The sequence below is a fragment of the Helicoverpa zea genome, chromosome 10 (assembly GCF_022581195.2).
Source record: "Helicoverpa zea isolate HzStark_Cry1AcR chromosome 10, ilHelZeax1.1, whole genome shotgun sequence".
In the NCBI taxonomy this organism is placed as follows: Eukaryota; Metazoa; Arthropoda; class Insecta; order Lepidoptera; family Noctuidae; genus Helicoverpa; species Helicoverpa zea.
In genome coordinates this window covers 6,822,981-6,888,092 of record NC_061461.1, presented here as the reverse complement: position 1 = coordinate 6,888,092, position 65,112 = coordinate 6,822,981, and the positions used below count along the sequence as shown (strand labels likewise).

At 36.3% G+C, this 65,112-nt stretch overlaps 2 protein-coding genes across 9 annotated transcripts in view; one reads left to right on the top strand and one right to left on the bottom strand.

The window, feature by feature from the left end:
* Positions 1-15,980: 15,980 nt before the first annotated feature.
* Positions 15,981-53,822, bottom strand: LOC124633765 (glutamate receptor ionotropic, kainate 2). Of its 7 annotated transcripts, none has more exons than XM_047169090.1 (20): positions 52,884-53,822; positions 51,985-52,080; positions 33,381-33,457; positions 32,313-32,468; positions 30,212-30,396; positions 26,293-26,450; positions 25,821-25,962; positions 25,354-25,521; positions 25,241-25,261; positions 24,899-25,051; positions 23,666-23,884; positions 22,999-23,249; positions 22,605-22,784; positions 22,150-22,281; positions 21,407-21,544; positions 20,407-20,605; positions 19,274-19,505; positions 18,611-18,726; positions 17,740-17,895; positions 15,981-17,071 (listed from the first exon to the last, which is right to left on the bottom strand). In XM_047169090.1, exons 3-20 carry the CDS (start codon positions 33,454-33,456, stop codon positions 16,913-16,915), a joined length of 2,841 nt encoding a protein of 946 aa, XP_047025046.1. In that variant the 5' UTR covers position 33,457; positions 51,985-52,080; positions 52,884-53,822; the 3' UTR covers positions 15,981-16,912. The 7 variants fall into 7 exon arrangements, with proteins under 7 accessions (XP_047025046.1, XP_047025048.1, XP_047025047.1 ...); XM_047169092.1 differs by lacking the exon at positions 21,407-21,544 and adding an exon at positions 17,138-17,146; XM_047169091.1 differs by lacking the exon at positions 22,150-22,281 and adding an exon at positions 17,138-17,146.
* An 11,087-nt stretch (positions 53,823-64,909) lies between these two features.
* Positions 64,910-65,112, top strand: part of LOC124634081 (glutamate receptor ionotropic, kainate 2-like) — a 6,214-nt gene continuing 6,011 nt past the window's right edge. Inside the window, exon 1 of one of the 2 annotated variants that reach the window (XM_047169494.1) lies at positions 64,910-65,112. This exon is cut by the window's right edge and continues 67 nt beyond it. In XM_047169494.1, the coding sequence (XP_047025450.1) occupies positions 65,107-65,112 (6 nt within the window). In that variant the 5' untranslated portion in view covers positions 64,910-65,106. The other variant, XM_047169495.1, reaches the window with a different exon arrangement.

The following is a 65,112-nucleotide window of genomic DNA, read 5'->3' as shown; positions in this document are numbered from 1 at the left end:
TATTTACGCAAATTTATTTGTGAATCCATTACGTGTGCTGTTTATTTAGTACAGCTTTTTGTTAATTATAACGATGCTAACTTTTTGGATTTCAGGACGAGGTCGTGGTACAAAAGTTGTATCATTGCTCTGGAACTGAAAATAAATAAACGTGAAAGGGTACACAAATTAACCCATTATACAATGAAATAATTTAATAATAAACCAGGACTCAAAGTAGTTTCAAAATTATAATTACGAAACTGTATCAACTTTGCATATCATTTCAGAGGGGTGGTTAGGGGCTAGCTTACAACTATTAAGCATAATCTTATTTAAGTCGGGGTTAACTTTAAATATATTTCGGTTTAAATTGATGTTCAGAGCATAAAAGCCTACATTTACTCCTTTAATTATATTCTCCTAATATTATGTTTATTTAAGTGGAACTCACCAGACTTGAAAAGCACATTGTTAAATGTTTCGAAAAATATTTGCTTTGTATCCAAAGAAATTGTAATTATCATTTCACGAGCTATTTATTTTTGCATGAATTTATTGCAGAGAATGAATTATTAATTTGCAGATAGGTACATAAATTGTGGCGTTACCAGTTTTTTTTGTAGAACATACATTAGTTTTATGAGAGAATTTTAAATAAATAATGATCGCTCAGCTGCTTACAATAATGCCGCCGTGAGAAAAATTGTCTAGTATCAATATTGTTTTGTCAGGTGTCAATCTAAGTAATGTATTGTTATAGGGGAGCGAAACCATCCAGGAAAATTGTTTATGTGGGGAACCAATGCGGGTGAAAACGTTTATGTGTATCTCGACATGACACATTTTGTGAGATAAATCTCAGCGGAACAGAAAACAATTTAAAGTGTTATTCTGAGAGCTGAACAAATATACGACATCACTAATAGCAATAGCATGAACCAGCTACTGAAAATATTATTTTTATATTATGATTAATGTAATCCTGTTGGATATTGTCTATTGTGCGTAAATAAAACGGGTTTGCTACATAAACAAAGCTTAAACACCCCAACCAAACAATGATCGACGAAGACCATAAAGGGTTACTTATGAGCATTAATCCCGAAGCCAAAGTGTGATGAATTGATTGATTCTGTCTGCCGCTGGATAAACAACATCTTGCCGCGAAATATCCTGATTAGTAGGGAACAGGAGTACTACGTACACGATTAACACCAGTTCTACTTGACCCTAAACGGTTGTTTGTTTTCTCGGTTTGTTCTACGATACAATACAAGCCAGAGGGGTCTATGTTACTGGTCGTACTTCCCCATTGATGTTAGGTTTAGTAGTTGCGGTTTTAACGTTTATCCGTTCATTTGTTCTTGTACGTGTGTTTAGACATGAATTACGTCTTACTTTTAGTTTAGCGGAGCCGGTCGTTATTGACACATTAACGCGTTTCAGAACTCTTTTTATACAACGTATAGAATCTTTGAAGGGTAGAATAATAAAAACCTAATACAGCATAGATAGAACACCTTACACTCCAAAAGGTTCGGCACTTCAATTTGTACGTAGAACCCTTGAGCGGAGCCAAATATAATTTTATTGTCAACTAGCTTCTGCCAGCGACTTCGTCCGCGTTAGATTTGGACTTTGTGCAAAGAGAGGCTATCGAGAGTTAAACGTGTTATTGTGAGCCAACCATAAAAGATAGACATATACTGTCATGATATATTTTTTACATAATTTTAAGGAGAACATTTCCGTTATACATTGTTTCTGTGTAGCTTTAACCATTAAGGCTGCACACGCGACGGAAACATAAAAAATGGAGTAACTTCTCCCGTTTTCCCAACATTGACCTTCACTGCTCTGCTCCTATTGATCGTAGCGTGATGAAAAGTATCCTATAACCTGTCCAGAAGTACGAAGAATCATTGTACCAAGTTTCATTGAAATCCGTCAAGTAGTTTTCGTTTCCATAACGAACAGACAAAAATTTTACTGATTGCATTTTTGGCATCAGTATCGATCACTAATCACCCCCTAATAGTTATTTTGGAAATATATTCAATGTATAGAATTGACCTCTCTACAAATTTTTATAAGTATAGATGATTTCATGTTACTATTTTAATAATTAAGAGTAGAGTTACTTACTTGTCATCCATGTACTTATTCTGAGAATGTTGTGTTTGTCAAGTGATATTGTACACAAAGGCTATTTTTAACCTTCTATGCTTGTATAACTAATGTTAATTTATGTGTAACAATTGTAGACAAACCAATAAATAAATAAATAAATAAATAAATTTCAGCGTAAAAGCTTCCACACAAGCTCTAATATTGTATCACACGACATTAGGCGATGACTCGCGATATTCCGAATGTCGACCCGGGCGGTACTATATTACGTAGGTACGAATTACGAAAAGTTTTATAAAAATCCCAGTGTCAAAAGGGACCAGAAACGCGGTGGGAAATTAAATTTCCGAGGACACAGAGTTTGATTGCTTTTCTGTGGAATTGAATATTAAAATTGGCGATGTGATGAATTATATTTGTGTGTTGTGTTTCCTTGGTTAAAGTCGAACTATGGCGTACAAAATTGGCATTAATTTTGACTTGAGGAAATGTTTGTCATGCCTCTAAAATGACTTTCGTAGCTTTGTTTCCTGTTTATCATGGAATATGATTGTCAGTCATGGTGACTGGCTGTCCTACGCTGACGTCGGTCGCGTACATAAGCAACGCGTACATACATATACATTACGCCTTATGTACACAAACGCACAGTTCTACACTGACATTCGCATATCATTTGCCGACGGCAATGTACGGTTTTTGTAAGCTAACAATGGAAATGAGATACAGGAATGTATGTTTAAGATAATTAGACAGGAAAAAATAATAATTGCATAAAATTGTGTTTAGTATGCTTAATAAAATACCTGGTTTTGGAAATCAGAAACGGTGCTACAAGTATTTACTAAGATAACAGTCTTATTACCGTTCAAACGATAGTTAAATAATATGCTATATGTATGTAGTTTTATACCTTGCTACAATCCCGGCAATTTATATTTATTGCCAGGTTAAGGACCTGATTGTCCCTGTTACAATTAATTGGTTTTATAGTCCAATCATTTGTTATAGAATGCCAATGAAAACAATCGAGAAATAAATATACAAGAAATGTAACCTTGCCAAATAAATAAATATCTTATTTACGTCAACGACGCTTATAGAGCTTATTTTAAGCAGATACTTTAACAACAAAACAAAGATAACTTAATTGAAAAAGCGATTTGGACGAGAAGTTTCTAAATACAAAAACGTTGAGATTTTCCTGAGTGCGGCGGTCTAGCAGAGCGAACTGTCGCGTGGAATTGCCCTCTGCATATAGACACCGATTGTCAGAAGCTGGAAATGGATTCCGCCTGAATTCAGCTTGGTTCGTGAAATCTGGGAAATAGAAGTGAAACAGACACGCGATTGATTTGTTTCTGTTTATGTGGCCATGCTTTGTGAACACCTAAATATTCCGACACAATTCCTGCCTATTTTAGTAAAGCATGATGTTTGTTTGCTATCAGCATGTCCCAAATGCTGGTCGCTTTGTGTACTCACAAAAGCGACTTCCATCTGTCCAAGTATTCGTAGTCAATTCGTAAAACATTATAGCTTAACTTTACCTGTGAGCACGCCAAACCGACATCATATTACGATGCTATGTTAGAATACACAAACAAATATATGGTGGGAAACGCAAAAACATCCCCATAAACGTTTTCATCGTAAATTCCGAAAATATATTTGTGAATTTTGACGTGCGTATGTACCAAACAAACCCCTATGTATTGACGTTGATAGAACTGAGATAGAACACGAATATTCGAGCGTTGATTCAGCAAAAAAGTAGAATTCAGACGTGTCAGCACAAACGGGGTTACGTTAATCTATTGCAGATTACAGTAACGTGTATAGGTACCGCATAGGTACATTATCTGGGTCACACTCTGAGCTATTATAGGTTTTTCTAAAAATGATGGGTTGAATATAAAGGTGGAAGAAGGGTGTCCCGGTTACATGACATTAGGGACGGACATCGAGTTCATGAATTCGAAAGCCGTCTTTTATTGGAAAAGGGAGAGTATGTAGAGAATGTCGTAACTTAGCGTAGTCTCGTGTAGCATTGCGTAGGCGGACGTAGCACCGCGTAGCTCGGCGTAGCAGAGGTAATCTTGTACCATCCTCATGGCTCACCGTATCTAATCAGGCAAAACAATGAACCAATTTTATTCAAGGGAGCGTGGGTACTTAATTTAATGCCTTAGGACCACACCATAAAATACATCGTTGCTTAGAAAATAATCTATTTTATAGCTTTAATTAAAAACAAACAATGACACCAGTTTGTGATAAATTGTTCCAAAACAAATTATTATCCTTTCATTAAAAACGTTTGAAACGTTTTGTCGTGACATTCGAACAATAGACCGAAACCAAGATTTATAGGTTTTGTAATACGGGACAATCGGTTTATTCTGAATTAATTGATTATGTAATATATGTGCTGTGAACAAATAACACACGAGATCGGCTGGGCACGGTGTGGAACAGTATCGGTTAGGACGTGTTCGTACTTATGTTTATATATAGCCGTTTAATTTGGCAAAATTTATTTGGGTCGGACTGTTTAAATATCCACTTTAATTATATTAAGCGGGCCATAAAGTTATTTTATAAGCCTACGTAAAATAAGGTTGTGCTTCGGAATACGCTCCTGTATGCCCGCGAACTTTTTGTTTAAAATGTTTGCAACATTTTCCTTATTAGAAGGACGGTTCACAAGAATTTTTCCACAATTTTAACCAGACCGTACTTGTCTTTCAATGAGTATTTTCTGTAGGGTTCCTTTCATATGCTTTTACAGTCAATGTTATTTTTTTATTTTGGGTGTATCGTTCACAATCACATTAAATCATATCGCATATACTTTATGATATGGCGAATTGTAAAAAAAATAACCTAATCCATTCAGTGGTTTAACCACAGGAGTCATTTTTCGTTTTTATAATTTACAACATCATGTACATCATAAAGCAGAGATAAAGTTAGGAGTATCGTATGTTTTGATCAGTTGACAGCTGTCAGTTTTCAAGGGAGAATTTCAGTTGTTTGTCATGACTGACTTTTATATGGTGTTCTTATTTTTGCACATTTTTATTCCATTTACTTTGTTTGAAAAAAACATTTTTTTATTTTTCCGTATTTTTCTTTTATCTTTGTGTTAATCGACATATATTAACCAGTATATTAACGCATTTCATTTAATGTGATTATGAACGACACACCCGATATACATTGTAGGCTGTGTGTATAAGAGTTCGTATTATTATTAATTAAAATGTTATCTGATGTACTACTTATTCAGATTTAAGTTACACAAAATGAAAGCTAAAAAGTAAGCATCAACTACGACGGTTTAAAGAAAAAGTTAATGTCCAAGGTTATTCTTGCTGTTGTCTCAAGACTACGAATTCATTAAAAACTGAAAATTTTGAAACTGACACAAAAACAACATCTTTATTCCGACAGAGTTCACGCTAAGACACGTTACAAACACACATTATGCACCACTTCATGAATACTTAACAAGTTAATGAGATGCGTCAATATTACCCAGTTACTTGGGAGCTCGGTACGCAAATACGTGTAAATACACGTTCTAAATAATTAGTGTGCCAACCTAATAGGTTGCGGCGGATGCTAACGAGCGGTGCCGTCCACATTTGCGAACGAAGCGCGGTGAGGGCGCCTTGGAAACTAAAGGGACTGGCTATACAGTAAGCGGGGAAGCAACTAAGCGTTATGCTGGAGAACTACTGAATATGACGAACTCTTCCTTCATCAGTGATTATTCATTGCATGAGGATATTTGAGCGATGTTTTTGAGATATAAGGAAGGCAGAAATATTCACTAAATATCAGTTAGGGGTCGAATGCATCATATCTTATGTACAGTTACGTTATCTAAATCAATTGTCTAGCCAAATTAAAGCAAAAATTTTCCGGCAGGCAGTTATATAGTCAAGCAATCCCGCTGCCAGTATAGCACAACCCGTAATCAGCAAGACCTTGTGTCCCTCACAACCGATATGACACCCACGACCTTTCCTTTGATAAATTATGCATATGTCACGCCTCGCGTCCCCGCATCATCGATGTTGTGACGGCTAAATAACATACTCTTTGCTCTCTGACACTCGCTAAAGGAAAATTTACATGCAAGAGGAAAAAGGGAATATGTTTATACTCAGATATTGCTTTGAAGATGTTTCACGTTGTGTTTCGACTGTGAGGATTCTTACGTGTAAAAGGTAAGTGTTGTCTGTGAATAATACAGCAAACGAAGTAGTTATTATTTTATTATAATGTATGTATATTTTTTGTTGCTTATATCAACTATGTAGATGCGAATGTGCGAGAAATTTTAATAATTTTTTATAGTGGTTGCGAAGCTGATGACTTTAATTGATTTACACATTGCATTGCGAGCGTACAACTGCGATGTTGAATGCAATTTGTTCTTACTGAATATTGTCTCACCATTTTTATTGGCCTTAGAATTGGTCAAATTGCTCAAAAAAGATAATTGGATCTACCAATAAGCTATATATTTGCCATAAAACCTGAAGTAGCTGTTGTATGTGGTGATTTGAAAATAAAGCCGACTTTACGGTCTCTTTTGTAACAAAGCCGTATAGAATCGCTGTGTTCTCAGCTCAAAGCAGGGCATTGTGGCAATACATAGCCGCTTGACGACAGCTTTTATCAAAACGTTAGGTAATCTTTTCAGAAATAAGGCCCTTGGTAAAGGGACTCATTAATTAGCCCCCATGTTTCAGATAAAAGATAAGGTACCTTTAAAAATCTGGTTTTAGTTGGTTATTTGACAGTAGGCCAAAATTTTGCTAACCCATTCTGGGCTACGTAATTAATATAATTGATATGGATGTTATTTTCTGTCTAAAGTCCGCTTAGTTTTGTAAAGACGACGTAAACTTGCAACTTGCAAGATGTTTCCTCCGTGTAAACCAGATTAAGAACTCAAAAGCCAGCGCCAAGTTGGTACTAGTTTTAATTACACTTTTGTGCTTGTAATTTCTTGGGCCATTCAGTTTTAGACCTACGCTTTATCACCGTTAGCACAATCAGAACTTAAACTGTCAAATTTCGTTCAGCGTTAAATTCCCTAAACCCATTCCGCGATGTTTTCTTAGGAAAAATTCCGTCATTATTTTAAGCCGAGCTCAATTTAACTCTAAAAACAAGTCCCCTGGGCGTATCCAAACAACCATTTGTAAACAGGCGGATCTTTTAACCGGATCACAGCAGCAGCGGTGACGGCGGACATTTAAGCGTAAGTTCTTTTTTTGTTTTGAGTATCTTTTAGTTAAATGAAAAACATCGGAGCGATTTCACGGGTTCGGTGTGCTGAAAAGACTGTATAATATAAGTTATTGCTCAGTTACGATATCTGGGCTCGGATATCACATGTTGGATGTAGAATGTCGTCCCTGGGGCGTGTTCAGTGCGTCGCTCGTCAATCTTGCCTATCCCTGCGGCTCGTCAAATCGCACAAACTTGTCTGGTATTTTCAGTACCTTTCAACATCCCCCGGGTTGTGACGCACTGCATGACATATCGTCGCCTCACTACTGTCTGAGTAGTAAAGTAACAATAACTTGTGAGTGGGAATAAACGTTCCCTTATTTGCAGGGATCATTGTGTCACGTTTTACTGTAGTCAGATGTTTTGACATCTTACATATGTGGGATGATACATCGGATTTATGGATCACACTGAAAATTGTAAGCAAATTCTTTGAGCACGATATCTACTACTAATCTTGTATAGTATTCGAAAGCTGTAAGCTATTTTGTATATGTTCCAAAAAGATCGTTTAAAGAAATTGGGTAGTACTGCTAAAAAGTAATATAAAAAGTTTACAAAAGGGAAGGTCTTAAGGTTGTAATTTTAATTGAGTGTACTTCAAACAAACAAATGTTCTCATTGTCTCAGAAAATGGTTTCTACCTCAAATATTCAAGACGTGTTAAACTTATAATTTCCATACTTAATTGTTATACAGAGCGTCGTTTAGAACGTCGGTCTGATAACGATGTGGTGAGCAATTTGTCGCTTAGTGTTTGTTCGACTTAAGGACGCTAGTAGTTACGGCCGGGGGCTAATGGTTGTGTGTGAGTATGTACAATGATATGAAGTGGGAATAAAACCGTATTCTCTAGAGGAAAATGTGTTACGACAAGCGTGGCTAGATGTAGGCCAATGTCACCAGACTTTGCTTGAAATAAATTATGTGTGAACTAAGTTATGTTTTGACGTCGCCCATTGAAACGTGATCTTACGTGACAGGGTCGCTTAAAAAATATGGCCTGGTTTTTTTCAACGGAAAATCGTTAATGAAACTCAGTGAATACTTTTTACATGAAGGGTTTTATATTTTTATTATGTGTAGATCACTATGGATTGATTTCATCATGAGAAGTACCTAATAAAACGAATTATAAGTACTCCTTGTTATTCGTATTCCACTACTTCTTTTTACATTTTAAAAAACTCGCTAGGATAGAATATATGAGTGACTGTTATGGTGGAGGCTACCCTCTAGAGCTATTGTCATCTATCCATTTACTGAGCCCGTATGAATGAGTTCTCGATGAGATGTCTACGGCCCTGGAAGAATCTCGCTAACAATCTGAGAGGATTTTCCATACCTTTTGAACTGAACCAACATACTAGTAATATACTGAGGAATAAGCCGGTTTATTATTTTATTGATCTAATAAGATACACCTGGCAATCATCAATTTTATCGCCGAAAACATGGCCGTTCAAAGTATACACGACTAGAGAAAAAACATGTAACTTTTTCTTATTCTAGCTACTTTACAGTTATTTGCCTCATACGTCTTACTTATTCGTCTGAACACGAGTGGGAAAGTTACAAAAGAACAACTAGACGTGCGAAATAAAATATTTTTTCGTGAAAATTCCGCATCATTTGTGCCATGAATACTGGCTGAACATTCTAGGAATTGTGTAAATGACGTATGTCAACTTTGTTCGTGAAGCTCAGTCACAAACTGCAAATTTTACGTGAATATTGTGTGTGCATATAATTGGCGTACAGTATATATGGTATTACCTGGAATTCATTAAAACAGTTTTGGGTCACGTAAACTTTGATCGATATACCTTTTTCAATAATTGCATATCATATCATGATTACTTTGATCGTACTTGCAGATACGTTTATAGAACGTCTGATTTTAGAAATGTGACGAGAAGTGACGGGATTATCGTGGGATTATCAAAGGGTAAAGCGACATTAACATACCTACCTACATTAAATTAAAGCGAGATCACTGATTTTGTCATACGTTGTGAAACAGGGTTTAACCTGCGGTCGAAATTTTGCGGTGTTTAATCTTTATGGAAAACCGTTACGTGCGTTATTATATATTTGACCTTTCCTTGTTTTCGTAATATGGCCTATAATATTCGTAGAAGTCAGATAATCTTATAACATTTTTTGATTTAGGTAAGGCGATTTCCTTAAAGGTCATGGAAAATAGGTATGCTTGGACAGGAAAGCTGACCTTCAAATTGTATTATTCAAAATGGTTGGTGATTCCCTTCTTTGTTCACCTATATGTGAGTTCAAGTATGAGTCCTATCAGTCGCTTCTTGTAAAGCACTGGTACTCAGCTAAATCCGGTTAGACTGGAAGCCGACCCCAACATAGTTTGGGAAAAGGCTCGGAGGAAAGAAAAAAAGTATGAGTCCTATTATTACAGGCTAGCGGACCTTTTTACATGGGTTCTGAGCATTTTGTTCTTCATGGTTCTGAGCCATTGCATCGTTCAAATCTAATCTAAAGTACTGCTTGGGGTTTGAGTGAGGATCCTGAAGTATATGGTAAGACCCAAAACATTATTTTAAGGTTACTTCTCATCGTTTCTCGATTTATACTCAGTACCTCAGCAAGGTTGCCCCAGAGATCCTGTCAGTCGAAATCAAATCTCATTTTGTAATACATAAATGGATATGTTTGTTTACATATAAGCGGGTTGCTGCGGGTTGCACTGTTGGAACTTCGCACTGATTTGCATTTAAAGTACCTTCCTGGGATGGCCATTTGTGGGCAGCGCGCACCGGTACCACCCGTATGGGGGATTTAGATCGAAACCATATGGTTACAGACATATATATATGGTAATTTTGTGGCATTATTATTAGTAAATTAGAGTATATTGTATAAGAATATAGACATCTGTAGAACGGAAGAAAATGCGTACCTAAATGTCTGCCAAGTAAATAATGTTCGATATTATTTAACAATTTATACAAGGTGTTGATTTGCATTTGTGCCATACTTCAGGAGGAGGACATAAAATACGTAAATAATCGATTGGAATTACAGTTAACGGGAAATAGTTAATATGCGCTGCTTTTTATGTCATTGTAATGTCATAGTATTTCAGAAATAATCCAATTTTATGAATGAAATTCATGAGTGATCGTTGCGAATGCTTTGTGTTTGCGTTTGTGTGAGGGCGCAGCACAGTTTTGAGGCCAGTAACACACGCGCCAAGTTTGAAAACGGGTAGGTGGCATTGACGAATTTCCGAAAAAAAATTAAAATCAAAAATTTTCGTGCCAATTTTTTTGTTAATTTGGGTTGAGAATCATTAGTATTATTACGTCCTTGACTATGGCACGGATGCAAAACAACAGCTTGTATAGGTAGGTCAAGAACACAGGGACTTTAATTCTAGGCAAGGTAAGACTAAGATTGGCGAAAGAGCTCCTAGCTTAGAAGCAGCAATGAAAATTCTTTAAATCTCCGTAGCACCGTAGCATCATTAAAATGCTCTGTTTCAGTAGACATTCATCAAGCGGTAGTTTAATTAAAACGAAAGTCTTGTGGCAACACTTTTTGCTGTTGACTGACCCAACAGGGTAATGTGATTACACGGGGCCATGAGAAATTAAAAATGGAGTATTAATATGGTATTTAATGAATTTAATTTGAACCGTCATCTCTCTGAATAGTACCTATGTATAGGATATTAGTGATAATCCAAAATATCAAGAGGGGATACTTAAAAGATGTGATTTCTCATAAATATAGAATTCAGTCAATGAAAGTACATATTTGGTATCGTATTTAATATTTATGAAAAGCCGGCTAATTTGAAGTGACCAACAGAACTGTCAGTTTAATTTAATGCATTTGTGTTTCAAACAGTCGCGCGCTTTTGCCGCTCCCAAACTCTATGAAAGCTGTCCGAGTCCTCCATTTGACAATAATCCATGTCCCGCGGTCATTAATTTATGCTAAATGTTAGCGATATTACCCGCCGCCCGTGTAAACATAATGCCGTCCGATGCATTGAGGATAGAATTTAAATGTAAATTTGTACTTTTTTTGCCCATTCACGCCGCTTTTTTGTTACGTTTACATTTTGAGATTCAAGGTTGAATTTGTATGGAATAATGTGAAGTGGGTTTTATACAGCCGGATGATTTGTATGCGTGTACGAGTGAGTTTTATGTTGATTTAACATCGTCATTCACTGAATTTGTATTGGTGTTTTTTTGTTCGGTTTGTTTAGATGTATTTTGTAAATGCGGAAATATAAGTGCGCGTTAGGGAAGGAAAGTTATCTCATAACAGCCGCTTCATTTTTTGCAGTTTTTGCCTGCTAGAGATCAATTTCTTCGCTCAACTTTTTCATACCAGTATTCAATATCTCAAAAACTCAATATAACAAGCAAGTGATATATATTTTGATGATCGTATTCAATAGGGTATAGTTTTCTGCTACAATACGAAATAGAACCGAGCACAGTTTTATTCTTCTCTCGAGGCGATAAAATGTATCAATGGCGACAATTCTTCGGCAAACAGCGATAAATTCGGTCCAATGTGTATCCTATCCAGGCTACTAGTATTGACACCATTTGTGGCAATATCTACTATATATTTATCCATTTCCAAAGACAAGTCACCCATTTATTGTTTCTATTTGTGACTCCGATACGTGAAAGCTGTTAATTTCATCTCAGATATTGAAAAGTTACAGAGCTATCATCCTAATTTTGTGTCCTCTCATTTTTCAAATAGGCAGTTAAATTTTAATGTCTTTACGTAGATGCTACAAGGATGCTTGTTTATCTATACGGTTTCATACGTCACCGCGTCCGATACGTTCGAATGACCGGCGGCCGAAACACAGAACGTGCATTATTTGCGTACGCGAGTTAGATTTACGATGGTTCGACGCGCTCGAGAGATTTGGCGATATCGAAGTGATCCGAAGTCAGGCACGTTTGCACAGTCAAATATACTCGCTTTGTTCTCGAGCGGCACAAGGGCCCTTCGGCTATGACCCACAGCTTCGCACATCCGCACGCGATCATTACGCACACACTACTTCCATTTAATTTGCACAACTAACGAGACGCAGTACTTTCAATGTACCTACTGTTTCTATAAAGTATGCAGCAATTTTTTTAACTTTTATTTCAAAAATATCAAGCAATAAATGCAAGTAAATATAATATTTTCGAGTGTAACGTAAAGGTTCGCCTTTTACGAGTACAGAATTATAACTTGTAGGTTTTATTGCACAATCAAATTGTAAATACGATTCAAAGTGAGGCCTTTCATAGCAAGAGAGCAATATTGGAGATAATAAAAACATAACGTATAAAAATATAAATTGCGTAGCATTCGTAGCAGGTGCCTCGAAGCGTGAACACTGGCGTTATTATCAGCGCGCGGGTTCCGTCCCAAAAACCCTTTTCCTCTTAACCGTCTAACCGGAAACCGGAAAACCCGGATTCAATGGGTTATCGTTGGAAATTGTGATTTGGAAAGCGTGTGAGTTTTACACCTCGTATTTTACAATTCATCGCGCTAGTGCTTTTAGATAAAAATGCGGTTGGGAATGAATTGCACTGAATTTTCCTTTCGTTACAGTTTGAAAGGATTTTTCTTTTCAATACACATTTTTTGCTCATGTTTTTCATGCATTGTCAACATTCTTTACTCATTTCGATATACAGCCATTATTTGCCTGTATAAACATTACCACAAGCAATTCGCGTAAAACATTCCGTTAGATAAAAGGTATAAAACAAAAAATAATCCCGACATGTCCACATTGAGCCGGGAGCATGAATACAAAATGTTAATATAACTGGCATTCTGTTAACACGGGGTCGCGTGGGACGTACGTTACGGAGAGTAAACAACGTAGACACAAGTTATCCGCGGCATGCTCGCTTCTCCCGAACTCACTCGCGTCTCCCAAACTCACCCGCGACTCACTCGGGACTCACCCGTTTCTAGCCACGTCGCGCCATTTTGTTTCGGCTAATTAACGTAGGATTGTCACAGTTCTCCCGGGACCTTGTTAATGTACCTGTGTACAGAATGTCTAGCTGGGGGTTAAATTAATATTGTTGTCAGACTTTCACGTGTATTTTATTTTTTCGGGAATTTCAGACTGGTACGGTCTCGTGTAAGATTTAATGATCAGGGTGGTGTGACTTTACTGTAAATAGTAAAATTTTACATTTGATTTTTTTTGTAATTAGCGATGGAAAATTACTGAGGAAACGTTGGTAACTAATTAATTAATAACATCAGACTTAATTATTGGATAAATTGGTAATTTTTACAACCCAGACAGATAGAACTCAAACGCAAGTATCTAGATTGTAACGAGCGCTTTATGTTCTATTTATAAAAAGTTAATAACGAGTCAAATTATCTAAAAAAAAAATATAGCTGACTTTTATTAACTTTAAAAATAAAACTAAGTCTATAATAAAATGCCATGACATATTCTGTTAGCACTACATTATTATTTGGCTGTAAACGTAACAGTTATAAAGCTCGGCGAGATTTGCGCTATAACAAGTTTTAAGGGTGTCTGTAAAACATTTTTTCCCTTTTACCACAAAACGTGATCACAAAAATAAAAGTTATATTACTAACTTTTATTTTTAGTAGAAAAATACTTAACTTGATATACGACGTAGTAAATCATTCCTTTTACAGTAATAAGTCTTACGACGGCTTTGCTAGACAGGTGCAGTAGTTTCAAACCAATTGCGGATTTAAAAAGTTTCGTTAAAGTTCTAGACTGGACAACACTTCCATCTTCACTAAAATCTAAGCCATTTTCAAAGTGTTGAAGGATTTGTTGATTATGTCTATGACAAGTTTTCTTCAGGTATGTAATTGTGTCATTTACCCACATACATGTGCTAGAATAATTCGAATCCGAATCCGACTCATCTAGTACCATAAAAATAACGCTTGTATTAAGCGTATAATACAAGTTTATTCCCCTCAGCAATAAAGGCGAGAGTTCATACCAGTAAGTTTAAAGTGCCGATAAATTATAGCGACAGTATAAGTAACACTTAACAGGTTGAACGCAAAGGACCCATGGGGTCACACACGCAGTTACACAATTTCTTCATTACCCTTTTGGGGTAGAAATGACCGCATTATATATAGAGCCGTATTTACGTAATATAGCAGCCGTCACAGGGGTAAAAAATTGCGAACATTTTGCCGCACTCCAAAATAAATGACCTTCTATATAATAAAGTGTTTATACGAACTCGATTCCAAAAAAACTATATTCAATGTGACTTTTTAGGATCAGTCATACTTATTACAGAGACGTTTCGAACTCGCCTTTTGTTCGCAAGTATCGGATAAATCAGTTTTTTTGTGAAGAAAACTACGACTCTTTCAGCAAAAGTTCAGTACCTAATTAGTTGGCAAAATGGTTCCTTTTATATTGGGCTTCGAATTTAGTTTCGCTTTTATCATACTTCGTTCGTTTTTGCCTTTGATTTTCTGCTTCAGTCGGTTGGCTACAGGTTTTATATCCTCATTAAAGTAAAGTTTGATCAAACATTATCAGGTATGATACAAGTCGTCAGTAACATCTACAATAAAAAAAGAATATTTGATTTTTCTTTTCCTTTAATAAGAATTTACCTCTAGAATTTTCAACTACAATAGGAACTTTTCCTCTCATGTAGGGCTGCCATCCGTCCGGGTTTCCCCGGATTTGTCCTCGTTTGGAAGCCGTCCGGGGGCCGTCCGGGCTGGGTTTCAAGAAGTGTCCGGGGAAAACCCGGACACTTTTCATATAAGGAAGCACCTCATTTAATTTAAGTATATGTTAATAATAAATGGATTACAAATTAGGTATTATTTTGTTTAAAAAAAATCGTACTCGTTCGGGGGAAAAATGCGATTTACGTAAAATGTCCGGGTTTTTTTAATATTTGTCCGGGTTTGTCGAAATTCGAGATGGCAGCCCTACTCTCATGTGTACAGACTATAGAAAAGATTGCCATAGATAGAATAACCCAAGCTTACTACCGCAGCCAGGTATAAATATAGTAAGTAATACATTTACGAAACGAAATAACATTTCTGTGTAATAAAAATTATGAAGAAAAAACACTTTACGCCAGTGACAAAGCAATATTTTGATAGGTGTTTTGCTTTACTACGTCTCGTATAACCAAGGATAGCAGTCCCGCGCTAGATCGTATAAAAGCTGTAAAACGGTCGTGAACTAACTCTGACTCATTTACCTGCCTCCTATCTATATTTATTTTATTTCTAGTTTTATGTCCTACACCTGTGTCACTCATTACTTTGTTTTGATAACAATACACGAAGGATTCCTCTCCGAATGTTACAAATTGTATGATTTCCTTTTGGTTACTAACTCATGTGGAAATCGCAGCATTTCATATTAATCGCTGTATATTTCTGTTTGTACATAATGGATTCAGACGGCTGGTGCTTCATTAACATTCGGCAGTGTACACAAACGCGATTTTCAATAACTCTGATGTGAAATAACAACATGTGTGTAATAAAACAATTTATTTATTCGAACTCGGCAATGTAAACTTACAAAATATATTACAGACAGTGAACAGGATATTTGGCACATTTTGAGCCGTGGAAACTTTTCCAATACCAATTACAAGTTACATAGAGTAGGTACTCGTGCGGCATACAACGGTAATGCTCTCACGTCAGCATCGGTTCGTTAAGTTTTATCTTTATTCCGATTTACATTAAGTTTACATACAATTCATTAAAAGGAAAATATTTATAATTACAATTTGTCACAAGTCAATTTACTTTGATCCATCATTATAGCGAAAAACAAATGATTAAACTTATTAATCCGTTGTAAATTTACCTAATTATTATTAAATCTACTTTGGCAGTACCACTGTATCGATTTATTTACAGAATTATTTCACTGGAAATATTAACATTCTCTTACACTAATTAATGAAATGTCAATTTATTCTAATCGATTCATAGATATAAAACATCGATATACCTACTGATTTAACGTATATCACCAATCGGTATGAAGGTATACAAGAATTCAAAATCATTGATTAGAAAACTATTCCAGACGTGCCAACAGTGTAGACACATGTTTGACTTATCGTAATCGTAAAATTTGGCACAATACATCTTTGGCACAGAGTTGCTACAAATCACGATTAGTTTAGTTATCAAAAGAACTTTTCCAAACATTAACAGAAATTCGTATCATCAGGTCATACAACAGCACTTAGCCTACGAAATTAGATATGAATTTATTTACAATAATATATCGTAAACGTCTACGCTACTCGGAGACGATCGAGCCTTCGAGTTTGAACATTGTCAGCAGGCTATATGGGTGTTGTGGCCAGCCGGTAGCAGCGAGGGGGTTATTGGAGCGTCCGCCGCAGGTTGCCTACACGTCGCTGGGTGGCGAGGCGGCGGGCTCCGGCCGCTAGTGCAGCTGGCTCTTGGTGCTGAACCCATAGTGCAAGTAGGGCGACCCAGCGCCGTCGCGAGCGCCCCCGGGCCCGCCTCCTCCACCGCCCGCGCCTCCGCCCGGACACTTCAGCGCGGAACGCAACTCCGACGCCATCTCCGAACACAGCGACGCCTGCGGATCGAACTATGTTGTAGATATGTAACTTTACAAAATCTATCTTACTTTGAAAGAACGTACCTCCTCCTTCTGTCATCCGGGTAGCAGTGAAAATGAAGAATTCATGTGAGTTGAGATTGAGCAAGTTATAATATAATAAGATGTGCAATGAGGAATGCTTAAAAAGAATAGAATGTTTAGTACCTAATTAATTTCAGTAGGTATCTAGCTAAATGTGCCTGGCTATGAAAAACAAACCCAAATCATTGTCTGTTATCTACCAACAATCTCATTAGCATCTACCTACATATTTTTTACTAGTAAGAAGACTCACAGCAAAACAATGTTACCTATATTTAAAAATAAACCTAGAACAAAACAAAAATATAATTAATCATCGAAAGTAAATAAATTAATAAAAACACCATGCAGCTACAGCGAGTTCACGCTGATCATTAATTAATTTGTAAATAAATTATTTATGTCGACCAAATGTAAATTAATCCCGACTGTCGAACATTTATTGTTGGACCGGAAAAATGTGAGCTGCTTGCAATTTTCCATCATTGAAAATTTACCTAGAGAGGTGGAAACTGTGCCAAAAGAAAGCTTGTCTGATAAATAGGAATGTTGAAATAGTTATAGTTGTCAGTGTATCTGGTTATTTAAAGAAAATTACTCACGCGTTCGTCAACGGCGACTTTGCGCGACTTCCAGACGAATTCGCAGACGGCAATGACGCACGCGACCCCCATTCCGCCCATTAGTACGACGAACACGCCGCCGACGTTCGCCAACCCGAGCTCGTTCGCCGTCGATGATGATTTCGATGTTTCGTCCTGTCATTATAATAGGATACATGGTGATGATGGGCAGTTTAGGAAAACAGGGCGCTGTCAAAAATAAATATTAACTATCGATAAAAGTATCTATTTACCAATAATGCTATCTAAACATTGAATTTAGAAAAACAGTAACCTCAGTAACATCGTAACTCGAGTTTATATCGATTTTATTGTATATCGTAACGTGGTGTTGATCCAGATCGCGAATTGAGGTCCCCGTTTTATTTCGTCGTCGCCATGATTGAAACATTGTTTAGTATATGTGACATGCTTGCCCTTTTATATCCCCCATAATACCCCATAAACGTTTAGTGACGGCTCCTGACGTTTTCCGAGCAAAAATGCCAGCTACAAGGAAAATATTCGAGTTCTCTAGATACTGTGAAAGGAAGAAAAACGATGGGTTTTTAATGAAAATTCTTCCTTTGAGGCTGCCTACAGTATTTTCAATAAGGTGTTTAGTAAAGGCTAAAGCTTAAATGGAGTTTGCTTTTAATTGCTTGAAGTAGTGCAGAGCTATTTACGCTATCAAGTAAGCATCGAATTTTAATATACTCCGTTCTGTTTTCTTTTCGTAATATATTCTTGATATTAATATTAGACGTTGAGAACAAGCTAGGCAACAAGAATTCGGTGTCGTCGTATAACAGTTAAACACCGCAGAGCGCTCACTACTGGCAGTCTAACGACGTCGTTTTCCCTTACTTACCCTACAAGACCCTCCGCCACGTTTCTCTTTCCACCATTTTGTTTTCAGAATGTGCAATTTTCCTTCCTCTTGCAGTTTGAGAACGGCCCCGCTTATGGCCGTACGGTACGGTGAGTCTAAAACAATTTGGACATTTAGGCAATAAAGACCTGAAGAAGGTATGTTACCATTAACTATGTGAACTACTTTTCACAGAACTTTTATAATACTTTCGAACCTATATAAACCACTTGCACACGTCGACAAAACTCGCTCATAAAAGTTTATACCTATTGGTATAGGTAAAGCTACGTTTTTGCCGATACAGTCATAAAAGTTTTCTCATTATTTCAGACATAAGTATGAATTGTTTCAACTGTAGTTGTGATCGTTATACTAATTTAACTAGTTTCGCACAAATGAATGAATTTTTTCACTAACTTTGAGACCTAATTATGACTCGTAATTTGCTGAGGGCTCTCAAGTGCGATTAGGGGTCAGGGGTCATGACTCCACTTAGACAGACTTTATTGGACTTTTGATTTATGTTTAACTGAGTTGGCACTCGAAGTTAGCCAGAATGTCACGAATCTTAGATGAATTATGCCTAGTCGCCTACAGTGATAATCTTTCGAACATATCATGCATTATCTGTACCTACGTATGATCATCGAATTCACTTACTTGGAGGCATAGCAATTCCATAGCCCTTAGAATCAAGCATCCCTCCTACTTGCGTGAGGTCACAGTTCCTCTCCACCACATACTCGATGGTGGTAGACTCCATCAGGTAAGCATATGCTCCTTTTCCTCGAACCACTCTCTCTTCACCCTCCTTATTGCTTGTAGCGAAGACCGATGGCCGGGCTGACTCCATGAAAGACCACATTCGTTGATACGTAGAGAAGTTTGAGTCCTGAGAGATTTGAAATAAGAATGCATCTTCCATTTAAGTTTCAAAAAAGTTAGGCTTGTAATAAAAGTAGGTATTGTTGAATAATGAACTGAGATTTTTGGGTGAGAGAAAATAAAGTTGTTGTCAAGCCGAATATCTTCTTCAAACTTTATACTATTATGCTTGAATAGAGTCTAATCTTCATAAACCCAATATGTCAAATAAAATAGGGTACAAGATAACACGTCATAAATCCACGCTATTATGGCTAACAACAAAATACAGGAGCGTTTCATATTTATGAGATGCTCATACGGAGGTTAAATCGTGAGTTAAGCTCTTTAATATCACATACTTATATTAACTTTCGGAGGAGTAAGAGTACCCGCACACTGTAGTCTAAACAGTTGGCCAACAGTTGGCCCAATGGTTGGATTAAAAAAAAAAGAAAATCGACAATTCAATAAATTTTTTTAGTCGGTGTAATACAGGCTAAATACCTGATCGTTGTTATGTGCGTACTATCATTCATTTCCATATTTATCTAGCGCACGATCGACTCTAAAAATAGTATTATATCGTCGTTATATTTTCTTCTAAGAAATCAACCAGCTCTTCTAATGTTATTCAGTAGCTACCTATAATTTAAAGGGGGGAACCATCTTTTGGTAACTTAGTGGTTTACAAATCTACCGCGCCAATCGCGAGAGTTAGATCCCGTTTCGTTAAGCTGTCACCACAGACTGATAGAAATCGAGGAGATTAATGGCCTGCCTTAAATTTTGGTGAAACAAATTGGCTGTGTAAATTGTTGGTGAAGTATAATTCGTTTTATAATGATCTCAAACATTTTACTACCACTGGAATGTCGGTGCCAACAACCACTACACATTATTTTGGTAATTTGGCACTTAGTACTCACCCTGAAAAACGCGGCAGTGGAACCTCCTTTTAGGGCACCGTACTTAATCTTGGTTTGCTTGGCTAGATCCTCAGCACTCTCAATGGGCGAGTCCATTCGCTCCACAGTGAGGAAGGCCGCTAAGTTGGCCGTGTACGAAGATATCATGATCAGGGTGAAGAACCACCACATCCCCGCTACCATGCGGGTCGATACCGCTCTGGTGCAAACAACATTGTATTAATAACAACAACTTCAGTAAAAGGGGTTCAACTAACGAGCATTGTTAAAATAAACTATGTTACTGTTGAACTTGCACTGAAACTGTTGTGGTATCACAACATCGACATAAATGAATTACATGTGAGTAGACAAAGCATTCAGTGCAGTTTCAATCTCTATCAAATTGTGTGTGATAGTTTAAAATTCAATTCATATACGTGTATTTTCTATGTCGAACCAGACATTAATTTCATATTGTAACAGTGCACAGTAGATCACAATGCCAATGTGAAATCAATATCAATTTGCATCAGTATCTAACAAACTTTGATGCAGCAAGCTGTGGATACTGCTCAAGCAAGTCTCGGGTGCGATATCAGTTACCTTGTTTCAACTAGTTATTTATTTAGCTACTAAATCAACGGTAAGTATTTAGCTAAGTACTGTGAAATGGGAATCAAGGCTAGTCGAAATTGCCGACACGTCTCTATTTAAATTGGACGCTCTAGGCGACTACCGATGCTTGAAATTCACAAAGGGCTGTGGTCGCTTTGAAACTAATTAGTAAAAGGGAGTTCTTCATCCAAGCTCTGCAACTGAAGGCTACATTTCCGTTTTGTAATTACCGCGAAATTGTTCTTTCAGTCAATTTTAGTCATTCTTATTATTTCTTATTGCGTTAAATGGCAACCGCTTTGGTCTGATTTTGGTCAATTGTGAAATAATTGGTGGTCATTAGACGGCCTGTCATTCGTGGAGTTTATCGGAATTGTAGCCGTCAGAGGCATAAAGGACTTACTTCGGCGCGATATCCGAACCTTGCTGCATCAAGGAGCCGATAGTGAACCACAGCGAGTTCAAGAGAGTGAACTGATTCTCCAGCACCGGCGGCTCGTCTAGGCAGTTCCTGGGTGAGTCCCACTCGTACGGGCTGAACCTGCGCCCAAATACTGCCCATCAATCATTTACAATGTATCTCACGATCGTTTGCCAACTTACTCCACGAGAAAATTCAACGCTCGAAATCGTTTTAAAAATGCAGCGTCACCAAACATTGGCCTGCTCTTCACACTTATTTACGAATCTCTATGTAAAGTTTTATCCCTTTGTGCATAAAATCCACTCAATATTCATCCGAAGTTAATCCAAATATCTCGTATTTAATTTATGAAAGCAAAATAAAAAGATCACGCTGGTTTACGTCGAAAAGATATATAAAGAGTGTATGTAATTAAGTTGATAAGGACCCAAGATATACATTTGTAAGGAACGTTTCCGGAATTGAAATTCACTGGCGAGTAAGTTGGCGAATGATTGAACAACCCCTCTTTTTATGTTCATCTTGTGGACTTCGCTGAGTTCACTATTTTATCACCAGAAATGAAACGCGTGTTTAGAATGCGAACAAGTTTTTATTACTTTCCTCTCTTTTACAACATTCGAGCGACAAACATGCTTAATTTCATTTCCGGTAAGGAACTGCTCATTGGCAGTCTGGTGCTAATAAAAGTTAATGTAAGGGGTTTTTCTAAATTATCTTACTTGGGCAAAAAATCACAGCTTTGCTGCATTAGAGATCCGATCGCAAACCATAAACAGTTCGCTAGAGAGAAAATGTTTTCCATTTTCTCACCGTCAGGAGTGTGCGTTTGATGCCATTCGTATGGAGTGAACCTATCGGACAAACACATTAGCGGCCTAATTACAGTCGGCACTTTTCCAACTGAAGCGAGTCGATGTTTCAGCTGAAACATCGTTCTGCTTAGCTGGCGCCGTCTCCTTATTGAATCCAAATACCGTGAAATATTCGATCTTTCATGCTGCGTGTTGAAAATGTTAAATGGTCTGCATACGTAGCCAATGGAAATATTTTTTCGTTGTAATGTGCAAATATAACAGAGTGCTTTTAAGTGATTACTGGTATTCATGTAGTTATGTCTATTATACAATGTATTGTTGAGATGCTACTGTCACATAGTATGTCTACGACGACGTACCTCGCCAATATGAAGAGAAGTACTGACACGCCGAGATACGCGGTGGCCATATAAATCCACACGTCGAGGGAAAGCGGCGATAGGAAGGAGAACAAGTTCGGCGGTTGCTTAATGGGCTTGCGGTAGAGCACGGAAATGCCGAGATTCATGAACGGCATTGTGAAGTCAACCACTTGCTCTCTGTACAAACGAAAATAATACAATGAATAAGGTGAACACAAAGCGCTTCAGCGTTCCACAAAAGGTTGCCGGCCGAGAAGCAAACAATACTTTAGTGCAATTGTTTTGTACTGCCGAAAATAAAATACTGAAATCATTTTCGGAATTAATTCAAAAGGGAACTTAATTGTCTTACTTTCATTATGAATATTGTGTACATGTATTTTGGTCGTACCTGTCGTATGTAATGGTGAGATCAGCGATGGCTAGGTCGGCTCGCTGCTCCAACAATTCCCTTATCATGCCGTCCCACTCTTTAGTCTCACGGTTGTACGACCCGTATCGACCGTCAGGCGCCAGCTTGAATGTATAATTGAAGCCCAGAATTTTAGATATCTCGTGAATTAGATCAATGGCGTAACCCTCGAATTGTGCATTGCCCGTGAGCTTCTCGCTGGCCTCTCGCCTCATACAATACGGTGAGCTCTAGGGATTAACAGAACAGATTACATATGTAAATGTGTTAAAAAAGAATTACTACATCAGTGAACAGAGTTTATGTACTTGGGGAATACACGTAAAATGAATTCGTAAACAGTGAGCTTGGAGAAATGCTCGAGTGATTTTTTTTATTTAAATACAGGTTTGTCTGTCTTCTGTGTTTCTGTTTAAGGCTTTGTATGTATCAAGTCATGAATACGGATAAATGTCTCGCATGAATGTTTTCTCTCAGGGAATATATTTTTACTGTGAGCCAGTCTACATAAATCCTCTTTTTGCTTCTCGAGAGAACACTCATATATATGTGCGATACGCTAATTTTGCTTTTGTGGGCCACGGGAGAGCAGTAAAATGTTTCCGGTAGATTAATGCCTATATCTTGAATGTTATTTATTACTTACCAAAATGGTTGTAACGATGAGCGTTTTGTTCTGCAGTATTTCTACTATCTGCTTCTGGTTCTCGCCGTAGGAGCGCGTATAATTGACGCCTTCTGAAGAATTCCAAGTTCCAGCTTTTTGCAGGCCGTCCCTCGTTAATTCAATTATATCTAGAGTGAAATCGCTTCGGAATCCTTGATGGTCAAACTTTATCACTCCAGTTAAACCTTTCATTTCGACCTGTTCATTGAATTAACGACTTGAGTATTGTGGAAGATATTTTGGTTATCAACTTCTAAGATCTATTATAATTAAGTTATACGTATAAAGTTTTGGGTCAAATGTAAGTCCGTTAAAATAAGGTTCACTCGTTGTCGTTTATGGAAAATTTGACTTATTGAATATAGTTAATTGAAAACTGATTCAATTAAACACAAATTGATATGAATTACCATTTCTATGATTTCATATATCTTAGGGTTGGTGAATTTGTATGTGTTGACGTTAAAGTTAAGTATCTTATTATAAAATATGAAACACTTTGGACAATAATATAAAATAACTTAATAAAGGGGGTAATTTAATAAATTCTTATAACTTGTGCTTTTCGTACGATTGGAATTCAAAACACATCTAGATTCAACAAGTGGCTCTTCAAGATAATTAAAAAACGAAATGCTATCAAAAGCGCACCTAACTTGAGAGTTTAGTAGGTAAATGAAGACTCGTAGAGATTGCCATAAAAAGCGAAATCCCGAGGTGCTTAAGCGGAACATTGCCGTAGCAGTTAATCCGTCAAGTCTCACGTTCCAGTACTTAATCCCACTATGTCGGTTGCAGCTTTGTTCAATGACCACTAAACTTCTCTTTTTATTGCGAGACTTCTGTTCGCTTTAAACGAAAGCAGAATGTTTGTACAACACTGATTTTCTACAAAGCTTTGCGGATAATGGAATCAATACTGGTGTAATTTACTGAACTAATTAATCTTATGATTAGAGTTTCTTTAGTTTCTGTTAGGATAGAAACCGATAACAATAAAAAGAATGCAAAACGTTATATGTACGTGGCTTTTACAGTAAGAAAAAGTAGGATACAACGCGGACAATACCGCGGCATAACTGAATCATCTAAATCCATGTCCTATAAATTCTACAAGATTTATAAACCTGAGCAACTAACGGTTTACAAACCTTCTTACAAGAATTTGAACAAAAGATTTATGTTTCAAACAAGTTTAAGGAATAAACTTACGATTTTCATGTAATTGATGAGGCTGTACCCGTGAGGCCACGTGTCTTCGGCTTCGCACGAAAGAGGCCTCACGTCAATTTGTTGTGACGTATCCAGATCATGTAAGGCCTTAGCGAATAAATGTACCGCATCATACATAAGCGCCGTTTCCGTCTGTATATGAAACTGGATATTAACTTCAAAGAATATTTTAATATTATATTAAAAGCAACGCTTGTATCAAAGCTTAGGATTCTAAGAATTTCTCAGTTAAAAGGAATGTCAGAAAATGCAAAAATGTAGAAGGTTTTCAGTATCTACGGAATTAACAACGGTATAACTGTATAATTGAATTCATCTCACCTTAATAAAGGTCATGTTCTCCTGTAAACAAACAATTAAACTTAATACAGCTCTGTTTATGTTTGCTCGTACATATAAGTTTATCATTGGCCTACATACAGATGGGTAATTACCTTAGCCGTCGTGTGTCCCAGTTGGAGTTTACGTCCTTTTCGGGCTTCGTCGTAAACCCAATCCCTTACGACTCTTTGGACATCAGCACGCTCAGGGTCAAGCAATCTTAAAGCTGTAATGTTTGTGCCGCCATATTTGAATTCTTCTAAATCTACGCTGTGGAGGTCCTGTGTCAAAATTAAAGATCGAATCTTACCATTAAGATAAATAAAATAATACATTTTGTCTGTCATTGTACAAATCTTCTTCTATCTGACATGGGTGATTTATGTTATTTTTTCAAGCTTTTAGAATAATAGAGTTTATGTTCAACCAAAGCAAGTGAGAAACAAGTAAATTTAATTCACTTACATTAAAGAAATTGAATAATAGAATGATTTATAGGACATGTTTTATTCATATCTTACAATTAAATTAGCACATTCGTACTTAGTTGAATGTATGGAAGATTCTAGAAATGACTTACCAAAGAAGTGATTAAGTAACTATGGTAGTCAGACATCATTCCTATTTGCTGTGCTTGTTGGAGCACATCTCGTATCCTCTCCGTAGTACAGTCTAACACAATATGTGACTCGGCCGAATTCTTTATTTGCTTCAGAAGTGGCCTGCAAGGAATATTGAGCTTAAACCTTTGACGACCTGATATTAATCGCAATAGAACTGAAGCTATGTTTAAAATATTGATAGTTGACAACAATTTAAGTCTTATTACGGTGAGTTCTACCATTTAACTATAACGATAACAGAACCATATTCAGTTGTCAAATCGCCGCGCCGAGTTGACCAACGCGCGATAATTTCACGGCTGGTTATGGTTTGTCCAGGAAATAGTTAAATGGTGCGACTCAACCTTAATGTTAATTATGTTCAATATAGACTATTCTTTTAAAGAAACTGTTTTTGTTTATCTTAGAAGTCTTATAAAAAGGTCATACCTGTAATCATGTGAGTCTGGCAATTGTCTTACAGCAACAGGCAGTTCGGAGGGCCCATGGGCTTTGAGCAATTCTTGAAGACGGACTAAACCGTCACTGTTCTCATAAACTATGGTGAACGATCTCCAACCCCACGCTCGCACTAAGTCCACGTACGCCTAAAATTAAATATCATAATGTAAATACATTCTATTAATTTATTAACACAAATAGGTAGGTACACAAATTAATATGAAAATAATCATGATGGTAATAAAAGCACATTTTAATTAAAATGTAATTAAGTAAATATATTTTAGACGACACGCAAATATGATATGTGGTCTAAAAATTTCGATGTATTTAAAATGTTCTAACAACTAAACACCCAGTTTTTAACAAAATATATATTTTTTAATTCAGTAGATATTATTATTCAATATATTTTTAAACAATCCCAATTGTGCATTTGAGCAAACGTAACAACAAATTTATTACAATTCAACTGAGCAGATTTAAACGAGTGACCTGATTTTTAATCCCGGATTTATATAGCAAATTAAATTGAGTGCTGTTTCAATATATTTCAATATACACTTCAAATATGAAAATTTAAATTAATGAATATTGAATCTGACAATATAATCATAATCTAATTTGATATTCACATTAACAGCTTTGTGTTGGTAAATTGATTTTTGTTTTATAATTTTATTTTAAATTGGTTGCGTTTGAATGCTGCTGTATATTGTGTATGGGTATGTATGTGTAAAGGCCATACAAATGGGCGATCGGCCTAATTGCGGAAGTCCAATCTTCCGGGTGGGTGGACAATTTCATTTTTGTCAACGACGGATCCAGCCACATGTGCGTTTAATGGCCGTTTCATTTGATACTTAATTTTATTCGATATCTGTTTTAGAAAGGTAGGAGATGAAACAAAAGAAGTACGTAGGTATATTAACATACTGGGGAGGTTCACTCAGTTTATAATTAGCAAAGGCTTCGAGCTTCATTCGATATTATAAACTTGACCTTTCAACAAGTATCAATTCTCTAATTGAAGCAGCGAGCAATGACTCGTAACAAGGGCATGTTGTTTAAACTGAAAGTGCCCTCAGATGAAGAGCATTTGCCTCATTGAAATAATAAGGTAAGATACCAAACAAATATTATTAATGGCGTCCACGGCCGATTTCGGCCACGGCGGCTGTTCTCATCTAAGGAGATCAGCCAGCTGCGCAGGACATATTATAGTGCACGAGCATTTGCGCAGACACAGGTGCACTCCCTATTCCTTTACTCTCATAACCCGATGGGACGGCAATCCGACACGACCGGAGAGAGATCAGGCGCAGGACCGACATTTACGTGCTCTCCGATGCACGGGTGAATCAATCACCAACTTCCAGACTACGGGCTGCTTTGTGAAAATTTAAGAAAACCCACAAAGCGATTTCGGCCGGACCCGGGAATCGAACCCGAGACCTCTGGCACAGCAGCCGCGCTTGCGACCACTAGACCAACGAGGCAGTCACAAACAAATATTACTTAGAATATTTTAACATTCTAGTTACAATATTTTTGTTACAGACCTTACGCGTGAAAGTTATAAGTTAACGTAAAGTGACAGACAAATGATTAATTGCAGAACGATATTTTAAAAATGTTAGCAAACTCATATAAGTATCAATTCAAATCTAACACCCCAGACTAAAACTTCGTCGCCAAGTATCAAAGTCTAAATATTTACCTACACTATAATGTGTCTTTATTTCAATTTGAACCTATAAAGGACAACATTAATTAAAACATTTGAAATGTTTAACAATTAATTCATAAAGAAAGAGCCAACTTTAATTATAAGCAGTGTTCTGTAAAACAATAAGTTGTTCTAAGCCTTTAAGGATCTTTAAGGCTGGGATTTAATTAATTCATTCAAAGAATTTTAAAGTAGCAAGTTATTCGTCACATAAATATCATGCTTGTTTGCCCCGGAGGGTTAAACAGAACGAAAATTATGACCAAAGGCCAGATAGACCAGAAGTTGACACAAAGTTGATACTACTGGACACAAATTCAAAATCCGAGCTGTGTGTGCTAAGATGTGAAAAGTTCAGGCATTTTTATATATGTTACTTATTCTTAGGTATCTTATATTCCTTTAACCGGAAAATGATTCAGGTATACTCCCGATTGTGTGTCAGAAGGGAAAACCATTAGCTGAATTACTTAGTAACTCGACCTGTGTCTAATTCCCAATAAATGTCAATATTAAAACTTAACATTAATTGGCTTTCAACCTAAAATTATTTACTCCTCTTGAGTGAATTTGTTTAAGACTGTTAATATTATTAAGCGTAATAAAAAATATAAGGATCTATGTATAAAGTGCAAAATATTGACAAGTTATTCTTTGTAAATATGTGCTCTATATTTTCTTGTTCATCGGTATCGCTACGGCCATAAACTGAAGCACTCCTTTGGGAGGAATTGTCGTCTCCACAAGGAAAACATTTTCAATGTGCACGCTGTTCCCACGATAGGGTCGACTAAGCCTCGCATACCACTTCCCGCAATTAAGATAATTAATGAATAAAGTTTTCTGTGACAGTTTGTAAGCCCTACAGTGTATGTGCCGTTACTTGGCGAGTGGTCAATGTTTGCCATTTAACTGCTTTATTACTAATTCTTGAGGTCTCATTCAACTCTGTCTTAAGGCCCGGGCATGTTTGATTAGATTTGAAAGCTGAGTTAAAGTTCCTTATTTACGTACTGTTGCGTGCCTATTAATCCAAGACTGTATTGATTTCAAAACTGGAGATACATTAAAAAATTTGGATTTATTCAGAATATTGTAATTAGGCGACTCTTCTGCATTATGTTTCAAAATAAAGTTGCATATCTAATAAACACTTATTTTAGGGTGTAAAACCTCAACTACATAATTATAGCGTAGCTTTACCCCAACACTCGTAGATCGACCTTTGCGGCTGGTAATGGCCCACGAGTTCCTTCAGTAATTTATGTTGAATAGACTTGAGATAAGCCAGATTAGACAGACTCAGATGTCTTAAATATTCTATCTTTATTAATAATTACCACCCGCGACCCGAAGGAATTACCTCCCGTAGACGGCTAGAGTACCATACATGTTATGATTCTTATGGCATTAACATAATTATACCCTGTTATACACTTTCCTAATCATTATGTCATGAAAGCCAGACAACAAAAGACAAACAGAGATAATTTTTATAAAACCTATAACATTGAAAATCTATCGTAAATAATCCATGGTATGTATTTATTGTAAATTGTCTCGCGGAATGAATATAATCTTTCCTAACATTTAATGTCATGGATTGCGGCATTGTAACGCCTGATACCAAAATTTAAAATAGGATAATTATCTAATTTCACATCTCAATTAATAATGCTCGAATAATTAGTTCGCGACCACCAATTTCTAATCCTCGCAAATTCCAGTTAACTATCTGATAATTATGTAGCTAATATCCGAATTGAGCTCGTTCATGCACATCTGTTCTAATACGCTTGTATTATTCGCTAAACAATATGATTACACATTTTGTGTAGTTCGTTTGGGGTTGAGCAAAAGTCAGGCTTTAGTATCGTACTTTTGCAACCTGTAGCATTGAAGGGTTACAACCGATTTATCTTCGCTTGTTCGAAAAAACCCAGAACTTAATACCGACTTAAACATATTGATGATTGAAGACATTGCTTATTTAAATTTATTATTGCTTTTTAAATTTTTTATCCAATTACGTAAGTTTTTAAATCTCATCTAATTTATAAGTGGCGCAGTATAGCATAGATGTCAGAATATTTATTGCATTAAAAAACCAATTTTATACATAAATTTAAAAAAAAAACTGGGCTCTGGAATAAAAAAAATAAATTAAGAAACACTCACTCTACTCAGCGCCGCTGGGTGTGGGTAAAGATTGACAAGACAGGACTCTCTCCGCGTCCGATAGTCCCACCGTGTCTCCAGATGTGGTAGTTCCATAGTGTCACATATTGACTGGACGTGAGCTGCTGCAGGGGCCGACTGGGGCCCGAAGATGGCTGCTACCCCACTTCGTAATAGATGACATACTAAAGAAAGAAAATGTGTTTAGATTTAATTGTACCTACTCACTCAAAAGAAAAAATAAAAAACAAATTGAGACATGTACTATTCTTTGCCACTACAATATGAAATATGTACCTACTAACACACTGAAGTATTGAATCAACAAAACCTACTTAGACACAATAAGGTTTACTTGGGTCAATACCACGTACAGCATAAACGAACCACGAACATCGAATTAACAATATAACAACATCTTAAAAATACACAAATAAAAGGAGGGAAGCGTCACGTACGGCTCGGTCACGTTGTCATGGCACTGTACGTGATTGTACGGTAAAAACTATATAACGTCACATCCCGCAATACTGATTGAACCCAAGACCCGGTTAAATAAAATCCTACAACCACGAGAATAGACCTCACCTAAATATATTACGGACGAAAGAGGCTTTTTCTGATTTTTTCGTAAGATTGATTACAAATAGCTTTTTGACAGGGAGCCTTTTCGGACTTTACTTAGGATTGGATATTATTTGAGCCTTCATGACTTTTCACATTGTGAATCCAAAAAAGTACTGGAATGATGAATGTTCCCTTCAAAATAGAGTTGTGCCAAATAATGTCTCTAATATACCTCCTGGAAATTTGTGTATTTTACCAGTAATTACACAGCATTCCAGCTATAGAACCGGCCTTTCACAATAAAACCAGAGTTGTTTTAATAGAACCATGACATACGCCAAGATCCTACCACAAGTCAAAGCTAACAAGTCTGGTCAGTTTTATTCTCGACTGCCAAGTGTTATATAGACGTTCACCCATTTATCTTCATTAAATAAAGGGTGAGAGGGACATAAAGAAACGTCGGGTGATATATTATGGCGGAAAGATTATGGCTTTGAAGTGACGCCGACGGTGACGGTGCGATAACGTCAGCGCGTTAGCGGCACCCTACTTTGAAATTTGCTTTCCCTAACAACTGCCTACCAAGATTTGGGATAACTTATGGCTGTGTAAGTTTCCAGTTCAAAACTTGTCACTTTGAAGTTATTGTTCCCATTTTAGCGGAGGCATTTCTTAAATAAATATAGGATATTTTTGTAGAAAAGCCACATTTCAGCAGTACAATGTGTCACTCGAATTACGGGTCAATTGGAAAAGGGGCATGGAGAGGGTCATTTATGTACCAACTTTTTGCCTCCATATATCCCATATTTCATTTGATCCACATTTTGAGGGACACCCTACATGAATATTTTTCTCACATTTTGTGGATGAAGTTGATGCTCAGTTATCAAAAACCCTAACAATTTGGCTTCGTTTGGCCGAGTTTGTTTTAAAAAGCGCACCACTAAATGCGCCTCAGGTGTTGTGGAGAATTTCGAAGCCTAAGTCAATATGAGGCTTTAGTTTTTTGAGCTTTTGTTAGGCCTCACAAACAAATCCTCTTAACAGTAAAGAGCCCTCTACAATTTTGAAATGTGTGTTAAATTATTTAAGCCTTTTCACAATAGAATTATATTTAAAGCTGGCAGTTGGCACTGCTTATGTAACATATTTGCAAGTAGGTGCTGTCAATCAACATGCATTTTCATTGACGGTTTTGACTATGTTACTATATTAGAGACATACCTATAGGAAAATTTTAATTCAAGAAGCGAACTTTCCACCCTCCTTACAGTGGATTTTTCCGCGTACCGAAGTATTCAAAGGCACATAACTTATAAGAGCGTAACAAACAACAGTCAAATTATCCTTTGTTCTTATAATTTGAGTAAGAAAAATTTGAGTATTTGCTTTTTCTATTAGTTTGCTGTTACTTTAGCCTTGAAAGAACGAATTTGACCGTTACTTTTACTATATGACATTACTTTGGCTTTTACTTTTGATGGAGGAACTGGCTGTTAGTCTTACTTAATAATATAAAACCACAAACCTCTTTTGGAAGCATGAAAGCTGTCTTGCGGCGAGATGGTTTCCACTTGAGCCAGCAGCTTGGCTCTCGGTAGCACTGCCCTATCGGCGTTCACTCGCTCCACCGCGTATCTAAACGCGACTTCCTGCTTCTCATCCTCCGGGTGGAATAGACCACCTGTGATGAAACACAATTATATATGGTACAAGATATATACAATGACCTTTTAGGTATGTAAGCTTTCAGATAAGAAGTAGGTACATATAAATTAGGTTAGTATCAGGTATATAAATCTCTGACTGATCTCGATCATGTAAGGATACCACTTCTTGTATTTTTGCAGTATTACTAGAGGCAGTATTTTGAATCATGTTTTTTAGGATAGCCAGGTCTTTCATTGGACTGTGTTCGAATAAAAATATTTTCGGATTTAAATTTGTTGTTTTTTCCAGAGTGGTTATTTCTTTTCATATTGGTCAGCCAACACATAAAACTAATCCTCTACATTGGAACAGTACATTCCAAAACGGGATGAATTCGCCGAATGCGTTCGGTAATTCCACAGTTACATACCTCCGACAAAATATTCAGAGCACTTCAGAATAATATAATTTACGTAGGCATGTTAATGTTAGCTTCAATTACATGGATGGGATCTTGAACAGTTTGATGAAGCGTGTTTTCGTTTCATGCCCAGAAGGCCAGAACAACATTTACTCTTACTTGTTTACAAATCAAATATTATCAGTAAGTTCTGACATATGTAACAAGACTCAAGTACACGCGTTCTGCTCACGCGCCATTAAACAACAACCAATTATGTTTGCGATTACAAATATTATCTGCTTCAATAGAATTCCAGCAGCGCGAACAGTAAAATCCAAATTCAAGTTCAAACACAGCGTTAATTTACAATAATGCTTAAAATGAAAATTTAATCGCTCGAAAGCTCTCTGAAAACCCAATTATATTCAGATCATAGCTTCTATATACATTTTTGAATTAGCAATTGAACATAAATCAACGTTGAATTAAGATTACGCAATAATTAATTCATTATTATAATGAAGTTGGTAAAGTAAGGCTTACCTATTCGGATGGTGTCGGGTAGGGCAGATAGATGGCCGAAGAATAAAATAAGGAATATTGCGTTCGCCCCTCTCATCCTGAAACAAAAAGTAATGACGTCATTTCATGGTCTCGGAGACGGAATGACTAATCATGTTTATTTCAAGTTTATTTTTAGAAACATTCATTCATTTTCCCTGTTTTATGAAGCAAATATACGGATAAATATGCATATTGCATAAGCTCCTTCATAGAATTGCGTTTTTTTGGTATAAGTTAAGATTCAAAATGTCTAGTACTGTAATCAGTATCGTTTTTTTGTCTTGATTAACTAGCTGTCGCTAGAATACTCCAGTTTACAAAAATATATGGTTAAATTTAAAATATTCAATCTATGGCCTACAATAGTAATGTTCTTTTTAAAGAGGGTCTGATAAAAACTGCAACTATTATTGTGTTATTTTCATTTACAGGTTTTGTTACAAATATAAATCCAAAGTAAAATTTTCACTGGAAAATTCTCAGCGGGGCTGCCTGATTGTTCGAAAGAGTTACCGCGGCCTTGGTACACAAAGTGCTCCTGAAGGAACATGGTGGGTTTTAGTCAGTGAGAGTATGACGATTTCCCACCAAGGAAAGGTATTCCTTCTTGAAAAAAAATGATTGTCATAAAACATAATTTAAAACAGAGAACTCCACCTACGCAAGTTTTCGAATAATATTGTAGATACTGTTTTTATTGATCTACTAATTTAGTATCTATTACCTATGTACATTTATTGAAATGCTTCTTTGTTTTCCTTGAAACACTGTAACATTATGTTTTGTTAATAGATTCCTTTGTTGCATTGTTTACAACGCCAACAGTATTTTCCATGAAAAATTAAACTCAGCAGTCTTGCAAAATTATTCATCTAATTAAAATAAAATCACAATGTATTTCGACATAATAGTTATACGTAAAAGCAAAGATTCATCCGAAATGGTTCATTAACAGCAATAGTTGGTAACTTTTACTACGAGTATCTACCAAAATAGTTTTACGTCAATTACCAAAGTTTCGTTAAATTACATTTTCCTTTGACATAATATATTACTAGCGCGTTCTATTTCTGTCTCATACACTTACGTTACACAACAGATGTGGCCATCCCTTTCTTTTGCTCTATTACTTTGAGCTTTGTCAGCATTTTTAAAACGGATTCTAAAAATAGTCCGGTTAACCAATCTTTTACAACTGTTTTATTTTGCTTGCCTTGGATACCATTTATATTTAACTTGGAAGGAAATGTCAAGAAAGTGCTACTTTTCAATTAGCATTATTTATATGTCAGAAGTTCAGAGAACAAAGAGGACTAAAATAGAACATTGTAGCGTTGAAGGATGTGAAAGCGTCAATTATTTACACTTAATTACGATTTATGTAAATTGAAATGGTTGACAAAAATAATGTCAAAGTTAAATTACATGAAAGTCAACTGAGTAAAAGTAAAACTAATAAAGGTGGTTTCTGACCGTCTGCTGTGTCTAATACATATGTATGTGGCAACCTTTAAAGTCGGTGTGACGGTACAGAGGTCACAGCAGTTTGCGAAGTTAGCAATGTAAGTGCAGTCACGTCTAGGAATGTCGTGAAATTGTTGTTGGAGCTGACTTCATGCACGGTGCAGCTGAATGGACTCAACATTCGAGGTATTTAGGGTCGATGTAATTTTACTCATATTTTTATGAGAAAATCCGTTCTTCTCAATTTAAATAATTCGTTGTAATAAAAATAATAGCTACTTTATGGTTTTCAAGCCTTTTTGATCTTGGAAAAAGGCTTTGTGATCCTTCTATTCATGTCTAGACACCAAATATCACTGCCCCGATAGCCTAGTACTTGCTGCTTGCAAGTTTAGAAACAACATAAATTAGCTCGGAAGTAAATACGTTTGGGTTTATGGTATATCACCCTAGTACTTAGACCTACAAAGGGCACGTTGAGCCAAATTCACTCGATGGTACTGTGATAGCTGTCAGTTGGGATTAAGAATACTTTGATACAAGGGCTTGTTATTTTAGCAACCCAGCAGCCTACACTATAAAAAAATACAACAATGCCATAATATACTTTAGGATCTAGCTAGTGATATCATAAGATGCTTATCCGTTTTGAAATGTTTCGGTTTTAGGCTGTCACAATGAAGCTTAGACCGTTTGGTCATTCGGATTTTGCTACGACATCTCGCTCGCAAGGCTTAAACTTGTGTTAGGTATATCATAATTCCAGAATAATACAGTGAATAACTGAACATTGTTTCTCAGTAATAAGTTTATACAAAGCGTAGACGCATAACTACATACACAACAAAAACTAACTTCCATCTTAGGTCCAACTTATGGAAGTCAGTCCGTCTTTTGCAGGCTATGAAACTTTTTGGCTCTGAAAGCCAAACCAAATCGGCTAGCTAAATGCCTTGATTTTGCATCAGCATTATTTATTTATACCGATTGTAGAAGGTTTCGTTTATCTACAAAATCAAGCCCACTAAGTTCCCATCCTGATTTCTTATAAATCAAGTAAATTATTTCCGTTCTACTTTGTTCAGTCGCTTTCTCATGTGTAAAGGGGCGTGAAAACGTTGGCCAATTCACGCCGCATTAGCCCTCCATCTTCATTCCTCTCTGTCTTAAGTTTTCTGCGAAACCATTACAGCAGGCTTCACCGGCGATCTATCATGCCATCGCATAGGTGAGCGTCTTTTGTTTGTTCTTCCCTTTTACACGCCCAATAATAATTAACAAGATCGTATATTAAGCTCGACAAAATATTATCATTATTACAAAAGTAGGTGACAAATAATGGAATGAATGGCTCTGGTTAATAATAGACGTCTAATTGTAGTGTGTCCTAATTGAGAGTTGACAACAATGTTGAACAAAGGTTATCGTCTCTAATACTTAGTAAGGGTAAATTGCTGGTACTAACGCCGAACTTAGAAGCCTACAGTGTCATCAAATTATTATGTTTGTTTATATGGCACCACAACATGACATCAAGAACCCTACCCTTAGTGCTCATAATCTTCACCCTCCAGACCTTATTATGCGAGGCTTGTAAGACGCCTGTCATGAGGCACTATAATATTATAACAACGGAACAATACTCCTTGTTGGAACAAGAATTAGCACTCGACTAGGACCTTTAACTTCAGCTACGTATCCGATCCTCGAACCGTAGATATTATATTACTGTAATACAATACCGTTTCCCTACGGTTTTCATGTCGACAATAATAATTGCGACCATATTAACCCATAAGCAATACCTGACAGGTATTACACTACCAGATAACAGATACCTGTCAAGCTAAAACTATAAAGGATTTTTGTGAATAAATTACGTAGGTATTTCTATTTCCCAAACAAAAGTACCTTCTGTTTCCCAAATGACTCCAAATCATCCATTGTTAAGCTTCTTTTTATTGGAAAAAAAACTCAAATCTAAAATGTTCTGAATTCAAGACGGGTCTCCCAAATAACGGTCATACCGTCAATCAGGACAGGCGGCCGCCCGCAGTTAATTGGTTTTATCAGAAAGGCGGATGTACCCATCTTCCTTATATGTAACTAATACCAAAATAGCCTATTGGCCCCTCCTTACGTCGACCTCTATTGTCACCATGCTCAAATTAAATAACCGAAATTACACGTGGGAAAAGCGATACCATTTACTTGAATATTCCTAGCTTGTAGTAAGAAGGATGACTACATATTAAAACTAAATAGCCTATTACACTAAATGATGTCGAAAATGGCCTTCACTGTAACTAATCTCACCTCTTACAGAACATTAAACTGACCTCATAATGAAATTATACTGCAAGGAAAGCGGTAATATTTAATTTTCAATTACACCGCAAGGAAAAATTCAAATCTCCATAAAATGGACCGGAGTGCTATAACAACAGAATAAAATTAGAATCTAATAAAGTATGGCGATGTAAATAATATTGTTTGTGTTTTTATGACAAAGTTTATGAATGAAATAACTTCGTGACGCAGGATCCGTGACATAAAAATAAATTAGGACACAAAGGTCCGGTGTATGTTTGCTTTAAATCCTTCTTAAAGTGTAATTTGCTAATGTCAGGCGTTAGATCTGACGCATCTTGACGTGAAGGTTTATAAGATTTTAGCATGTTTCAGGCTGTATACTTTCATTAACATTTATTGCGGAATAATGTTTTCATAATATTATTTGCCTGAAAATAAATGCCTTTCTTTGTTTCAATGATCTTAATTAGCCTTAATTAGGATCATCTGAGCAAAGGACGATTTTATTCGACGCCATCCACAAAAGGAAATGAATTATCCTGCTTTGCTACACAACGGTAATCGTTGCTTCTATTCATAAGGTTTTCCTTAGTTACTACCCAGCAGGAGAGCTTAGAAAACCATTTATAACCTAAAAATAGTAACGTTTCTCAAAACTATTATAATGTTTTGATTATGCAAGTCTCTTTAACGTTACTTTATTTTATATATTGAGCTTTGATTTAATTGTAGTAAAAAATTAACGTACCTGTAAAACTACTGAATGCCACTCACACACGAAACACCTGTGTTATGAACACATCGTCACCAATTAATTTACTACTACACGAAACACACTAACCATTCACTAACACCAATCACAGATAGCATTATTACATTGTAATTACCGCTGCAGTGCGATAATGTACGCGAAACTGTCAATTGTTGCGTTTTGAGCATACGATTCGTTTGGCACGTTATTCGTCTTGATTAATCGGATACGTATCGATTTGTATTCGAGAGGAGAATCGAGTCATGTGTGTAAGTAGGCCGGTAGAGCTCGCGGCGTCCGCCCGCGCCCGTGGCGTCGTCGAGCTGACGGCCGCGGGCAGGAGCGCAGAAGCCTCAGCGCGCCTGCGTGCCGACACCCTGCTGATAGTCACCCATCCACTCAGATATTTCACTTCATCAAAATATTTTAAATACTTCGCATATGCATTATCTAAGACGACACTACGGACACGACGGAAACATATTTTCATTAATTTTCACAAATACTTACATATTTTTCTAACAAATAATTTGTGTATTTTTTTTTGACAAAATATTGTAACATGAAATGTAATAACATGATTTAAGTAAAACAAATACAAGATGGAAGTCCTAGTCTAGTCCGTCTGCTTCGCACGCATTCCGCCACCGTCCGTTGAACTTGCGTAGAGGTTTCACATCGTGAACGCAAATTGTCTTTTCATTATTCACACCGCGATTATTTCGCCCTTTGACAGTAGACAATAAAAGTTTGTGCACAAGAATGAAAGCGGTACTGTCATGGAGGGAGACCTCAAAAATCTTTCAGTACAAAGAAGGATAGAAAAATGAGATCTCTGTTACCCTTTATTTAGTCCTTCAGGGAATGAAATTGCTACTCTTATTTTAATTCTCAATTAATTTAAATCCAGACTAAATGTTCTGGATGGTTATTTATAATCCTAACTTGCAAATAAATGTACCCAACGAAACATTTTACAAGAAATTATTTTATTAATGTTTGCTCGAACCATTAACAGTTTTATTTTATTCAGTAGCACTAATAAACAGCTGCTAAAGCTAAATAAAATACGGAGGATAAAGATTAAAGCAATTTTGAATGCTATTACTGTGAATTTATTTTTTCTTTCAGCTTTATTTTCGCAGCGAAATCCAATTAGATTGGTCGATTAAATTTTGAATTTCAATAATTTTCCTCTTCATTTTTGCACTGAGTTATATTATGTGGAGTGGGAGAGATTGTAAAGTGTTGTTAGCGGTTGATGTATCAGCTACTCGAGCCGGTCTCGTTGAGTTCTTGGTTACAACCAATTTCCTTGAACAAGCTTTGATAAAGTGCTGAGATTGTAAGCAGTTGTTTGCAACGAGTCTACATCAGCCAGAAACTTAATAAGTTTTTCCTCTCGATAATTCTAACATTTTAGAGATAGGATTTTGGGAGCAGAACTCAAATATAGATATAAAATGCGATGGACACAGGTCGTGTCGCTGTCATTTCTATATTTGGAGTTCCGCCAATGCAAATAACATTACCAGCAACGTTTGCACTGAAAACAGAAATATCCAAGAGTGGTCAAAGCTTCCAAAGTTCAGATATTATTAGGAGGAAATTAGATCACACCGCCACGACGACGTGACGAATTTATAAAGGTTCTATTATTACATCTTGTGATAAAAACGAAACCTTGCTACGGCGAGTTGGTTTTTCATAGAACATGAACAAATATTTGTAAAGGCGAAAAAGCGCCTAGAAAAACGTTGCCTTTTTAGGGTTCAAATAGCTTTCCCTTTAAGTATTTCTTGATATCAATGAGAGATATTCTTTAGTGTTAGCAAACAATGTAAGCATTTGCCGTTTTTGCATTTTTTGTCTGTCAATAGATATCCTTCGTCTACTGTTCTTCTCGTAGTACATTGACATCAGTTCTTGTGATTTTGGCATTTTATTTAACGTAAACATACTTCAACCCGAACATACCAAAGATGTAACATATATTGACGGTGTGATTTGAGACCCTTCATTTTAGTAATAAATATTTTATTTCGTCTCGCAGTTTGATTTTGTTTGATATCTAACAACTCACTAGTAAATAGGTAACGGTATAAGTATGCTTTTAGTGGGACTTTTCAATAGCACCACGATGGTACTAAACTTGCCCGACAAGTTGAGTACCAATCCAACTCTGGCTCATGTCCAAGAGATAAAAGTCAAGTCAACCGCGGCAAACGTACACAGCATAGCATTTTATCAATTTCCTGCCCACGTTTGATATTAATCATCCGTAAAAATTACCTACTATGTGCCTGAAAATTCTTCTTCCATTTTATATTTGGTCTTATTTCACCTAAGCGTTCCCCAGATTTGTAATAACAAAATCTAAGATCATAATTGAACACATTCTCTTTTGAAAGATCAAAACGCCGGCAGACATAAATAACAATTGAAAATCGTTGTGAAACTCGGTCTTCATGCCACAAAAGTTGTAGATTTGTTTATTTTCTTCCAAACACCTAAGTAAAGTTTGAATGGGTAGCAAAAGTTTTCGAGCCTTTAAACAGTACAAAGGGGCAAGAAAGTGTAGGAGTTATATTTCGAGAGGCACACTAACAAGCAGAGACTGTATTTCAAAGGGAGACGACCGAGAAAGATACGTGAATGTTGCGTTTCTCTCTTTTTATGTTACCATTCAGAAAATTGCTAGTTTCTTAACATTAGTCGATGTTTCCTATATTTAAAGTCGGGCTTTGTGATCGAGAATAAGCTTCTTTTGAACAATATTCTCTGCTCTATTGTCGTAAAATGTCTTTACATTGAGATAAAAACTCCAGTTAGGATGCTTACTTAAGAGGATATCGCTGAACCGTCACATAAGATTCTGCTACCCCCCGGGGAGAGACTTTAGTCTTACAATATTAACAAGTGGGTGCACAAGGCCTTAAACTAAAAACGAGTTTCGGCAATAGCTCATTACATAAAGTTTATGTACCTAGTAATGCTTTTATTGAGCAGTCATACCTACCTATTGAGTAAAATCCCACAAAAATGAAAAATAGCTTAGAATAATCCATCCAACAAACAATAAATATTGCAGTTCAAGTAGAGGTACGAACGAAATCTTCAAACGGAGCGCTAAAGTGCGAAGTTTGAATTTATTCCAAAAATTGGAAAGAGGGAAGATTTTTGTTTGTTTGAATTGCATAAGCTGTTAATCTAATGATTAGAAAATTTTGAAAAAACTGACACTTTTGGAACGCTACACTATCCCCGAATAACAGTGCCTATATCTGACGCGAGTGAAACTGCGATAAACAACCAGTTCAAAAATAATTTTGAATTAAATCTCTAAGAAACGTCAACTTACTTTGCCTAATACTCACGTCAACTGTAGCCATAAATCCTGAAAGATAAATTTATATAAACGCTGGTTTACTTTCATAAAGCCAGTCTCCTAACTCTCAAGAGACGTCTTCTGCGAATACTTTTAAAACTTTCATATTATGTGTACCCAACTACTTGTGCAGTCGAGTTAAATCCTGCTGAACTTATAATTGCATGTGGCTTTACATTAGTTTAATAGTGTAAGTGAATGTGCAGAGAACAGCACGTATAGTTAATTTAGCGAGATTATCTCGGTGGAGCATATCTAATAACGTGCTAAGTCGTAAACAGGAACTGCACTGTGGTTCGCATTGTCTCTAGCCTAAGTTACGATCGCGCAATGCGCCTCCCTTTGTTTAACACTCGCTTTTATTTTTACTACGTGGTAGGGTGAGATTAGTGACCCTATACTACACTTAATCTAGGTTGAGCGAGGCTCAAGGATAGTTTATTTATGACCCTACACCAGAACAGTTATCCTTCCGGCAGGAATTTGATACTCGCCGGTTCCTATGTTTTTGGGTGAATTTATCTCTAGGATGTATTTCGCAACAATTTGATACCGACGTTGTTTACAGTTCCGTTAAATTAGGCTGAAATAGAAAATCCCCTATTTCATATAGTTTCTATATTATTTGAATTGACTATTACTTTATATGTTAGTGTAATTTTTGGCTGAAAACAAATAGATTTTCAATAAAAGCCAGTTGCTACCCTAGTTCGGCAATGTGTTAAACGTCGTAGCGTTGGGAGGCATTCGTGAGAACTGTTATTGGCATCTAAAATTGAAATGAACCATTAGGAGGGATGCTGCTTCTCGGCCAGGAATTCAATTACGTAATGGTTATGTGAATACATCTCCATGATATCGACGATATTAGATAGATATAGGTTCCTTGCTTACAGGATTAAGTTATTGTTGCAATAAGGTAATGTAGCCATTCACTTCATGTCATTGAGATGGCCAGTACCTATAATGTAAATAATGTTATGTAAGTTAATGCAAAGTGACGTTCAGACAACCTTCCATAAGCATGTTATGTATGTTTTTTAGAGAAAATGTATTCGCATCTATTATATTACTCTATTAATTATTGGAGGCATATTTAGTAGATACCTAAGTCACAAACACACGACACAATACTTTTTTTTTTCCCTTATTTGCTCACCGTTTAGACCTTCCCTGGACTACGACAAACATTTTAAAACCAAAATCAGCTCAATCAGCCCAGCCGTTCTCGAGTTTTAATCAGACTAACGAACAACAATTGCTTTTTATTTATATAGAAGATAAAACCTACACTGGATTAGATTTGATTTCTTATGACATACTTAGTTTTTCTTGGAATTTTGTGGAGTATCAATTTATAGTCGTTAACTTACCTAATATTCTTTATACCCAGTTTATTTTTTCCTTCAATAACCCAAAATCACATCCCACTAAGTACAAGGTAGGTCTAGGTAAGTTTACGTTATTTTGTTGTGCAAACAATATGTATCAGGATCACTAATTAAATACAATTATTAAAGGTACGTACCTTTACTTTGATTTGTCTTCTTACAAAAAGGGAAATTATAAGTGTAGCCACAAAATTATTTATTGGACACATGATTAAACTTCTAATTTTATAACTAAGCAACGGGGAAGTGACATAGCCTCTAATAAACTAATTCGTCTTTTTTACAACGCCAACTAAATATTCTATAGAAAGCTTCAAGTACAGATTATCAATTATTGTGACTTGTCCTTCTTATTTATACATTGTCATCTAATTTACTAAGGCGGCCTCGTTTTTAGTATATTGCCATTTATAACCTTCAATTAAAAAACATTGTATTAAAAATTGAAGTTAGTGACGAAAACGAATCGCTGCAAAACCGACTCCACGTAGTCTTGTCTGCCCTACCCCTAGAGTGCAATTCAAAACCGCGTAGGCGCGGAGGGGCGAGGCGGCCTGCGAGCAGAGGCGCAGGTAGTTATAACGCTCACCGACGTGGCTTAGGCTGGCCGGCTGAGCCGGCCAGCAAGCCGAAGCTGTGGTGGTGAGCGTGAAAACCATCTGCGACGATGAGCTCGCATGGGACCGCCGGAGCCCCGCAGCACCGGAGCCGTAACAGAAGCGATGCTTGCTGCATGTTGCTTGCTTACATTTTAAACGTACTGAGTTAAAAAATTAGAAGCTAGTTAAATATATTTTATGATGTCATTTAATAGTATTTTAGAAGTTTACTGTTAGAATGCATGCTACAAATTTAGATGCTAAAAAATAACCATCATGCTGAGTTGTATTTAGAGTGGTTTACTTAGAAGATAACGAGTGGCTAAGATAGTATTATTTAGATGCTCGTAAATTGTGGCTGACTTAGTAATTTAGAAGGCAACATACATTTTTGGGGCGAATAATGATATTAAAAAGAAGCCTGTTTAAATAGCACCCTTACAAAAATACCCTGAGGCTCACGTGAATTCTTTGTATACTATGTAAGTACTTATTTGTAGCCTTCTAAGAACAAATGTATAGAACTTTTTTATTAAGGTTTTCTTTCAGCTTCCTTTTCAAAGGTTCTTTGAAAAAAACCTATTTATCTACTACATGTTACGCTAATGAGGTCAGTACCTTCCAAAATAAAACCATACAACATATTTGTAATGAATATCTATAATTTAATTTTACGGCTAATTAGTTACTAATAAATATATATACAACATACAACTAACTTATTACCTAATATATACACTTACTATAAATAAAAATATTTAAAAAATTGCATCAAAAAACTCCTCCTCATCGCTGCCCACCGGGAGTGTACCCAAGAGGCTGGCAGCATTGCCACGTTGGATGGCAATGCTTACTTTTTGGCCAAAATAAAAACCAGCCCTTGGGTCACCTGAAGTGTCAGCAAGTCGCTTAGCGATATCCTTATATAGGAGATGAGCACTTGGACCCCACGGCCCGAGGGTTTCAACCCCAAACGGCTCAAAGGTATAGTTACCCACCAGGGTACTATATTTGCGCCGTTTGAGGTCCTCTGCAGCCGCAGCAGTGGAACCAGCACATCGCGCCGAGCTAGGAAGGTGAGATGGAGCAAGAGTATCGACACAGGTCGCGTCCCATACTAAAGACCTACCCATCTTCCACGGGAACAACGACATACCGTCTGGTCTCTTGCCATCGTCGCGTGCCAGACCATTGGGTTCTAATATGGCTGGAACGCCGACGGCAACAAGAGCGCGACGGATTATGTCATTGATATTCGCATGCCGTGCAAAACGGCCGGCACTGCGGCTACATGACAAGCCGTGGTGTCCAAGGCTGCTGACAGCTTCACCACATGGGCAGCGGTGAGGAGAGCAACACGGAGCACCCAATCGCAAGCAAATAGCTAGCCGGAAAGTGGTGTCGTCAAACAAGGTGCCTATGTTTGACGACGGAAGTGCCAGAAGCCATAAACCCGACTCCCATTCGCCCACAGCCAGAAGGCGCGCTCGCTCTGCAGAAGAAATTGACGTATTAATCAGATTATTCCGTGTAGCTCTGCAGAGCGGCTCATCCCACTGTCTCTGAGAGGATGGGTTGACGGGTAGATCAATATTCGGGCAGGTGATTTTCCAAGCCTCTACAACCTCAGCCAGGCATAGTACCTCGCAATTGACCAGTGTGGAAGGGAGAATTTTCCTGGTCAATTTCTCAGTACCACGGACGGAGGATATAAAGGCCGGTAAACTTATACTAGAAATTTTGCGGACGCCAAGCCCTCCCATGCGAATGGGAAGAGTAGCCTGAACCCAGGCTCGGTCGTCTAGGGCCACATTTAAAATTGATGATAATGTGTGTCTGATAATTTGGTCAAGTTGTTCCAAAAGGTTTGTGTGCTTCCATAGAGTGGAAGCGCGCAAATAGTATGTTAATTTTGGGCCAAAACAACAATATCTAATGATTGTAATGGCTGAGTGCATGTTAATTTGGAGCAGCCTTTCCGAAATATGATTGAAATTTTGTATTTTGTCCTGAATAAAATTCGAAAATGAATTTTCATATATTGGGGAACCAAGGAGACAAAGAGAGTCCTTATCAATTAATTTAATATCCGGGGCTATTGCATTGAATTTTGAAAGTGTGTCTTGTCTGTCAGTATTGTCCGGTACAAAAAGTTCGCATTTGTAGTAATTTAGATTTAGACCTATTTCTTGAAATTTGTTTTGGAGAAAAGAAAAATCACCAAGTACTGTATCTACTTTGCCCCCCAAGGTTCCGTCATCAAGGTACCAAACGTTGAATTCCGAATTTAGCTGCCGAATTATTGGGTTTATGGCTAAACTGAAAATCACAGGCCCGAGTGGGTCACCCTGCTGACAGCCAACAGAAGATTCCAGAAGGTTGTCCTGATATAGTAATTTAGATGGATGTCTGTAGCATTGCCAAATAAAACTGTAAATTTGGGGTAACTCTTTTTTCGTTTCTGCCAGCAAGGTGTCCCTATTGACTGAATTAAAGGCATTCTTTATGTCAACCTTCATTATGACCTCTCTTTTGCCACAATTTAAATAGGTCGATAACGCGTGCACGGCAGCCTCGCAGCCCCCTCTTGAGCCGTAACCCAGCTGAAGGGGCTGAAATTTTTCCGAAACACCCTCACTACAAAATTTACAGCAAATCTTGGCTACCGTGCGACGGTAAGTAGTCCCTACGGCAATTGGACGAATGCCGCCATCCCTCTTGCGTAGGGCGCAGAGGTTCGCTCCATACAAGACGTCGATGACGGCCTCGTCCACCTTGCCGGCGAGCATAAGGTTGACCAGGGCTGTAAGCTCCTTCAAGAGCGACTCACCAGCTTCCCCGGCGCTTGGGCAGGTAAGGTCCTTAAGGTGTTGCGGACTCAAGCCGTCGAGGCCGCCTGCGGAACCGCTCCTGAAGGAGCCTATTGCCGTGCTCAATTGTCGACCTGTAATAAGGAGGGTATGGGTGTCCGGATCAGGGGGGTCGGGAAAAGAAAGGTCATCGGATGGGGCAGGGTGTTTGCTCTCCAAAGCGGAAAGTGTTTCTGGAGAACAAGGTGCCACCACATCACTGCTGAAAAGAATCCTCCTAATTTGTAATTAAATAAATAATTGTGAAGAAATAATATGAATATTTAACAATATTATTTTTCAGCTCCTTTAATCTACTTTTGTTTAAATTTCGTTATTAAAATTATTATTGTGCATAATATGGGATTATTCTGCATTTCTACTTATAATAGAAAAATACGAAATCTGATTACTTTATGTACGATTTTATTGAGTAAAATAAATTTCGGTTATTTTTGTCTGAAAAGCAGTACAATGTTATTTTATTTGTTAACCGGCAAGAAACTCCATAGATAAGCGTTCCAAAATAGGATTGTTTACAGTATTTTACTGTAAATCAACTCTGAGAAAATTATACCATACAAGTCAAGCGAGCAACTTATTCGAAGAAATTGTTAAGTATACTCGCATAGCGAAAGCCTCTTCTTACCAAGTAAAGACCTATTTCACAGAAGTTTAACAAAGAAAAGGCTGAAAATAACTTAAACATAAACATAAATAACTTTATTTTTCTAAAACAAGTACAATCCATCATGTAAATGACACTTAATATATATATATATGTCACCGTAAGATTACAAACATCGTTAGATTACAATCTATCTCGAGAGATTGTAAACTGTCGAATTATTGTAAACCGTAACATCTGATTGCAATTTAACGCATTATTTTTCGCTATATTATAATCTATCGATGAGAAATTGTCAAATTGTCAACTGTCCGAAAGCTCTCCCTGATTGGTCAGTCTTTTTGTAAGATCGAGAGCGATGTAGAGCGGTCAAATTGTCAACTGGCGTAGAACGGAATGCATCTTGCGCGCTGATTGGTAGAACGTCAAAAAAGACAATGTTCTTTGCTACTACCGGTGTCACAGCTCTTTGACGTGCAAAAATAAGTGACGGTTTAATTTTTTATAAAATCAAAAATTGTACTTAATTTTTAAGACTCAAATTAAAAATTTTATTAAAAATTGAAGTTAGTGACGAAAACGAATCGCTGCAAAACCGACTCCACGTAGTCTTGTCTGCCCTACCCCTAGAGTGCAATTCAAAACCGCGTAGGCGCGGAGAGGCGAGGCGGCCTGCGAGCTGAGGCGCAGGTAGTTTCAGCGCTCGCCGCCGCGGCTGAGGCTGGCCGGCGGAGCCGGCCAGCAAGCCGAAGCTGCGGTGGTGAGCGTGAAAACCATCTGCGACGATAAGCTCGCATGGGATCGCCGGAGCCCCGCAGCGCCGGAGCCGTGACAGAAGTTATGCTTGCTGCATGTTGCATGCTTACTTCCATGCTGGGTCAATTAATATGGGATGTGTTATATTTTAAACAAAAAACTCAGTAGGTACGAGTAAAAAAATTAGAAGGTAAATAAATATTTTTATGATGTCATTTAATAGTATTTAAGAAGTTTACTGTTAGAATGCATGTGAAGTGTGCGGGTTGCGGGGAGTCGATGAATGAAATAAAACATACGTGTAAACGCCACGAGTGATTTATTACGACTCAAAACTAAATACAATGGGTACCTTAAGCTACAGACACACACATACACACTACACCACAGGCGTAGGAGAAAAAAAAAAAAATTTGACATACTATTTTTTTTTTTTTTTATATATAAAATAACAAACCTGAGACTAAAACAAAATTCCTATTTTTTAAACAATTTTGTCCGATTTTTGTGTACCATTACTTCTTTATTATTTTTCATAATTATTACATTAGGTTCCTTATCTTCAATAACAATAAATGGACCATTATACAAAGTATCTAATTTATTTGCTGTTTCATTTTTTAACAATATTAAATCACCTTTCTTATATGTGACTTGGTTTATGTTTTTATCATATACAGATTTGCGCACCTGTTTACCTTTTAACAAATTATTTTGTGCGTCTCTGTGTGCTACTTGCAAACGATATCTTAATTCTAAACTATAATTATCTGGGTTATATAAAGGTTCTATGCTAGTACTTATTCTACTCGGAATGTCACTTGGTTTTCCAAAAACTAATTCATACGGTGTATATTTTGTAGAGGAATGTACAGTGTTATTAAAATTAAAGCACCAAAAGGGTAGCCAGTGGCTCCACGTTTCAGGGTAATTATTGCATTGTATTCTTAAGAAAGAACCTAAATGTTTATGTGCATTTTCGAGTGAACCAATCGACTCATGATGGTATGAAGTTGAGTTTAATTTTTCAATTTCTAAAAGTTTACAGACTTCTATCATAGTAGATGACATAAACTCAGTGCCTCTATCTGTTGCTATAGTTTTTGGGATTCCGAACCTTAAAATAAATTGATTAACAAATGCTCTAGCAACGGTGACCGTTTCCTTATTTTGAAGAGGATAAGCCTCAACAAATTTACTTAACTCACACTGTAACGTAAGTATATAATTATTACCATCTACATCTTGATCTACAGGACCAACTAAGTCTAAAAATACTTTCTCGAAAGCAAATGAAGCTGTGGTTGTTATCACCATCGGCTCTTTGGTATTCCGTGAATACTTAGATTTTTGACATTTTTCACATTTTGTTACAAACTCTTTTACGTCTTTTTCCATTTCTGGCCAGTAATATTTTCTTTTAATATTATTTATCATTCTACGAATGCCTGCATGGCCACTAGTAGGCAGTAGGTGATAGTCATTAACAATAAATTGTTTATCATTTTCATTGTCAATTCTTTCTACACCTCGTAGAATACATATCCGTGGACCGGTCCATATATGCTTACTTTTAATCTCTTGTATTAGTTCTTTTATAAATAACGCGTTATTATTTGTTTTTATTATACATATTTCGTCGACATTAATATTTTTACTTAATTCACTTAATTTCTCCACAAAAACGGCTCGCGTGTATTGTGCTTTGAAATCAAGATTAATGTATAAAACTTTCTTATTTTGGGAGAAAGCAAAACACTCGGTTTCTACTTCTATACCCATTCTTTTTCGAATCTTGTTCAATTCTTTTCCTTCTATTAAAATCATCTCTATAGCATCACTCGGAATCCGCAATAATTCCACGATTCTCGGTTGATCAGGCCGATAGTCTGTGTCATTATTGGTGATTTGAGTGTCACTCTTATTTGTAATATCTTCTAGTTTCCTTTTCTGCGCTCTAGTCATTACATTAATTATTTTATTGTTTATACATTTCAATTCATTTGAGTTTATTGAAATTCTAGACAATGCGTCGGCTACGGCATTTTCTTTACCTTTAATATACACAACGTTAAAATCGTATTCTTCTAATGTTAACCTAAATTTTAATAGTCTACTCGATGGATCTTTTATTCCGAATAAGTACAACAATGGTTTATGGTCCGTCATGATTGTGAAATTTTTACCTAAGAGATATGGCCTAAAATATCTTACTCCCCATACTATCGCAAGTAATTCCTTTTGTATAGTTGGGTAATTTTTTTCAGCTTTGTTTAAGGGTCGACTTGCATAAGCGACTGGTCTCATATCTTTATTGCAAAGTACTGCTCCTACCGCAATGCCAGAAGCATCAGTTTGTAAAATGAACTCGTTTTCGTCTGAAAAGTCTGGATATTGTAAAACGGGTGATACTAATGCTTTTTTCATGATTTTAAATGAGTTTTCGCATTGTTCAGACCATATAAAGGGAACATCTTTACGACACAAGTTATTTAAAGGGATAGTTATTTCTGCGAAATTCTTTATAAATTTCCGGTAATAGTTACAGAATGCAACAAAACGTTTTACTTCTTCTGTACTTTTTGGTGTTGGGTAATTTTCAACAACTTTTATTTTAGCTTTATCTGGACTAATTCCATCTGCTGACACTGTGTGTCCTAAATATAATAATTCCTTTTTCAAAAAATTACATTTGCTGGGATTTAATTTTAGGTTAACTTTTCTAAGTCTCTCAAAAACATCTATTAAATTTTTATTGTGACTTTCTAAATTACGTCCAAAAATTACAAGGTCATCAAGATAAACAAAACACTTCTCATACGTTAGACCTGACATGGCTATAGTCAAAAGAACTTGGACTGGTTTTAAGACCCATCGGCATTCGTTTCATCTGATATTGTCCAGTATTGGTTGTAAAGGCAGTAGTCTTACGTGACTCGGGATTCAAGGTCACTTGATAATAAGATTGACTAAGATCTAAATGGGTAAAATATACGGCACCAGCAAGAGACTCTAAAATATCAGTGATATTCGGTAGTGGAAATTTATCATCCTGTATAACATCATTTAATTTACGATAATCTACTACTAATCTCCACTTTTTGCTATCGTCATTTGACTTTTTTGGCACAAGTAAAATGGGGCTAGACCACTCACTTTGAGCTTCCTCAATAATATCATCCTGTAACATTTGTTTGATTTGTTTATTTATTTCAGGTTTTTGACTGTGTGGTAACCTGTATGGTTTTGTATATACGGGGCTAGCATCCGGTTTTAAATAAATATTATGTTCATATGAATTAGTAGTAGTAAGCTTGTCACCCGGTAGATGAAAGATATCATTGTACTTAGTACAAATTGCTTGTATAGTCCCACGCTCCGTAGGATGTAAGTGATCCAATTTTAATAATTCTAACAAAGTATTAGCTCTCTCTGCATTTGATTTACATTTATTAAACTGGCATATTTGGTAATCGTTTAATGAGTGCAGGTCTGGTTGAAAAGTTGGTATGGTAATTGATTCTTCTTTAGTATTTAATATTTTAATGGGAATAATGTTATTTATTGGTTTGACTATTAATGCTGCTAAAAATAAACCCTCTTGTAGTTGTTGTGGTAAAACAACACAGTCATTATTTAATTTATTATTCTTTATTGAGATGTAATGAATGGACTCACTTCTCGCAGGAATAGTTAAGTAATTATGTGAAATAGATGGTGTCACATATAGTGGTATAATATTTTCGCATTGGTTATATAGAATTAAAGTATCATTTTCTAGATTAATATGTGAATTAAATTTCGATAAAAAATCTAAACCAAGAATTCCATCCGATTTACATGGTAAATCATCGAACAAATAAAATTTGTGATTAAAACTACTATTTTGTGTACGCAAAGTAAGATAAATATACCCTTTTGAACAAACTTTTCCACCGATACCATTTATTATAATGTTATCTTCATACAAAGTAGTATGTTCTGATAAGGCGTTCTTAGAAACAGCGGAAATGGACGCGCCGGTATCAAGTAACCATGAACACCTGCAATTGTTAATGTCTAAATAGACGTATCTAACATTTTTATTACAGGTTAAAATGTCATAATATTTAGGACCGAAAAAACTGGTTTTTGGTCTCTGTTTCTTCGTTATTTGTTTGGCGGTTCTCGCTCCCTTCAGCTGAGAAAATTCTTTGCTGATTATTCCTACCTCGAGTACCTCTACTACGATAATATCCTGAAGAATTATGATTATTTACAAATTTTGAAAAAGTATTACCTCTTCCGCGTGTATATCCACCACGGGGATTACCATTAAATTGCTGATAATTATTATTATATCCTTGACCTCTATTATGATTGGTACGGTAGTGGAAACCTCGATTATAATAATTATTATGTCCTCTCTTAGTGAAATTATTATTATATCTGTTGTTTGACTTACCTCTCGCGCTGAAAATAACACCGGAAGTCGAGGGCTGCCCCAGCTCCTCGTCCTCCGCTGCACGCACCGCATCTTTTAACTCGGAAAAGTTCCGCGCTGAAATGATAGTGCTTAAGCGTTTATTTCTTAATCCATCGGAAAATCTTTTGATAGCGAGTTTCTCGTTTATAGGTCTCAGTATTTCGCATGTCTTTTCGTTACCACTAGCTTGCGCAATAGTGAGGTCTATAAATAATTCTGATAGTTTATTTCCATATTCACAAACAGACATATTATTTTGATTCAAATTATTTAATTGACAAAGTATTGCATTCGCGGACTTTTTTGTAAGCAAATAAGTTTTTATATCCTGTAAAAGGCTTGCTACGTCACCATATTCGGATTTTAGTTTTAGCTTGGCAGTTTTAGTTAATCTTGTTTTCAAAACAAAAGAAATTAACAATTTCTTCTGGTCTGTGTCCTTTAGGCAATCGTTATATAGTTCTACTGCGTCTATGATTTTTCTCTGTCGTACTTTCTGAACCATCCATAACTGGTATCAAGGATGTTGCAGTTTTAATTTCAAACTTCTCCATATTTGAAGTAGTTGTTTCTACGTCACTTTGAAAATTATACGATAAAATCTTACCGTAAACAACATCTATTCTCTCCTTCAAGACTTCATAAACATATTCAGCTAATTCTAACGAGCTTTTTTGCTCAGAAAATATACTAATAATAGTTTTATACGACGAATATAATTCTTTAGCTTTTAATATTTTTTCCTTAACCTTATTCTTATATTGTAACCTTCTAGAGGGGCCTAACTTCCTCAAACTAATTTGAATATCAGATAATTCATTAAAAATTATTTCTATCTCTTTTTCCATATACTTAATAAGAAATTAAAACATACTTACATAAAGAAAATGTAGGTACCTCGTAGTTTGATCCTTACACGAAAAATAATTCCAATATTTAAAGGCCAAGTGACATTCCGTAATACTTAGGCTGAAATCTGCTGCAAGATCCAAGAAATAATTATAAGACTATAACATTAGTAACAATTATAGAGTGGCACAGTAATATAACTATTGATTATTTTTAATCGGGACACTTATAGTTCCTATTATGTCGATATTAGATGACGCCACACAGTTGGTTCATTTTATTTACTCACTAAGAGATAACTATTTGAAAACTTGACTTTGATTACGATTTGATAATATACGCATACGAAGTATGACGATTTAAATTATTATTTTCACTCGGGCTCACTGACACGGAATTCACATATTTTCTTCACACGGGTTCATTTCCTTCTTCACGATCTCGCTTTCCCGACAACCGCAAACGCATTCTTCTTATAAACTGCGATTCAACATGTTTCTCGATCCATTTCTTTTGTCTGTCCTTCAGCTTTTTGTATATCAATATGACGATTATAACAGCGAAAATCGTCAAGGCCGATGCCAATAATATATTATTTATCTGGATATGAGATTGGACCGCAGTATTACTTCCTCCATTCTGTGCTATTATCACCTCCTTGTCTTCCGTTTTTGAATAACTATTGCCCATTTTTGAATCGACGTACGTGACTGTTTTTCAAGAATGTTCCTTGCGTTATATCCATTTTATAACGTTGGTATTGTAAAGGCTCTAACTGGGTGCACCGAGGCACACAGGAATCCGCTGAGTTCGCCGTATTCGCCCGATACGCGACACCCGGCAACGGTTGTACGTAGGTGGGAACCTACACCGCGGCGCTCGCGCATGGCAGGGTCGCCATGAAGTGTGCGGGTTGCGGGGAGTCGATGAATGAAATAAAACATACGTGTAAACGCCACGAGTGATTTATTACGACTCAAAACTAAATACAATGGGTACCTTAAGCTACAGACACACACATACACACTACACATGCTACAAATTTAGATGCAAAAAAATAACCACCATGCTGAGTTGTATTTAGAGTGGAAGATAACTCGTGGCTAAGATAGTATTATTTAGATGCTCGACGCTTTATTAATTGTGGCTGACTTAGTAATTTAGAAGGCAACATACATTTTTGGGGGCGAATAATGATATTAAAAAGAAGCCTGTTTAATTAGCACCCCTTTTATTTTATTTTTAAATATTAGTTTGTATTTGAAGACAAAATACCTAACTGTATTTTTATAAGAGTTATTTTTATATAAATTTAAGACTTGAAGAATTTTTGAAGAGCATTTATTTTATTTAACTGACACCTCTATTTCATTCCTAACTCTACGGGAACTCCATGGGAACAGAACGGCTGGTCGTGATTGGTCGATCTTACAAAAAGACTGACCAATCAGAGAGAGCTTTCGGACAGTTGACAATTTGACAATTTCTCATCGATAGATTATAATATAGCGAAAAATAATGCGTTAAATTGCAATCAGATGTTACGGTTCACAATAATTCGACAGTTTGCAATCTCTCGAGATAGATTGTAATCTAACGATGTTTGTAATCTTACGGTAACATATACATTGATTCTTACAATAATAAGATTTTGTTAACATTAAAATATCAAGACTTCTTAGTAAAGGCCTATAGCCCGAATTTAACTTGATCTTATCTTATAATACAAGAATCGAAGACTGTAAAAAACTATGTTTTATAAAAGCCAAATAGATAGAGAGAAAAGGTGTATTTCTTACGGTGGAGGTGGAGTGTAAAACTGAATGCACCTTAGGTATATTGCGATTCATGAATATATGGTGATTTCAATCCTCTCTGCGAAGTGGGTGCCATTGCTTGGACTGGGCACACGCAATGATGCAAGCCGACGGGATTCAGGAGGGTTTTTACTGGTTATGATGCCATGGTGTAGTTTTTTTTTAAAGCTATTTTTTATTTTACGAATAGAAGCATGTCTTTCAATACCTGACTATAGGTACATACCATAAAAATATATCAGACCCGTGCTTCTGAAAAAGTTGATTACCTACACTTAAATCTCGGGTTATTAATGTATTGTCTTAATGCTGTTCATTTCATTAGATTTAATTAACTTAAGCAGTTTCTTCGATATCAGTATTAAGTACCTTCTAAGTAAATGTTTGAATAAGGTTTTAGTAATAGAAAATTTCAATTTAGCAATTGAATAATTATCTAAATTCGAAAGCCTATCAGTGCTGAGTATCTACTTCGTTGTTAGAACAGGCCTTTAAGTGCTTTCAATAATTCCCACAATTTCTGCCGCCATTAACTGATAGCTCAATATTTAATCAGAGAGCTCTCCGCTCAGTAGGTACAAGTACCAACTGTAATTGCATTCGATTGCCGTTTCTGTTAGCTTTGTACTTTTAAGTTGATGATACCTGTTTGGTAACTGGGCCATTTTAATGTACTTCAAATATAATGAAAATGTACGCACATAACTTGCTTATTGTAATAAATACTCATCCTTGATGGGGACCTTCCCATAATGCGTATCATGTTCGCCATTAATAAGAGGTGCGATGAGTTACAATGTCATCATCTTTTCCCATGAGTAATTTTCAAAATAATATGCAGTATTTTTTTGTCAGAAACAGTACTTCCTACATTTATGCCTGATATATTTTTTCTAATTAAATATTATGGTATTTTAGTCCCAGAATAAAAGTCATAGCATAAAAGAATCATAACAGGGAAATAAATTCAAAGCATAAAAGGAGCCTGTGTCTTAAAGAAGGGGCAATGTCAGTGAAATAATGACCTAATTTATTTTTCCAAGCAGTTGCAGGGGAACTGAATATAAAACAGGTACATATCTCGGCGATGCGCACTTGAGTCAGGCTTGAACATTTAAAAGATTTAAGTACCATACATAATATTAAATCGAGATCGCGTGTCCTATAAAATGTATTCTCCCCCTAAAATCGGCAACTTTGTAAAATATCGCTCGGTTAACTTTGGGGTCCCGATATGAATAAAATTGCCTCGGAAATATATAAACCGCTTACTATGAAGACATGAAGAGGCAGAAGGTCTGATGTAAGGCGGCCCGGGAGCTTCCAATGCGTCTTTGAAAGCACATTGGGGTTATTAAGTGAGGCAACAAGATCAATAATGTATAATGTTCGATGGTAGGGAGCCTAGTGTTGACCTTTTGAAAGTTCCGGTGAGGTCGCCCCGGTGGTTTGCAAGATGAGGGTATTAGGCATCCGCCCTTCTGTTTAATTAATGGAGGCTTGACCCCCGTCTAACTTTCTCTGCCTGTGTTTAAGAGACCGTTATGTACGTAGGGATGAAATAGTTTCATTGTGTTTTTATGTCCGTTTGTAGATTATGTTATATTTACCTAAAGCAAGACAGACAGCTTTTTACGTAGGTACAATATGGAACCCTTTTTCATTCACCCGTACAGGCTTATTTTATGTCTACTTCTTATTTGATATTATTATGTAGCCATACATACTTGTACGTATTTTTGTTTAATTTGTCAGAAGTATAATATGAAAGCGTTCATTATCAAACCCGCTTGCTTTAATTAATTTAAAAGTTGAATGTATGTTTGCGACTCATACCCGTAACAAGAAACTCGATTATGAATATTTATGTAAAAGCATGCGAACTGATGAGCTGCGCTCAGTAACAGTAAACAAAGTTTATGCATACGAAACGTCGTAAAGTCATACGTCAAGACAACGCCGCGACAATTTTCCTCGCTACATAAATTCGTCGAGTCTCTGAAAGTAGACAAGTTAATATGAGATTTCATATCGTACGGCGGAAACAACGGTACGTCGAGCTCAGCGCTAATGAATAAATAACACGCTTGTATGTCTACACTCGCTCGATCTCCCGCGAGCATGCATAAACAGTTTTTTCTTCTTTGAATTGTACAAATGTAAATAAAGTACAGTCGTAAAACATACCCCTGTTTTGTGGTAATTAAAAATTTTATTTTTTGTCATAAAACGCCACATACACACCGCAATTCCCGTAGGTTAATTGGCATCAAGTGCCTGAAAAGCTACACACGAGTACAACTCTCCATTCGGGACTGTTATTATTTGTCGCCGGAATAAAAATGGGAGATCGGTGAAAGAGTAAAAGGATAATTAAATCTGCGGTTGGTTAAGCGTGGTGTATCACGTATCGAGCTGTTTCAATAGGTGTGACAGTCGATGGCCGCGCTCCCGTCAAATTGCCCGGGGCGTCGCGTCCGACGTCAGGCACCGCGGCGCGACCCATTCACGTCACGTCGCCGGCACTCAGCAATTTTTTAATTTTACGAATAACGACTGCTTCATTTCTATGACAATGGCGATAGCAATGACGGTTTCTTATTTATTTTACTGCTTTCTATCCTATTACTTATTTAAAAGTAAAGACATTATACATGTAACACGAAGCACGTTAAGAAACTAGTTAATGAAATGTACAGTTTGAATGAATTAAATCTAAACGCGTCCTATAGATCCACAGGTTCTCCCCAGAATAAAACCAAATCACATAAGCACCATCTACTCGATTGGCAACGTTAATTTGAAAGGCAAAGCCTTTTAACTCGCCGCGGCCAGGATGGACTCCAAGAATTACTTCTATGCACTGCTAAGCTCGTAGATAGTGTCTTAATTGTATTTAAAAGATAAAAAAGAACTTTGCCTTTTAACAATCCATTATTGCGCACAAAGTAAGACGAAACGGACGTTTTATGACTAGTCTTTTTAATAGTCTTTCAATGTTTAAGAGCTTCGAGATAGGTATTTAGTAACAAGAATTACTTTGTTACGTGTTTCAACCTGATTAATAATGAAAAAGTTTTCTCGTTACCCTTTCAGTGATTTTCTAAGCTCATTTTTACTTGTCCCTAGAAGCTATCAGTGATCCCGACCTTCTTCAGTGGATATAAAAGTAAAACTTTTGTCTTTGATTTTATTTTGAGCAGAGAATCGTTGAAAGCTACATTAACTTTCATAAAAAAAATCGGCAAAATTCCGCGATTGATTCAGCTGTGATTCTGACAACAAACGAAAGTACGAATAGTTAGAAAACCACAATTTGGATATTCCTGTAAAACATTGGCTAAACGTTATCTAAACGTTTTCTTTTATTTTGTAAGGAAGCAAGAACACTCGTAGATTCGGTACAGGCCGCAAGTCACGTAGTCTCGCTGCAAGTAACGGAACTTGCAATTGTAGGAGCCCCGCGCCGACCAGCTGCCTCCCGGGATGTTTGTGCAATGGCTCCCCGAGGAACTCCCCAGCAATTTAAATACTTTAACTAGAATAACTGGAAGAATTCTTAACACAAATGGAAATAAAAGGCTGCTTAATTTATAGCTTGGGGATGCTTTTAATTTTTTATTGTTGAGAGTTTTTCTTGGAATTGCTTTGATCAGCATTTTTAATCAAAGCACGGTGAGATATGTTATTTAATTATCTGAGAAATGAATAGGATTTATAAAAAATGGTTTAATACAAAATTGGTGTTCAATAATATTGTTGCAAGATGTTAATTAAAATGTATTTGTTTGACTTACAAAACACAGAAATTAGAAGAGTTTTACATAGATTTTAAAAAATCATTTTAGTACGAAAAATTAATTAAATAAAATTATTAAACATTTTTATGTATTCGCAATACCAATACAAATGCTCACAAAGGCTAGCTTAGAATAGTTTATACAAATACGACACAAATACTCTGAGGTAAAAGGTACAAATGAAAACTTGTTATTCCACTAGAGTTTTAACTAGCAACATGAATATAGCAATAACGAAAAGTTTCACAAATAAAAAGAGGACCTTTGGGATCCATTTTCAGCCTAAGCATTGTCTGGCTAAAGTAAATAAATTGTTAGTCACACCGCCAACTAATTTGAATAAAATATGTAGGTCATAACAGTGGCTATTCCACAATAATAGGCTAACTTATAGCACTAAAGTACTCAACATTAATAAAAAAAGAAAGCAATGAAACTATCCAAACGATAAACAAAATCGTTAATTCAATAATAGGCTACTTCCAATAAATCGATATTTCACGCTAAAATTGAGTATCAAAGTGGAAGTATCTCTACTGTTGAACGTAGCTATCTCATAGAATTGAACAGATTGATCGACTGGCCGATTCTCTCGATGATCGATACCTTTTTTTTTTTAACGACGTCAAAAATCATCAAATGACCCCTCCCGCTGTGGGTTAGCAGCGGTGAGGGAGTGTCAGACTCTTACTGACTAAAAACCGTCGTGTTCCGTCATAGGCCTTTTGTGTTTCAGGGCCGCGGTATCTCTTTCGAACAACCCCAACGCGATATTTGACCGCAGATGTTCTTCTTCTTTTCTCTTTTTAATTTAAAATGTATTGTAACAATATGAGAACCATACAAATGTAGTTCGGTGTGCATTCTACATTACATAGGTGTAACTGAGCCACGTATTCGAATAATTCATTTTAATGGCCACCTCAAGGTTAGTGCACGAGATATACGTCGTCTTAGTATTAAATATTTTATCCTTTATGCATTCACATACTCTTGTTTTGCAATAACCACTATAAGATGCAATAGTTTTATTTGATAACTTTACACTTACTTATTACCTATTGGGAAATATGTATAACAAAAAATTGCGTATTTTCTGTGTATTTTCCAAAATCAACTTAGCGGTTTGATCTTAGCTTCAGGCTAAGCTTTCAGATAAACTCCATTGAGTACGGAATTATTTAAATAAGAAGTTTAATATCCTATTTCAAGGAAAAACGTTACAAAGATAAGCAATCTATGTCGGTTGTGTACATAAATGTAGATTTAACGTTTATTAAGTTTTGAAACTTGACTGAACTGTCTTGAAAATATTAGACTTTGTTTTTTTAAATACCTTATGATAACTTCTCGTCTTTAATTCAAATATTTCCAAATATTCAATGTTTTCATTAAGTTTATTACTTTTAAAACTATAACCTTCAACATTATCATATCAACACACATTATAAGAAAAGTAAGGTTTATATTAGATAGAATCTTCCACATCACGATAAACTTTCAAGAATCTCTCGGAAGCTATCAAAACAAGATCGGAATACATTGTTTGTCTGTTTGTACAAGTATCAGAACAGTAAATCAAAGCTCTTATCGTGTACACTGTTCTGAGTAATCTGCTTGTTGATGGAGAGTTACGAGAGCGTCAACAATGTCGTGGTCACAATATGTTGACCGCCGGCTTTACCCACCGATACAAGCCCGTTGATTGGAATATCGATTAAGGTCGGTGCGGCTATGCGTATAACCCCTGTGTGCTTTCTATCAGACGGACAATTAATTGTCTTTTGAAGGTTTGAATGGATGGATTCGGCTGTCAGTTTATTAGTTTGAATTTTGGTTTCTGCAGTTCTTGAATAAGTGCTCGAGTTGTTTCAGTGAATGATGTTATTAACTTAACTTTTAACATTTTATTAAATTGTGAACTTCTCAAAAGTGGACGGTTCCAAGTATCTTTCTTGCTGTTTGCAGGTATCTTCATTCCTGAAGGTTGGCTTTTTCTGTAGTCCTCTCTGTCTAAACTCTAATCTTGCTAATTATAATATGTTTATATATATGTTTTGCTAAATCAGCCCACAAATGAATTTATAAGTATAGAACTAACCAAGAACTAGGTTCGTCATTACACTCCACACACTATTTCGACAATGAATGGGCAGACAAGACTTCGCTCATCAATACCTAAGTCTGTTTCTCAAAGGCTTTATTTAGTTAGTTCTCCACAAGATAAATGTAGGCTCGAAAATAAATGTACGAACTATCCTACAACCTAAGTGGGTTTTGCAAACGGTTGTACCCCGAAATTGAATCACTTGACATGTAGCTTGTACGCATCTGTTCAAGGCTCTTGTTTTTATATGTATCGCAATTTATGCTAAACAGCTGATATATTTGGGTTCAAACGATCCGCCCACGGCGATATGTAAACTAGGACAGCATCTGTCGCGACTTTCAGTTGACCTTAACTTAATCTTATGATTTATACTCACATAAAGGTTTTGTATTCGTTTTATTGTTTCTGAAATATGGGAAAACAGTTTCCAATAAGACTAATAAAATTTGAAACATTTTTTAGCATATTTTAAAGCATGTTTAATCGTTTCGAAAAAGGGTCTAAAATTCTTCAGAACGCAATTTGATAAAGATTAGATTTATTTGATCAATACCTACGCTGTAAAAATTATCCAAGTATAAGTCGACTCTTAGTTTACATTTAATCTAATCATTTCAGTCCATTTCCCCACTACGTGTACTATATTTAGTGAGGAGCAATATTGTACCACTTTGGGCGTCGTGTTGCGCAAAATTAGTTTTGAAGTACTTATATCGTTAGGTATTATTAAAATAACTTTCGAAGAAGGTGCAACTTTCAAAAAACGAAGGTTTACATAGTTATGTTTTGTTTATGAGCACATATTATGTTGTGAAATTATTTATTTCTTAATAAGATAATAGGCCTTTGAAAATAATTTGTATACAAAAATTGAAAATATTAGTTAGATTGCTATAAACTCGTCTTTTACTTTATGCTTTCTTTCTTTTGTTTTTCTTTTTGTCATTGTTTTATACATGTTAAATAAAGTCTATATTTTATATTTTCTTACTTCACAATGAATTCGTAAAAAACTTCTACTTAAATATTAATCCAAGTTTTTCGCATATTGGGTGCCAAATAGTTTGCTGGCCAGTATAAATGTGATTTTACTTTGTGAACTATTTACGGAATATCCAGAATCCGGTTCGAGATGGAAGCTTAAAATCCTCTAAAAATGTTCACTTTCTTCACGGTTGGCCGACACTAACGGGATTGAAGGCTATACCTGGATTTTCAGCATCGAACCACATTTTTGTAGGACAAAATTGACCTTTGGACACGAAGAAGCAATTTTGTATCAGGTCTTATATAACAATGAATTTAGTTATGACTCCAGATTTTACTTTAGCCGTTACCGTTTTCGCTGTAAATCATTATGATTGCGGAGGTTTCGCTAAAATAAAACTAATTTAAAATTCTCTCCTTTCTTTCAGAAATTCAAGTTTTGTCGAGTTTGTAACAATCCTTAATCCTGGATTACAGTGTTTGGATTAGGGTTCTTTCTTAGGTAGGTATATTACAGGTAAAATTTAAGGTTGCTAAAAGTAATAACTAGGTAGGTACTTATATTTCATTTTCCTTTACACATTATCTAAATATCACGCACGTGGAACATTTATTACAATATTTTAATAAAATATTACATTGAAACGTAAGCAAAGGCTTATACTACTTTAGAAGCTTAATGCTTTTGGAGTTTTTATACATCGTGTGCCTAAATTGGATTTTGATTTTGAAGCTGGTGAAGGTATTATAGTAGAAGACCATTTACTGTACAAAGCTGGTGTCATACATTATTCATAACTACACGAAGTAAAAGAAGCGAATCGTGGTTCTCAAACACATTTTCATAAAAAACTTTAATGTCGTTTATCCACAAAACTTTTGAATAGAAACAATTATTACACTTTTATTCGTGCTATTTTCGTTGGAACGTAAAATGTAAATACTTCATAGAAATATTTATTTCGTTGAAGTAGAATTTCTGTTCTTTTCACATTTACATTTGTTTTAAACGAATTGTTAATTACAAAACTTTTCGAATTTAATTGAAAGTAGATTTATTTGGAGTGGAAACAAGATATATTCTCTGAATGCATCCTGTATTTCTCAATTTTAGGCTTAGCGCGAAAGCGGTTTGGTGGTTAGCGACAAAACCGTTCCAATCTCCAAGTTTACGATGCGATCCCAATTTGCCTCAGCCAGAGCAGCTTTTGGTTTGCCTGAAATACTGTGACATTTTCCTAATTATTACGAGTACTAGCTGCATGGAATGAAATGTTGTGCATAGAACAATTTTAATATGATGTTGCGTTATATCTATGCTCTACTTTTAGGTTAAAGTCCATCTTATTTTAATATGAAGGCTCCACCTCTGGTTTATTTATTTGGGTTTTTGGTTTTGGAGATTTTTTTCGGTAAGTACCTAAAGAATATTGTTACTGTAAAAGTTATAACATTAACGTTTTAGAACAGCGCCACCTATTTTTTGATACTTAACGATGAACGTTTCTTGATACTTTTCCACTGTTGGGGTAAGATTCTCCTAAGTTTCCACCTGTCCCCGTCGGCATCTTGTTTGATGCATAATCCGAGAGGAAGCTACCCCATCTTCGTGTTCTTCAATCTAATTTACTTAAAAAAAAGAAAATATTTTCTACCTAGGTAGTAGCGTATTTTACAATGACCATATAAACAGAATAGATATGTAGTTTTTTCTTTATAAACTTAAAATTAAATCCCTTCACATAACCTCAGTTATGAGTCTAACCACTGCCATCTAGTGGCAGAGTGAAGAAATACCAAAACCAGTTAAGGCCGATAAGGACTCCAAGTTTCAGCTAGGATACAATCTTCAACCACGGTGATAATGGGAACGGGAATTCTGAAAGATACCAGAAATTCCCGTCAGATGTCACCATCAAGCGTTGAAATAATATTTACTATTTACTGATGCTTTGCTCTACAGTGGAAAGTTAATGTTTGAGTTGTTTTAATTTTTTTGGTTTGGTTTGGTTTGGTAAATCAATTTCGTTATGAATCGAAGTCTATTTTTAAAAAGTCGAAGTCTACTTTATAGTAACGCATTAATCAGTTTTCAGGCATCGTTCACACCAAACGTATTGTCCGCCGCTGACTGTGAGCGCGCGTTACGCAGTTTATTGCTTTTCCATATATATTGAAATTGTCGTTCACACCGAACCGACTATACGCTGTTACGTCGTCTGTTGTAGCTGACTCTCAGTAGCCGATTATTTTACTACGCGACTATGCACGGCGGACGCGGATTGGCTACGCGGACGCAGTTGCCGAATAGCGCCGCTCCGCCGCGTACGCACCGCCGCTCCGCCGCGTCCGCACCGCCGCGCAGTGATGCCAGATTGGGGGGATTCCCCCCAAATTTGGGGGTATTTTCTGCCCACGGGGGATTTTTTGGGGGGAACAATCCTTTGGGGGGATCAGCGGGAAACTACACAAGAAACTGTAAGAATTTTCACTGTACATGAAATATTTTTATTGAGCCTAAGTTACTATGGACGTCTGACATTGTTCTTTTCGCAATTGTTTAAACGTGATTGATTTGATTATAATAAATAAGTGTTGATTACAGTACAAGTTGTTTTCCTCTTACCTTAAAGTAATTGTCAATCTTTCTTCTGGCTGAATAGCACGTCGATAATTAGTGTCCCTTTTATATAAACTTATACGTATTAAAGATAGTAACTCATCGAATGTTTTACTGTCATACGAAAATATTTCTTGAACTTATTTGGATAAAGTCTATATTCGAAATATAAAGTATGAAATTGACCAAGAAAACATCTCTTCAAATTTAAGGGATGTACCCACAATCTCTTCTTTTTATTATTTTCGTCTTCCTCTAGAGCTTCGCAAATGGCAACTATCTGAATGCGCATCATTTAATTGAAATATCAGTAAACGTCCGATTTTTTTTAAAAATACACTAGTTTTATCGTATGGGAACCACGAGTGATCTCAGAGATCGTTTATAAAATACTACGAGCAACTTCAAATACTGAGCTCTTTTATGTGTAGAATAGTCGGCCGCTCAGCGTACGCATCTAGTGTGAACCTACACGAGCGTATTCTTTTGTTCACACATGTAGCGTATCGTACGCTATAGCCTATTGTCGGCTTGGTGAGTACGCGTACTGCAGATTGAGTCGACGTTCACACTGAGGCCGACTGTGAGTATACTCACAGTCAGCGGCGGACAATACGTTTGGTGTGAACAATCCCTCAGTCTTGTTGATTACGATATACCTAATACTTGTTACTCACAGATTATAACGTGTTATACATTCAAATCGAGAGCGTCGCTAATTTTAGCGCTGCAGTTAGATATTAGAGCCAGTAGAATAGCATTCGAAACAATTATAGTTAGGGCATTCGTTCCCGCATAGACATTTGGGTCAAGTGGCATCGCTTCTTCTGGACATTCATTAGATCTGTAATAAGGTTTTCATCAAATCTATGTTAGGAATTTTATATAGATAATAGTGTTGGTTTATGATTGAGGCGAATGTCA

Excerpts from the sequence above, each read along its gene's own strand:
- LOC124633765 (XM_047169089.1), bottom strand. The coding sequence starts at position 33,456 with ATGAGAGGGGCGAACGCAATATTCCTTATTTTATTCTTCGGCCATCTA. Across the intron at positions 25,522-25,820 it reads GTTACTTAATCACTTCTTTG|GACCTCCACAGCGTAGATTT; the intron begins GTAAGTCATTTC and ends ATTTTGACACAG. Across the intron at positions 22,282-22,604 it reads CTTCTCTTCATATTGGCGAG|GTTCACTCCATACGAATGGC; the intron begins GTACGTCGTCGT and ends TTTGTCCGATAG.